General features: G+C 41.6%; 3 protein-coding genes across 5 annotated transcripts in view; 2 read left to right on the top strand and 1 right to left on the bottom strand.

Moving 5' to 3' along the window:
• LOC139298286 (COUP transcription factor 2-like) overlaps positions 1 to 2398 on the top strand; it is a 4898-nt gene extending 2500 nt beyond the window's left edge. For all 3 annotated transcript variants that reach the window (XM_070921128.1, XM_070921137.1, XM_070921174.1), the window contains exon 3: positions 2124 to 2398. In XM_070921128.1, coding sequence (XP_070777229.1) covers positions 2124 to 2398 — 275 coding nt within the window. The remainder of the gene's footprint in view (positions 1 to 2123) is intronic.
• A 20707-nt stretch (positions 2399 to 23105) lies between these two features.
• LOC139289642 (high choriolytic enzyme 1-like) lies at positions 23106 to 23900 on the top strand. The gene has a single exon (XM_070911244.1). The coding sequence runs from the start codon at positions 23106 to 23108 to the stop codon at positions 23898 to 23900; it is 795 nt and encodes a 264-aa protein (XP_070767345.1).
• A 3459-nt stretch (positions 23901 to 27359) lies between these two features.
• Positions 27360 to 60628, bottom strand: LOC139291134 (multiple C2 and transmembrane domain-containing protein 2-like). Its single transcript, XM_070913105.1, has 23 exons — positions 60545 to 60628; positions 53214 to 53790; positions 50048 to 50101; positions 48596 to 48713; positions 46593 to 46735; positions 45960 to 46036; positions 44803 to 44917; positions 44610 to 44642; positions 42757 to 42927; positions 41565 to 41695; positions 40949 to 41135; positions 39627 to 39720; positions 39416 to 39518; positions 39165 to 39267; positions 38874 to 38975; positions 38689 to 38763; positions 37441 to 37560; positions 34233 to 34346; positions 31992 to 32033; positions 30027 to 30136; positions 29707 to 29816; positions 29148 to 29245; positions 27360 to 28292 (listed from the first exon to the last, which is right to left on the bottom strand). The coding sequence occupies exons 2-23, from the start codon at positions 53739 to 53741 to the stop codon at positions 28245 to 28247; spliced, it is 2676 nt and encodes an 891-aa protein (XP_070769206.1). The 5' UTR covers positions 53742 to 53790; positions 60545 to 60628; the 3' UTR covers positions 27360 to 28244.
• Positions 60629 to 62172: the final 1544 nt, after the last annotated feature.

Consider the following 62172-nt stretch of genomic DNA (forward strand, 5'->3'; position numbering starts at 1 on the left):
AACTGAATGAGAATCAGTTTAAATACAACATCACTCTACAGTAGACTGCATCGTGGAAAATAAAGGTGGATGAACTATGGCCACTTTTTTTTAGAAAAGCGTTAGGCCTTCTTTTTAAATACCGTCACCATTAATTTAGGCCTGAAGAAAACACATTTTCGTAAAATGAATGTTTGATGTGGGTGACCATTGATGGGAAATAAAAAGCTGGTTTAAACACCTAAAAATACTTTCACAGAAATGTGCCGTTTTCTAGGAAAACCACGATTACCCTGTGTTTCAGATAATTACTACTGAAATGGGTATTTCGGCGAGACGGGCATTTTGGGGGTTAAGAGTAATGTTCCTTTAGAGCTAGGAGAGGGGCTCCTCATTTTACTGTTAAAATAAATAAATAAATAAAATAAAAAACGTATTTGATGCAAAACATATATTTTCCTACACATTTCAATTTGATCAGACCACCAGAATCATTAGCCTATGAAGCCATTTGAAAAAGGCTAAAAAAAATCAAAAATCTTGTTTCCTTGTCCTCAAATAACTTATATCATTTCTTTACTACTGACTGGGATCTATGAACTTATATGACCTCACACAGTTTGTAAAGGAACACAGTAAAGTTTATCAGTATTATGAAGTTTATTATCATCATTATAACATTTTTTTAAGAGACTGTGAGTGAGTTTGGGTAGGTTTACAAACTGCATGACATTCCTAAAATATAAAACACTTTACATGAATCATACAGTAGCTCATGCAAATGAAAACAGGACTGGGCAAAAATATGTAATATTTTATTCCATTGTTGCTTCACATAAAAGACACATCAGCAAAGTACTTTATCGAACAGACTGTTTTATCTTATTGGCCAGTTTATTTTAAGCCCCAAAAGGAAGCATTTAAAATAACTGAAGTTGATTTGTAGGTTTTAAATTTTGCATTTATTTATTAATCAATATAGTATAATTAATTAAAAGTATGAAATAGCAGAAATGTTTATTTTTTAAATAGAATTTGCTTTAGACATGTATTACCAAAACATTTAAATGCACATAGAAGTGTCTATTTTTGTGACATCTTTAAATTGTTACACCTTTGAATTTGGTTTACAACTAATTAGTTCATAAAAATACTTTACTGAAATAAGTGAAACTTTGGGTCCGCAACGCATTGCAAAAATGCACACTAGTTATTTCAGAGCCTTGAAACAACAGTCAGAATGATGTTTGACAACTGTATCATGAACAGGATCAAAAGGATGAGTAGCAGCAGAGTAAAAAATAAAAAAAGGTCTCCTATGTAGGTCTATTTTAGTCCCCATGAGCACATCTGAGCACGTGTCTCTAAACTGGGACACAGAGACCGTTCTTTAACCCCTGCTGCCATCTGGCCTGCAGCGTTACAGTGCAAACTGAGGGTCTGCTGTGCGTAGAAATGCTACACATACAGTACATAAAGGTCTTAAACAGTAAAGAGGTTGACACATTGATACTGTTTCCTTTCGTCTTGTATATATATCTTGTAACTGAACATAAAGTCTTTAGATTTGATGGGAGCCATCTTTGATCCCTGATGGCATGAGATTGAAGAGAAATCAATTTTTCTTATTTACATATTACATTTTGACACCTTTGTAGCCTACATTATTACCTGACCACATCTGACTGATTTATATACTGTTAAATATCGCTGTCAGGGGGGTGTTATATGTACCTGCTTTACTGTGCTGTTACTATCTCATCCCGACTTACTCAGATCCGCTTAAAATGAAAATGATAACTATTTGAAGTCAGCCACAAATGCTTCAATGCCATGACCAGTGATGTATTAAGTACATAGATTAAAGTAAAAACAATAACTTCAAAGAGCAGAACTGCAATGTTTTTTTTTATCTGAAATAATACATTTTGGGTTTTTGCTTCTAGTGTTTTTTTGCCTGCAGATGATCATAGTTCACCTACATCACCCACTGACCGGTTCTGTCTTCCCTATGCTGCTGTGTGTTGTAGACACTCTGTGCTAACATAGTGAAATACCTGCACCCTCATTTTGCGGGCTCTCCTTTTGATGCCTGGTTGAACCACTGGTCTTGACCTGCTTGCTGTCGTTCTCTCTGTCTGTAGATGCTTGTGGTCTGTCGGACGTGGCCCATGTGGAGGGTCTGCAGGAGAAATCCCAGTGTGCTTTAGAGGAGTATGTGAGGAGCCAGTATCCCAACCAGCCTAACAGGTTTGGGAAGCTGCTGCTCCGCTTGCCTTCCCTCCGCACCGTCTCCTCTTCTGTCATAGAGCAGCTTTTCTTTGTCCGTCTGGTGGGAAAAACCCCCATAGAAACTCTGATAAGGGACATGCTGCTGTCCGGAAGCAGCTTCAACTGGCCTTACATGCCTATTCAATAGAGGGAAAAGCTACAGTGGTGCTACTAAGGTCAGGAAAGGTCCCACACCTCAAGTAAAGTCATTTCAGAGCAGCGTGAAATCTCTGTTGCTTCGAACAAGGAAAAACACTGCCAGTGGAATGAGATTATTACAGACATTTTAAATGTAAAAAAAAAAAAATCATCTTAATTCACATTTTCTTGATACCAGACGAGAGATCTGCCTTATTCTGCATTGCGTCCCTAGAAAGGTCCCTGAAATAAATTACCCATTTTGCAGACGTTGGACCATTTGACCCCACTGGCAGCATTTTTCACCTGTTCAAAGAGAAACAACGCCTCACGAGATGAAATGACTGGTTACGATGGACATTTTTTACAGTGTGGCGGCCACTCACAGTCTATGATTTTTGGGAAAACAAACAATATTTATTGGACCCTGTGTGTATATTTATCGTGCTTGTAAATTATGTTTTGGCTCCTTTTTTTAAATGTTTTACGTATTTGACCCGGCCAGTAAGAAAGCTGCAGGGATTGTCTCGTGTTGATCTGTTTTTCTTTTTGTTTTGTTTTTTTGTTTCATACCTTCCAGACATGGCACTTTGGACTAAAAGGAACATTTCAGAAAGATTTAACACAGGTGCTTGAAACCCAACAACATCTGACTTTGACCTATTTGCTCAATTGTGTACAGACAGAATGGTGAGATTAATGCTGTTTTAGTTCCTTTGGATTCTTATTATTCTCTTTGCATTATCGACATAGGACATGGAAGGAGAAGAAAACGAGCAAAAAATGTTTGGAAAATGCACTTCTCACAATCAGTGTTAGGTTGCGCCAAGTAATGCATTACTCCTTTCATAGGTAATATCATTACTTTCTTACATTAATATTTCCTTGAATATTTTAGTTAATACTTCCTGGCAGATGTAATTGTTTCCTCTTGCCATAATGCTTCATTATTTGACTTCTAAAAACAATATTTAAAATATTTTTTTATTTCTTTGAATGATCAGAAACTCGTAAAAACATTGTGTTTATTTCTCATCAAATTACTGAATTCGACCACTCAGAGAAATTCAGCTTTTCTCATCTCAACTGAGAGATGATGACAAGGCTAATTATGGCAAAAACAGATAAGGGGATGGAGGCTGCTGAATGTTAATCTGATATTTTTACATTTCAAGTCTAAATTGTGTTCTTTTGAAAGGTAACTTGTCACGTGGAAAAAAGTAATGGCATTACTTTACTGGATTAATGATGAATGCATTACCAAACACTTCTGGTTCATGTATGTTTCCAGGTCTTTTACACTGGCTGTCTCAGAGAGATTTAAAGAGCACTTGGGCCTGATGTAACTGTAACTACAGTTTCTTAATGGGATAAATCTACTGTACACAACTTCCCAGGTCAAGTAACAACTGTATTTCAATATGAGTCATGCATTTATGAGCCCAGGCCGCTTAATGGCACAATAGACCACTGCAGGGTATTGCTGAACTGAAAGCGCGTGTGTGTGTGTGTGTGTGTGTGTGTGTGTGTGTGTGTGTGTGTGTGTGCGCGTGTATGCATCTGTGCGTGCATGTGTGAGAGTGTGTATTTGTGTTTACTTCTTTTTGACAACCACTCTGATGTACTGTGAATGCATATTGGTTAACATATTGGTACCGTATTAAATTATAACTCAAGATTTATAAATAAAGTGTATTTGGTTTATTTTGCCATTTCAATTTCACAGTTGTTTGTGACTGCCCCGGCTCGCAAGAGAAGACGAAAAATGTGTGTTTATGTGTGTGTGTGAGTGTGTGTGTGTGAGCCGGCACATGAGTTTGTGTACTAAAACCAAGTGAGGAAGTGACAGCCAAGCAGAGCTGCCTGGTGCTCTGGAGCCTGGAGTCTGACTGTAATATTGTCACTAATCAGACATTTTAATCAAACTAATTGCTTCCCATCGACAGACCTTATGTGCATGTCAGGACTGATTAGAATTTGCCGTATTTGAAGAGCTGATGCAGGAAACCACGTAGCTTTTCTCCTGCAGTCATGCTCCACTGGGCTTGATCAGGCGGTTAACCAACTGAAACACATTTAAAACGTTGACGAAACGCACAGCAAACAGCACACACATTGCTGACTCTGCATGCCAGATGTATTTTATTTTAATTTGAAAGAAAATAGAGGTTTTGAATGTGACTGTGAATATGTTTGGAATGTGACATCTCACTCTTTCAACAAATATTGGACCAAACTAATTATTTTTTCACTTCTTAAAGTGAGAGTAACATGTTCTCATAGGGAGCAGATCAGAAATACACAAATGGTGATATGGTAGGAAGGTACGTGGTTTAACCTCCAGATATACAGGGTTTATTTTCACCTGAGTTAAACCAGTTTTTACAACTTGACCCTAACTTAACACCTCTTTTTTTTGCTATTAAGGATTCTATAAATCCATAGAGTAGAGTCTGAAAGTCTGCATGAGACAAGAAAGCAGAATGGAATTATAATCGTGTCTGTGTTGCCAGATTGAGGAGGACAGAGAGGATTAAAGCAGCTTCTTTGCTTCTTAGTGGACAGAGAGCTAATGAGGGGCCCCTGAGTGCTCTGTCACAACAGTTTACCCTGAGGAGGATGAAGCTGGGCGCTCCACGGCCCCTGGGCGCTCTGGCCAAAGGGCCAACGTAAAACAATGGAGCATTTTCCCACACACGTACAGGTCCAAGAGAAGAAAACGCCAAGGAGTTAGTAGGGTGCAATGGAGGAGGGAATTCAGTGCAGGCTGATATCTGTGAGCAGGAGAGTTACCGGCACTGTTGCTCTAATAGATCTTCATTTGCTTCCGTATCTGCGTCAGTTGTCTCAGATTGGTCCAAGTCATAAATAAGAGCGCACCGCGCCTCTGCTGTTTGTGGGGGACTGGAGCGGGATCAGTCATTACGCAGCATGGTTTGGATTTAGCCAATCAGCTTTCAGGAATGAAAGTGTGCAGCCAATCACATCTCTCTCTAGATTTTTTGTTTTGTTTTTAGTTTTATATTAATATTCATCATGTCAAGTGAAGACTAACTATTGGACCCGGAGGCTCCGACCCACATGAAGCTTTCATACCAGAATGTTTACAGATTTTCAAATCAAAGGCTACACTTGATAGCAAACGAGATTCATCAAATTAAATATTTATCTGATAACGCCCCACCCAAATATTCTTCTTCTTATGTTTTTTTTGTGGGGTGACGATGCAAGTTAACCATCTGCGCGTCACTGACATTGAATATAAATTATTATTTTGTGATGCAGACGCTTCTGAAAAGCCACTCAATATTTCAGGATTGAACGAGACATTATATGACATCAAATGCTATTTGTTTTGTAGCATCACAGCCGCACGTGCTCCCGGTGGCTCCCCGCATGTAGGGACCAAATTGGAGCCACGTGGCTTTTTTTTTTGAGCCATATCACCTCTTTTTTTTCTCTGTAAGTTTTAGCTTCTACAGCGGAGTTAATAATAATAAAAGATAAATCAGTCATTCAATATAGTTATGAAAATGACAACGGGGCGTTAGGCCTAATAAATGAGGTGGTCACTACTGTAGTTTATTTGTGACGTGAAATAACTGCAGCTTTTGAAGCCGTTTCAGTGACTTGCTTCAAACCCATAATTATCACTCTCAAATCTATAATGAGGCCGAACTGGCTCATAATCCCCCCCCCCAAAATATAATGTCAACACCGTAATGTTGCCTGGATATATCTTCTTGGAAATAATTTCACTGTAATACAAAATTGGCGATTATTTAAATCCAGAAGATTTTCAAAGAAAAGAGGTTTGGGGATCATTCTTGGATTGGAAGTGAAGCCGGGCAACAGAAAGCGACTTTCTCTCGTATATAGGTTGAGCATCAGTCCGTCCTCCAAAAAATAGAAGAAGAAAAAAAAAGAAAATAAGAAAATAAAACCTTTGTCAAGTTCTTCTTTTGCACACAAAGTTATCACACGGTATTACAGTCGTGAAAAGACTTTAAAAAAAAAACACATCCTGAGCAGAGTTTGTTGTTGCAGTTGGAGTTTTTCTTTAAAAGCAGGTGATGAAAATCTACCTCGTCAGTTCTTATTGTTCTCTTGTGTTCCTCTTATTTTTTTATATATACATGTTTCAGTGGTTTGGCTGAGTTGAAATACTTATTATGGGTTGTGGCTGTGAAGAAGTCCAACGCGAAACGTGGCCAAATAATAAATAAGCGCTGTAAATTATTTCCTGAATAAATTGTCAAATCATTGTGATGAGAGCTTGTGAAATATTTCATACTTGGAATATAGTCTACTTAATATTTGACAACTTAGAGCCACCGCGTAGTTTATTGTAGAACCTCTCAAGATTCAGTGGGAAACGTAGGATCACGGTGATAAATCTCCAGTTCCGATGGCCAATGTTGCAGATAAACACTCCTCCCTCAGGGACGCTTTGCCAAAAAAGACACAATTTTTCATTCCCATACTTTAAATGATTATTTTATAATTTCATGATTTTTTGTAATTATTTTCACAAATGTTTTGAAAAGTATTTGAACATGTTTGTCTCATGTTTCTAATGTAAAAAAAAAAAAAACCCATTCAAACTGCATTTAAAACACAGTTCAGCTGGTTAGACATGTTTTCACTGTTAACTACACAGCGCAATGCTGGGAATGAATAATTCTATTAAAAACAGGAGCATTAGTTTCAGAGTAGGAAAACAACGCCGCATGAACATAATAATAATAATAATAATCATAATAATAATAATAATAATAACAGTGATCCAGGATGTGTGTGAGCGCTGGGCCGAAAGAAAAAAAACGCTTAATCTAACTTTATGGTATTTTATCCCCATAAATCATTTGATATTTACTTTATAGTAAAATGATATTTGACCACGCGTCATTTTATTGTTCACGATGCTGGATCCCTTCACACGTATCTTCTTCATTTATGTAGCCAGCTGACTGACTTACTTAGGTGGCCCATTCGTTTGATATTTTGCGCTTTTATTGTGATGAAAGTATTCGTAGGCTGCTTTGTCCTATTCAGGAAACAGTCGCACACAATGACACACACACACACTGTCCGCTGGCTTCATGTGACGCCCTGACTCAGACTTACCGTAGTCTGCGGCTAAAACAGCCAGGATCCTCTTTTCTGAATAACACATCAAGTCATCTTCTAGCCCAGCGCTTTTTTACCACCTAACGTCTGCGCAGCCTCCCAGCACGGCCATTAAGTATTGTATCAGTCGATGAAAGTTCACGTGTGCAGTTGCTCTGATGTCCCTGAAGCGACTTCATTGATTTGAGAGTGGTGTTATTGTGAGATGCTGGAGAATTAAAAGCACTTTTCATTGCTGAAACGAAGCTCCATCTGTCTGGAAGCTGGCATTCGACGGACCTGCAGGCTGAAACATCTGAGAGAACCAATTTCACATTTTGTTGCCGAGCGCCTGTTCAAAAGCAATATATCTGGGACGTATTTAACATGGAGACCTCACCAGATCAAAGAGAAATCTGCTGTAATCTTTCACAGGTGGCAATTACTAAATACATTTTCTTGCCATTTAAGTGCATTTTGGAAATACGTTGTGTGGAATGCGTTTGTCCAGACTTTTGTCTTTTCACCCTAGTCTGTGAATTAGGTGAGGTCAAACTCTTCGATCTTCTCCAAGTGGATCTGGATGCACTCTATAGGCCTATCTATCTATCTATCTATCTATCTATCTATGGGCAAATTCAAGCTGCTGGGAAAAGAGAACAAGGTTTCTCGCTTTCCTTCTCCCTTTATTTCCCTTCCTTGTCCCCAAATTGCCCCTTTAATCCTGTTCTATGTGTCTGACTGACACCACGCCGCTCTGGCTCCCTGCTCTGATGTCTTCGAGCTGGCGGTGTGAATCGAGAGGTTCCCCTGGCTCCTTCCAGTGACCTTTAACCCCGGGCTGCCCTTTCCCTGGCGCTGGCTGAAGTGAAGGGGGATATGATCAAAAATATGGCCGTATGGGTCATCTGTGCAAGCATCTTATTATGATCCATATTTACATTTATTGTTCAACTTTCACCAAGGAGCCCACTGTACATGTCCCGTGTGAAACCAAAAGTCAACGTTGACTTAAGTTACGTACGTAATTTAAGTTAGTAGACTACGTTAGGGTTAGAGGCTAACCCGACCCCTACCCCTAAGTCAAGTAAAGCAAGGTGTCACACGACATACAAGATCATGTTACATTTGTAAATCACAAGATTTACAAACGTAACTAAACTTACGTAACTAACGCACTTATTTTAACCCAAACCATGATCTTTTCCTTAACTTAACCAACTAGTTTTGATGCCTAAACCTAACCAGACCTGTCGGTTCTCTCCAACAGATCATGTTGTTTTGGGAGTCATTGGCAAACAACCTATTCTGTAGTTTAGGTATGAGAGAGGTGAGATGCTCAGGGGATGATGAGCTGCAGCGTTAAGCCTCCGAACTCACTTTCATTTAATGCCCTTAATCAAAACCTCAAAAACAGACTTAAAATGTGATTATTAATCATAGAGCAATCATCTTTAGAGAAAGATTGATCTGTAACACTCTCTGACAAGATTACATATTGTGACTATTCTAAAAATGTTGTCATTTTTTTCCTCACGTGAATAATGCACATTTACACTCAGGGAGGCGAGTGCCACGCCTCAGCGAGCCTGTCTGATGCTCGTGGAAACAAATTCTTAAAAGCAGTGAATATGGGAGGAAGCCTGTCTGCCGAGGAGCCCCCTCGCAAAACATTTCAGCGACCAAGGAGGGGGGAAAAAAATGCACCAATCAACTCAAGGACTGTACAAAGAGCGGTCTGTCGTTGCTAAGAGACAGATGCAGAATAACCTCCATGAGAAACCTGACCATGACCCTTCCTCCTCCTCCTCCTCCTCCTCCTCCTCCTCCCAAACAGTCTCTCCCTCTCCTACCCAATTACTACTGAACATTAAAGCCCACCTCTGTCACATTAAAGCTGGAAGGTAGGGAGGTGGAGGGGGGGTGGGGTTTGTTTAAGAGCGGTAAGAAGCTGCACAGAAGATTTTGGATTATTCCTTCGAGCAAAAATAAACCAATTTTTGTCCTTTTGTTTTTACACGAGAGAAGGAATCTGGTTTAGGCTCAGCAGACATGGAGGGTTGATGTCGGTGTGTTTTATGCAGGCTGGTGGATGGGCGGAGTTTGGGATGGATAAGAGGAGGGCGGGGGGTGGGCAGAGGGAATCTGTCAGACGAATGCGAAGATGAAGATTTGACAGAGAGGTGGCAGAGAGTTCAGCTTATAGGAGGCCTGGCGATTAGTGCTTTTGTCGCTGACAGGTGGAATCCCAGGGGCGCGTCTGTCACGGCGTCTGCTGCCAGGCCCTGCCGCACCAACACCACCACCACCGCCGCCACCACAACCACCACCACAACCACAGGAGACACCCATGGGCGGGGACATGCTACAGACACCAAGGCACCTCATTGGCCTGGCCTGTCAGCCCGGCCTCCCGGTCAGAGCCTAGATTAAAGCTTTATTGTGCACAGAAAGCAGGGCGAAAGTCATGTTAATCCCCCACTAATACATTGCTATCAGTGATCTGTTTTAACAACACGATCGAAACAAGATTCCTGGAACGGGCATTAATCTGACATGTGAAATAGTATTTTTTTTGTTTGTTTGTCTGTCTGTTAATACGTACTGTCGCAGCAGTGCATGTGACTCTGAAAAGCACAGTGCTGAGAGGGCCTCTGCTGTTGCTAAGATCCATTAAGATGCAAATCTTCCTTTTTGAAAAGTTAGGATTTTTTTTTTTTTTTTACTGAAAAGGCAACTGGGGCAAAAGGAAAAATCATACTGGGATGAAGAAAATCATGCCAACACTTAAATCAGTCGTTATGGCAAAGTCAGATCGGACGAGAGACGAAAGCGAATCCTCTGTGGATGTGGTCAAATATCAAAGGATCAAATGAAATGTCAGCTGCTCAGAATCTCCAGGATACAGCCAGATTGTAACATTTAAAGCGATCTGTGCCATTTCAGAAAACAAGTACCTGGAATATCAGTCTCACTGTATTTCGTTGTTGATGCTTTCAACATTTCAAGTGCATGTACTTTGAGGTACTTGTATTCTACTTTTATGTTACTGCACATGCTACTGCATTACAGTTGAGAGGGAAACGTTGTGCTTTTTACTCCACTACATTTATCTGACTGCTGTAGTCACTAGTTGCTCAAATGAAGATTTTACTTGGAAAAAAAACGTACCATAAGCTTTTGCAATGCATTGTTAAAGATTAAACCAGTGGTTTCCAATCTTGTGACTTGTCAGATCCAGCAAAGAGACATTTCCCCTCGAAACCTCTCACATGGTTTAATTTGAATAACTGTTGGAGGCTCAAAGAGGTCAAATCATCCTATATTACAGAAAAGTAAACTGTATATATAAAGAAGTTAAAGCTGGCGTCAGTATTAACTCTCTAACGATGTACTGTAATAAACCTACATTCTTCAGCCACAGGGATGATCATTTTCCTGCAGAATGGGGATTGTGATGGGGGATCAGGTAGAAGCAATGATCTGTATCGCAGCATGATGTAATACAGTCCCTCAGCATATACTTATGTGGTCAGTATGCCAATTTGTCAATATGCTAAAACTTAATAACATAACTCTTAAACTGCCTCATCATGAACAAAAAAAAAACACACATATGCAGTGATGGCACTGTTTTAAAAGCTCCAAAAGTCTTCTGAAATATGAACATGGTGCATTTCTGAGAGGATGTTTGACGGACATGAGAGGAACCATTTGTTATCAACCACCCGGTGGCACTTCATTTTGAAGTGACGAACTAATCACTGTTGATCTTCAATACTAATGGTTATAAAAATTTGCAGAAGCTTGGCCAAATCTTTTTTCCTGTTTCACTGAAATTTCATCTGCAACACTGAGATGCCGGTTAACTCACGAACATATAATTGAGTGAGACACGTCCAAAATGTTGACCCTTTCCTAAGACTATTAAAAGCTGTCACACCAATATCTGATGCCTAGTTTCGGCCCAGATCCATATCATGGAACAGAGACATATAAGTTGTAAAAAATACTGCCTCCTTCAGTATTCATTGGTGAAATAAAGGCCAGCAAAATGTTCCTTTCAGAAACCCATTACGTCTCCAACAAGTCATACTTTACATTGAAAAAAAAAGACCATGTCCCTGCTGGCTGTACAAGTTTTTGTAACCTTCCTGTGTGTCAACTATACAGTACACTCAGTTGCCAGTTTATTAGGTATACCTAGCTAAAACTAATGCAGTCCAAAGCAACAGTCCATGAAGGTTATAATGTTCAGTTTTTGTTGAAACTGTTTTATATATTATGTTCATTGTCCACCTCCTTTATACATTTTGGGAACATTGTTCAGTTTAACATTACAAAAGACCAATATGATAAATACATAAATGCTCTTTTCCACTGCTTTAACCATCCATTGTACTTTCTTGCAGTTTGAACGACTTCTGTCTTTGTGCTTCTTCTTTAATGTACTTTAAGTATAAAATAATTTTAAAAAGTAAAAAAAAAAAAAAATGAGGAAGTTATGAGCAAAACTTAAACATTTCAGACATCTTGGGGGAATGTTGAACATGAAACCATCAAATAAACATCTCATTGACAAATAACAGTGATATATGTAGACATTTGTGGGCAATAATATAAGGTAGCATGATCATTGCCCCAAAGAGACGTGTCAGTGCACCGATAACAGAGGCTTTCTAGTTTACTTTGTTCCTAACAAAGACGGGAAGACTTTTATTTCCGTCTTAGCACTTCTTAATCATCAGTGATCATTCATGGGTCACAGGAATATTGTCTGTGTGCTGTGACCTTTGACCTCTTGATCTCCTGACTACTGGTTGTTTGTATAATTGACAGTGGATCAGAGAATCAATGAAATTCATCAAGTAGAACTTGTTTTAATTCAAAATTTGCCTGTTTTGTCTCTTTTTTGGCTGAGACATGTGGGGTGGGGGCTGTGGTTCTGAGACATGTGGGGTGGGGGCTGGGGTTCTGGGTACATGGGACCTCAAGCAGCAAGTTGAAAATATGTTGATCTTAAAGCAAACGGTAATGTAGTGCAATATGCAGCTTTGTATATCACCAGCCTAAAACTGCAGGAAACAGATACAGCTTGAGTTTTCTAAAACTAGAACGCGTTTGACAGTGAACAGCTGGTCTCTGAAGCTTTATACAAAAAAACAAAAGACGTAACACTGATGAGTCCAGCTCACTAGGAGACTCTTCTGAATTTTGATCATAAACGATTCCAACTGTTCTGTTTTGAGTTTGACTCACTGGTTTAGATTGTCCTTCTGCTTTACTTTTTTTTTTTCCGGACCAGCAGCCAGCATGGTCACAGATATCATGGCTCATTCTTCCGCTCACAGGAAGCCTCTTTCACAAAGGTTATAATCCACCATAGAGAGTATGGAGCCCAAAACCTCCCGTTTGTATCATTATTTTAAGACCTCAAGGCTCAGATTGGATGAACGAGGTCTGTGAAATGTAGACAAAACTTTATTTATTAATCACAGACATCGTTTTCTATTAAGTTGCCCTCTGTTTCCCAAGAAATGATCCCTCAAAAACATCTTACTTTTCTGTCACATACATGTCTTTTTTATTAAGGCAAGAGCAGGGACAACAGTTCAATTTCAACCTAGGTTTATTGCCATGTTTTTTTTTTATTTAAAAAGCAGTTTAAAATGTGACGACATGCACATGCATTTACAAACAACTTGGACCTGGTACACCAAATGTCATAAGAAGCAGATGAGTGAAAAGAGAGTGAAAACTAAATGATACTGGTTTTCTCCCGTAAATCTTAAGTCATCACTTGACATGAAGGTTTCACCACCAGTAACTGCACTGATTTCACACTGCTATTTGGGTAAAAGGAAAATCTAGTGTTTTATTGGAGATGGGACTCTGCTTCTTCATGGATTTGCACAGGAAGGAGGTATATCAGCTCAAAACTCAAACTCTGCATCTCCAAATGTGTCTGAGTGCAAACAGGCATTAGTCTATTGAGCTGAATTGTAATTCCATTAGTTTACATACATTATGTTCGCTTTTTAGGCTTTATTTAGAGTGCTGCCGGGGTAACAGCATGTATTTTATTGTAAAATTTCCCCCCGGGGATCAATAAAGTATTTCTGATTCTGTTTCTGATTCTGATATTTTACATAAAGCAAAGGACATATGAAAAACTTTCCTTTTACATTTTAAAAAGTGGGAAAGCCAATAGACGTCAGGGCTATTGTCTTTTTTTTCAGTAGTTTGTGTTTAAAGTATCTGGATTTTGAGTCTCCATGTGACCATGCTCCACTTTCTATGTCAAAGTAATTTAGTATAACAGCATGCTTACAATGTTTCAGTTAATAGTGAAAATACAATACATTCAAGATATTGTCCATGATGTCAAACAAATAGAGGAAATAAATCTGAATCCAAAAACTAGCATCAGTTTTGCATTTGGTGGCATGCAAAGAGAGCCTCTCCATTTAGATGTGTTATGTAATAAGAGGCTGTAATCTGTTATATAATAACAGAGGAAGTGAAATGTACTGTACTTAAATTGGTGGGTTCCAGGATTTGTTTTCATCTCACAGCCAGACTTGCTTGTTCTCTTCAACATCTGTAAGTTACCGAAAAATTAAGGCTCAAGTAATGATTAATTAACCCTTTAGCTCTCAGATCTACAGCAGAGGTTGAACAGTTCTTTATTTTGATATAATTCTCACAATGCTGTTGCTATCAAATAAAGGCAAAAAATCCCCCAAAGATAATCTTGGGTGTTTTTCCAGAGTTTTGTGCACTAGACCCTCACACACCTTGTTTCCAGAAAGGCTTTCTCTCGGTGGCCACGCGTGAAGGAATGTATTTTAGACAAAACAACAGACAAAATATGGGGGGTGTGATTTGTGTTGAGCACACTGATTTAAGAAAAAGGCAGAATGTTTATTTGCAGCTGTCTATCAAAAGACAGAAAACCTCTGACAAATGTTTCCTTCATCATGTATATCTTTTATTGATGTATGTTTTCTTCCATCAGTGATGGCCACACAATGATTTTTCTTTCAGTTACTTACTTGGACTCCATAAAGACAAACCAACAATCTTACAGTTTCTTTTCAGTCCTGGTACACATGAAGTGCAGCGTTTCCCATTTTCACTTTAACTGATGGGTTTTAGGGATACACTAACGTTCATTTTACTGTGATAGGTCCATAAAATGTGAAGACCCATTATTATTATCATCTGCAGAGTCCAAAATCCAAAAGCTGTTCAGTTTACTATCGTAGATGACTAAGAAAACCAAAATTACTTCATCAATTGATCATCAAAAAAAGTTGAATCTGTGTCTATTATGTTGATCAGCACTAGTGGTTAGCTGACTTTTAGTTTTGGAAAAAGTTGCAGATCATTACTAGAATCACTTTGTATGAATTACTGAAATTACATGTGAAACAAAACAGATGCTTTTTCGTTTGGTATCATGTTTGGTTAGTAAGCAAAATGAGGATGAATTGAGCTGAGAAGAGAGTCATGAGTTTCTGCTTATTACACAAGCAGGAAAAAAAAAAGGAGGTGAGAGGAGACGATCTCACACTGCAGATGGTCTGTCAGCTCCATTCAGACGACAACATACAAACCAGTGCTTTTCTTTTACCTGCATGTTGCTCTGATGAAGACATTCTGACTTCATCATCAAGAGAAACTTTGTGAATAAATATTTCTTTTCACACTGAGTCAGTGGGGAGAGGTCATTCCATCCTCCTCGGATCTGAATCACATTCTGTCATAAACGGTTTGAACTGTTTCTCTCTGCAGAGGATATTTTTGGCTCTCCAGTGCGGCAAACACGGAGATGCACAGAGAAAGGGAGGGAGAGTGATGGCTGTCAGTGGGAGAGAGAGAGGCTCACAGACCCCCCCGCCCCCAGCCCCCGGCAGGCAGTGTGTGAGATCTGGGGGCCCCGGGGCCCTCTGGATGGCTCACGCTGAATGGGTGCCCTGGCGAGGTGACCAGGCTCATTGAGAGCAGGTTACGAGGGGAAGGGAATGCTTTTGCTCTGCGTTTGGCCCCCTGACCCACTGTCCAGCGTCTGCCTTGGCAGCTTTGAAACCCAACATATTTATTTGCAACGCTCTGAAGAGAGAGGGTGGAGCGGCTGTCAGAATAAAGTCATCGTCCTGCTGACAGCTTCATCTGCCGTTGAAGGGCAGCTATGACAGGCGCACAATGTCGCCGCGTCGGCCGGGCCCTGGGCGAAGGACTGTCATATGTGGACACGCTGGGAATCTAGCAACCGTCTCCCCTCCCTCCCGTCTCCTGAGCCCCCTTGATATGCCAGAATTATTTCTTTGGCCCTGTTAGAAATGTTTTTCATCTCAGTGTACAAGGGTGTCAACTGGGTAACATGTGGGAACTCCCCATTGCTCAGCATCAGGGCGTCCATGTTGTTTTTATCACTGTGTGAGAGAGAAAACATTAGGCACAAATGCATTTCTAAGCCATATCTAAATATACATACAAATACATCAAAATAGATGTAAAATTGAATATACATCTGTTGCAGATTCACCAGAGTTCCCTCTAAGCTGATGCTTGTTTTGTGAGTCCTGTCCTGATAATTCAATAATAATGAAATGAATCTGTAACTCTTACCAAATGACAACATGTTGTCAGTCTACAGACATGAGCATGAGCAGGTCTGTGTGTCTTGGCAGCACACTGCTGAGGCACTGGCTGCAATGTGTTGGCATGACGTCTCCTTTGCACACAAAGACAGATCAAAAACAGCACAGAATAATGTGAGTTTAAAGTTGAAAGTCTAGACTACTCTTCACTGTGCTAACAACCTTCTTTAATTAAAGGTATTATACATTTTGGTGGCAAAGAAGATGCACTTTGCTTTTGCCTTAGAGTTGAAGTAACTGATGTCTCTGAGAAAAAAACACTTTATAATACAGCCTGTGTGAAATTTGGTATGAATTACTGTAATACTCACCTCAAATGTCAGTAGAGTGGAAGAAAACAAGACTGTGGGGAACAAGCGAGTAACAATGAGGCATTTTAGAGGACAGGAGCATTCAATTATTCTCTTAGTATTTTTGTGAATACTGGGTACCAATGGGGCACAGAGTTGGGAAACAAAACTGAAGAATGGGAAAAAAAAGTTATATTGTGACCGGACATGAAAGCTGGTCAAGCTTCTCCTCTATAACAACCAATAATCTATAACAGTTTTTGTCAGATGGACACCAGATTAACTGTTGAGGGAAAAAGCATTTGTTTTTATTGTACCTCAATCATAAGAAACAGCACCTTCTCTGTAGTCAGTCCAAAGAACATAAGCTGGTAGGCTAAATTGCCTACATGCAGTGGGCTATCTACTATGATATCACTATAAATGCATTACTGTACTCTATAAATGATGGAAAAGTCCCTCATCATTTGTACCCCTTTTCTTTGAGCTTCTGTACTGAAAATCACGGGCTGTATTTTAAAGTGTTACCCAAAAGAAGGCTAAACTGACCAAACTACTGCACAGCATGATTAAGATGTATAAACAGAAATACAAAATGTCAGCAGAGCGACCTCTGTGTGATTGCATTGGTGATGCTCTGAGTGGTGAAGTGGCGGTACTGTGACAAGCTGGCGTCATGCTAACATTGACGGAGCAACCAGCATCCTTTGCTATCAATAAGTCATTATCCGAGCCATGCCACTGATGGGCATCCTGCAGCCCTCTCTGCAGCTCAGACAAAGAGGATGGAGCAGGTTTCAGCGCTGGAATGCTGCCCATGTATGAAGTGCTATTCATGCCACAGAGACGCAGGCCCGCCGTTGCCGTACTGTGTTCATACTGAAATTAGCACTGTATTAAAAAAAACTATTTATAATTACCACTTGGGATTGAGGCACTCATCTGGGTTGCCTTTAATTATTACTGTAGCCTCAAGTAAGCTTTATGAGTGTTTTGCTGGCTTTTTTTTTGCCCCAGGTTTTACACCTCTCTGGCTTTCCTATCTTCTTGGTGGAGGTTGTTGGGGCCACATGCAGACACCACCAAGGGCTGAAAAAGTACTTCCATCTTCTCTGCATGTTTTGTGGCTAAGAAAAGTCATTATTTTAGTCAGTACATTTTTTAACTGTTAATATTCTTCTCAAACAATACTAGAATTGAAAATCAAAAGTAAAGGACAATGGCCTGTGTTGTAAAGATGGAAATTCAACAATATTTATCATAAAGTATCAGGTCTCTATCAAGGAAACTGAGTGTGATTACAGGGTTAGCGCAAGTTAGGTAGCATTTTAAATACTTTAAAAACATTAGTTTTATGTTCAAATGTAGTTATTTTGGATGAAGAACCTCTGAAATCATTGCTTCTGAAACCAAGTCCAGTTTGTGTAATACATCCATGAGTTTTAAGGGTTATCAGACACCGAAACACTTCACAGTAGTTAATAATACTACAGCCACAAAATAGCTGGAGAATAACAAAATAGCAAGAAAGACGAGTCAACAGCGTCCAACTTCTTTGTGGCATTAATCACCCCCCATACAACCCCCCACAACATCACCCACTAAATCTCTCAGCACCGTCTCCACCATCAGCTCAAATTACCGTCCGCCTCTAATTGCTATGAACAATAACAGAAGAAAGCTTGTTAATGGTGAACGTAATTGTCCCAGACAAAAAGGCCAAACACAGCAGATCACACTTTACAGCGGGAGTGAGCAGAAGGCGACGTCTGGGCTGCAGCCAGTGAGCGGGGAGAGATATTTCACTGCAGATATCCATCTACCACCTGAATCACATTTCATTACTGGGTCTCCCATTAAACAGAACGCCAGACTCCCAAAGACTCCACTTTTACGGGCTAATCCACAGCACGGCATTGTTTCTGTTGGTAGTAATGTTTATGAAAGTATATGACATAGGCAACGCAGTGATGTGTGTGTGTTAGGAAAGCAAGACAGTGTGTATAAGCATGTGTATAAGTGTGTAGAGGTGTGCTGCATAAAAACTAATGAAACATATTCAAATTCCAGATATAGATATTAAGCAAAAGAAAGGCAGTATACGAGAAAAGGGAATTATTTTACTAAAATCAATTTTCACTTATTTTTAAGGATCTCCTGTGGAGTCCCTACCAGTGTGTGTACTGGTGTTTTTCATGAGGTGCATTGCATTTGGCATCTCAAGGAATAACTCCAGCCTGTTGGAGACGTTAAATGAGGTAGACAAGGCTTAAATCCTCCACTGCGTTGATAACTGACTCACCACTCGCTCTCCTTCTAACACACTGCTGAGAGGAGGAGGGTTAACTATCAGCTATAATGTGTTACTGAAGATCAGCTTCCCCCTCCGGCTTCACTCCTCACCCCCCCCACCCCTCCCACCGCAACCCCCCATCCCAGCCCTCCCTCCCTCCCTCCCTCCCCAGCATCCCCTGCTGCTGTTGTTAGGGTGGTCTCTGCTTCTGCTGTCACCAAGCCGCTGGTCTTTCAGCCGTCCTGCTCCCTCCCCGCTTTTTTTTGCCGCTCTCTTAGGCGTCACAAGATTACTGAAGCAGTGCTGACATCTCTATCAGCCTGACCTAACACTCTGCCCTTTTCCCTCCCACCCTCTCCTCTCCTCCTCCTGCACTCCAGGATCCATCACAGCCTGAGCTGCTCAACTACTACACATTCAAAAAAAATTACCAGGAGAAAATAAGAATTACAGAAAATACAGACAGCACGTGAACTAAACACTTTGCTGCCTCCAGCACTTGACAGTAATTTAGATAAGACTGCTCTAAGTCTCTCTTTCTCAACTCAGAGAGACATTTCTAGGAGGTATTTCCAGGGCGTCCCTGTGGTTTGGTTGCTAACTATTATTATCTGATATGTAGCTATGATGTTTTTAAATCTAGACAGGGTTCTTTAACTCATATCCTACTCAATACCACCCATTCAGTTCATTCAGTTGTGCAATAAGTAGAAATAAAACATCTTTCAAAAGAACAATTCCACAGATTTTTTACAAAATTAGTTTTTAGCTATGCTAGCAGTGTTGCTCTGTGGATGGCAATGTTGTTAAGACATGCATGGTCCCAAGAGGGCCAATCCCACTGACTTTGGTGATCCCGATTTTCATCTTGTGCCATTAAAGTGCTAGCAAATTAGCAAATGTTAGCATGCTAACCTCCCTAAACTCCAATGGTGAGCATGGTAAACATCATACCTGTTAAACATCAGAACGTTAAGATTGTCATTGTGAGCATGCTGCGTTGGCATTTAGCTCAGAGCCGGACTGTGCTCGGTGTCTTGTGAACAAAAAACAAGTTTTTTACAATTGCACGTGCCGTACATGTAACAAAAGGCATTTTGACTTTTTGCTGATCCTAAAAATGTGATATGAATTAAACAACTTTGAAATATGATCAATCAGTATGACCCCAGCTAAGTAGTTTCCGTTTTAGTCTAGAGAGTTTTCAATCCACTTTCATATCAAGACAATTAGATTACAACATGAAGAGAAAGTTAAGGGCCAAAGCACAAGTGTTTTTAGGGTCTGCAGGCACTAAATGTTCCTGGCGTACTCTCCGAGTGTCCCTGATGGACGGACACCACTGTTAGAGGCTTCAAGAAGAGAAGAGGAATAGTGAGAATTACTTTTGGGAGTTTTACACGCACGTTTTGAAAATATAGCTTACTTCTAGACCACCAGTGTGACAAAGTGAAATAGATACAGGGGCAGATGTTAAATTGTTTACAGACCAGATTTTATGCCTAGAGTGGAGACATCAAAGAGCATGCCTTGTGATTTCATGCAGAGGATGGAAACATTCATGAAGCCTCATCACTGCTGAGAAACCACAAACGTTATTGGCTATTATCTTACAACATTGCAGCTAATGCTTAATACAATAAGTCTAAAAAATGATATGATATATATGATGACGCTGATGGCAAATCTTTGACTGGCTGTCTTGTGTTTTATTGGAGTTTTGGCTACATACAATACAAATGAAGCCACATATTTGCCCTGCAGACTAGTTATGTGTCCTTTTCAGCTCAGTGTTAATGACGAACACGCACCAAGGACAAAAACCACACCACTGTTTGTATCCCTCATGGCATTAAAAGTGCACTTGTGCTGTGAAAGAGCTCATAAAAAGCGAAATGAAATGTACACAAGTGCGTGTGTATACACAGTATATATAGTATATGTACATTCACTGGGACAGCACGTACTTCAGAGAGACAACAGCGTCTCTAACATTGATCGGACATTGATGCCAGAGGTCTGCATTTACAGCTGCTATATGTCATGAACATGCTCTTTTCTTCCAGATGTCTTACATTGCGCTGCACGTTGCATGTCAGCATGTACGGCGCTATCATTAATTGTTGGTATGCCTCTGCTCTGGTTTAAGAAAAACAAATGCCTGAGATTTTATTCTTCCAGCTGAATGAAGTGATTCTAATTCTGGTCTTTTCAGACACATGACCAGTTTCCCTTTTCATAAGTTATATTGAATTTCCCCCCGCTGAATGCTGTCTTTGCTCGCCGGCTGCATTCATCCAATCACCCCCCAGTGTTAGCTTTTGAGATTTGTGAGGGGAATGATTTTCATCTGCAAACAAACTGCTGTTCATGATAGAATTCCTCGGCCGGTCGGGTCTGAGTGTTGTTATTAAGCAACCTAAAATGACACAGTCTGCAGGGGGGCCTGCCAGTGGAAAGATGCTGTCCATTAGCTGTCAACAATGACCACTGGGTCCACCCTCCCATGGGACTGGCAAGCAAGGCATCGTCTCATCCTGAGTCTGGCTGAGAGATCACACAGGCCCCATTGTCTCAAGCAGCCTGGGGTCTTATTGTAGCAGCGGCTCTGGGAAAGGACGAGCCTTCACGTCCGTGGTCTGTTAAAGAATGGGCTTTCTCCAGGCTAAGGCCACGAAAACTGTAAGGGATGAATCTAGGGGAGCACAGAGAGGCTACGGAGTAGATTTGGAATAGGGGCACCCCTCCTTAGACGAGCTTGGAGTCCCCATCCAGACCTCCCTCTCCCTCTCCCAGCCCTGACCTCCCTTCTCCACCTCTGTTTAATAATGCCTGGGCCTTGGTCATTATTTTGGGCAGATGGAGACGGGGGCAGGCGGTGAAAGGAGCTGGTGTCACTCCTGAGGAGAGGATGGTAGGGATGACAGAGAAGAAAAAGCGAATCAGAGAAAAGATCAAAAGCAGAAGCTCGCCTTTCACTCGCCTGAAAGCGCTAAAGAGGATAAGGAACGATCGGGCCCGGGGTCTCCTGTCCTCTCTGGCAATTAGACTCAGCTGATGGAGAGAAAGGCGTGAATGGCAGGGTTCAAGGCCCTCTCTAGGACTCACACAACGGGAAGGAGTTTTTTCCCTGACGCCTCCTTTATCTTCCTCTCCTTTCAGAGTGTCAGAAATGCAGCTGAAATATCTCTCCAAAAAGACAGCACAATCACCAATGCCAAACCTTAATCACGGTGGCTGATGAGATTGGGGGGGGGTTGGGGGGGGGGGGGTGTTTGAGAGAAAACACACATTCTTTTCACAATTCATCTTTACACTTTATATGAGGCCAGGATTCAAGGGAGGTGTAGTAGGTTTATATGTGTTAATTAAATTGCACAAATTAGAGTTCATATTTCCATGAGACAGGAGGACACATCACATCGGTATACAGTATCTATCTACAGTAAGTATACAGTTAAACACCAATATACAGCGATAACTCATTGTTTTACAATGTATTATAGGAGGAAGCTGTTTTCGAGGGCAGGAGACATCTGAAATGAAAACCATTTATTTGACTTTTCCCATTCATTTTTAAATGAAGAAAACTAGAAAAATGAAAGGTGCACCAAACTAATTCAATGAAAATACATCATAAATTAGTATAAGCATGCATGAGTAAACAAATGTTCCTGGCGTAACCTCTGAGTGTCCCTGATGGACGGGGCAGCCATGATGGTTTTGTACAATGGCTTGGACTGTTTCGTACAATTTAGTATTCTTCTTTTTTTTTTTTTGACTAGAGAGCCGTCTCGGGCGCAGCAACAGCAACACGTCCCACAGGAACCTATTAATATCCTCTACATATGCAAGAGTTTCAATAGGCCGTCTATCATCCTCACAGAGGGACACGCAGCTTTGCTACAACTTCAACAGCTTGTCATAAAAAGACGCGCAGGGGATTTCAATTACGCAGGTCATCAGAGAGTGAAGAAACTGTATTTGGGTCACACAAATTTGAACATATATACTTTGGTGGAGGTTGCTAAAATAGGCATTTGTAAAAGAAAGATAAATAAAACCAGCTGAGCTTTGTGTAGCTAAGGAGCAACAGGGCACACAGTAGACAAGATGGATAAAGAAACTTTTGTGGGATTAGATTCTATGTTTAAAAAGTAGGTTTGTCTGTGGAGTCCTCCCCTCAGTGGTTTATTTAGGCCTAGCAGTGTGGACCCCAACCCATAATCCTCCTGCAGACACACCTGTAGAGGAGAGTATAAAGAGCCTGGACTGAACTGAGTCAAACATCAAGCTTCAAGGAGTCTCTCCCCAGCAGCTCTCCACAGAAGCTCCACAGCCTCCAGACGGACCCTGAAGATGACTCCCTCTGCCAGCCTGCTGCTGCTGCTCCTGCTCGGCCTCTCTCAGGCACATCCTCTCCAGGAGGAAGGAAGTGGAGAAGAAGAAGAAGTCCCAGACACCGTCGACATCACCACCAGGATTCTGACCTCCAACAACGGCACAGACGAGATCCTGCTTGAGGGAGACCTGCTGGCTCCCAAAACCAGAAACGCCATGGTGTGCTGGTCCCAGAGCTGCCTGTGGAGGAAAGCTTCCAACGGCTTGGTGATTATCCCCTTTGTCATGAGCAGTGAGTTCAGCAGCTGGGAGAGGCAAAAGATTGACAACGCCATGAAGGTCTACCACAGCAGAACCTGCATCCGTTTCGTCCCCCGTCAGAACGAGTACGACTACATCAGCGTCGAGAACAAAGCCGGATGTTTCTCCTCTCTGGGCAGAGAGGGAGGCAGACAGGTGCTCTCTCTCAACAGGCAGGGCTGCCTCTACCACGGCATCGTCCTGCACGAGATCAACCACGCTCTGGGCTTCCAGCACGAACAGACCAGGAGCGACCGCGACTACCACGTCAGGATCAACTGGGAGAACATCAACCCGCAGATGGCCTACAACTTCTACAGGCAGTCCACCAACAACCTCAACACTCCCTACGACTACTCCTCCATCATGCACTACGGAAGAACAGCCTTCTCCATCCAGTACGGGAAGGACTCCATCACCCCCATCCCCGACCCCAACGTCCAGATCGGCCAGAGGCAGGGCATGTCCTACTGGGACATCATGAGGATCAACATGCTCTACGGCTGCCAATAACAATGCTGATAAAAGTTATCCAGGAAAACAAGTTTCTGTTATAAAATTCTTTATTAAGCAGACAGGAGTATCTAGGATTAAGTCAATGAATCTGTGAATCCTTTGATATTGTTCGTAATAAAACTTGTTGTTGTCCAAAAAGTATTAAAGACACATCAGTGAGCCACACCATTGCACTGGGTTCCATCATTACCATGAACGTGGACATTGTAGTTTATTTCAAATCAGTCCTACATACACTGTCCTGCTGCCGTGGTCACTAGATGAGTGGTTCCCAAACAGGGGTATCTGTACCCAACGGGGTACTTCTGCAGTCACCACGGGGGTACGTGGAAAGATTATTTGACAAAATAGCAATAAGATTTAAGAAAGATTCACATATAGTGTCAGCTATAGCACCTGAACATCACGTGTTGCAATTAACTGTGCAAAACAGTCAGTTAAAAGTAACTGATGGTTGAAACGTCCAGCTTCAGCCACTCCAGTGGTCGTACAGATGCAAACTTAAAGGAACAGTTCATCCCAAAATGTATTTTCTTTCTACCGAATTACGCCCGTGTCACAGCACAGAAGGAAGCTTGCATCTACTCATGGACGAGAGGCTCGTGCTCGTGACAGCGCAGGATGTAAACATGGCGTCCTCCTCGGCTGAGCTGTAACATTAGCTAGCTCACCTAGCACCACTGAGCCAGCTACAGTCACAGCTCAGCCGAGGTAGAAAGAAAATAGTTCCTGCATGAAACTGCTCACAACAAGGTCTGTGGATTATCTTGAGTAACAGGGTCATGACTTCTGGAAAGAGACATTGCTGTTGAGTTTTCCAATGGTATTTATTTTTTTGGCGCTTCGAGCACCACAAGCCGAGCGCCATCTAGTTCCATTATATTCGAGAGAATGCAGATCTAGATGGATAACTACAGGTGAGAGGAAAAATATGTATTTTTAACTTTGGGGTGAACTGTCCCGTTAACCAAACTGCATGGACTGCAACAATTCCCACTGTTACATCATCAATAGTTAAATAATATCCAGCTTATTATATTCAAATGATCACGTTTAGAACATGCTGATGAAGGGGTACTCGAGTTCATCTGATATATATCTGACAAAAAAAGGTTAGGAACCACTGCGTTAGAGGACCAAATGTGTATTTACCCACAGCATAAGCGTGGCTGAGTGCCACAGACTCTGTACTGTAAGACGTCTTTGGTATTTTCAGGGGATTTGTTAACAATAACCAAAATATACATTTTACCAGCCTCGTCCTTTAAGATAAAACAGCAGAACATTTTATTCAGCTTTTGTATAAGTTTATTTTTTACAATTATGATATTCTAACGTTGTAGTGAGTTGTCAGTGTGTTGGTGTCTCTAACAAAGTCGGTGTGCCTCTCCTCTGTCAATCAGAGCTGTCAGCTGTTCATGGCCTCCGGCTCCTCTGGATCGAGGGCTTTGATGTTGGCCTGCTCCGGGACGACACAGTCGCCCCACAGCCTCTGGGCAGCCGCCCCGGCTGGTACACACTGCGCCTGTGATTTACCTGGACCCAGACTCCCTGAAGGATTGTTAACACTATGGGGAGTGGTGGGGGGTCCACATGGTCAGAATCAAGCTCATTACTGAGAGCAATGATTGTTGGACGAGGATAAGACAATTGTGAGAAGTCAGACATCGAATCTCTCGACAAAATGCTTGATCACTGGACTGCAGACAACATTTTAGTCAAACGAATCGTCAGACATCTTGGGAAATGTTCTTTCTTGCTGGGAAGAAGGTAGATCGTTCTCACCCCAACCCAGCAGAATGGAAAAACCCTTCTCTATTAATACGCATTAGCAGTTGCTAGCCAGCCGCAGTGATAATGATCCTCAGTATCAGAACAGTGTCATTATGTGAGCGGTGATGTTTAGAAACAGAAAGAAGGAACAGATAGGATCCTGACAAGCAAGTAAACACCTGACTGCACTGCTCCATGTTTGGATTGGAACCAATCAGCTTCCACTATGCTTGTAAGAGTTAACTTGTGCTTTTCGGCCTCTTCGCCTTTTTCTCACGACAGTTTGTATATGATCATACTTAGAATTCGCTGCCCATAGTTTCCTGCAGCAGCGGGGAGTTTGAAGGTGAAGCGTCAGAGAAACAGACAGCGAGCCACCAGCTCCCTGCTGCTCACTGGCAATGTTTTGTGTTGGGAACCAGTTAAACACCATGTCGCCCATTAGACCCCTCCATCCCATCTACGCACACACAGACACCAATGGGTCCATGCTGCATGTAGTTATTAACGCGTTAATAAAGACTGTTAATGGATAATAATGCACATTCACACCCTCTGCAGAGCTTTAAATGCAGCACCTCTGTCTGCACACACACACACACACACACACACACACACACACACACACACACACACACACACACAGCTGGGTTATAACAAGTCTTCTGAGACCGATCAGCCGCCGTATTTGTGGCTCATCAGAATGCACGTGCCACATCGCATTAGTCCCCGCGTGTGAACCGCGATTTTACTTGGTAATTGTGACGCGTCTCGCCGCCTATACATATTCATGCTGGAGCCTGGAAGTGTCAGATTGAGATGTCCTTCCAGTGTCCTTGACAGCGGGTTATTAATATTGAATACCTAAGTCAACATTATAACTAGATGAAGAGATATACAGGTCACCGTCTGCCCGTCCTCAACTGAACAATATTTTATAAGATGGATTATATATTATATATTTCTTTTTTTTTTTTTTAATTAAATTACATTTAGTGTGTTTCCCCCAAAGGAGGTGTTATTTCATGTATTTCCCAAACAATCCAGTGTTAACGGACATCCCATCAGTTCAACCATCAAATGCTTTCATATCCATTTGTCTGGCATTTGACGCAGAATGATGGGATTCTTATTGTTTCATGAGATCAGCTTTCCTCTAATTTCACTCATTTTTCGTTTAAGAGGCTTCTGACGGGGAGCCCACGCGCTCCGACTTAAAAGCCATAAATCCCAGGGTATTACTGTGAACGCCAACATCTTAACTAGTCCAACTCTCCGATCCCTAAATTGGTGCGGCTGTTGTTGCTTGTGGCTGCTTTTAAAATCCTCCTCCTCCTGCTGCTGCTGCTGCTGCTCCTGAGCGGTGCGCAGCCCGGTAGCTGCCGGAGGTTCGTCCGGCTGTTGGGCCTGATAGGCTGCTGGCTGCAGGCATCCTCATCCTCAGCAGCTGAGAGGAGGTCGCCGAGGTCCTCCTGCTCGTGGCGACGCCCAAGGGCCATCAACACAGCGGGGAGCCCCGGGGTGCCGGCGAGGTCTCCCACAGCCTCCGCCTCGCTTTCATGAAAGCCTAATGAAGGGGGTGGGAGTTGTTGGGGGGGGGGGGGCTCGGAGAATGTGCTGTTAAGACGCCCACAATCCTGCGGCGTGCAGGGGAATTCAAAGAAAAGCTACTATACAACTGTGTGATTGTGTGCATTTATTGCTGTTAGAAACACAACACGCCTTCATCGATGATCGTCATTAATAAATAAAGTCAGGCGCGCACAGATGTGGCCCCCATCCCACTCACAAGCTAAGAGTCAAACACAACATGGAGCACAGAACAGTGCAGCCTCTGTGTCGGATGAATGGAAATCAATGTAGGCACTTATCTTTACATGTGAAAACACAGCTGATATTGTCACGTTGAAGTAACACTAGTCAGTCAACACTGCATGTACATAGCTCTTTATCCGTTTCCAAAGAAACAAAGGAGCATCGTGCATCATGTTTGCTTCTAACTTTGGATATGTTGCTGTACATGGACATATGAAAGGCTCGATTTGGAAGAGCAAATGTTACCTGAATTTCATCATTAATATTTAAAAGACCTTGCACTTAAAAATATAACTATTTTCCAAGAAAACGCCTCATACTTTTTAAAGCAGGCCATAATGAAATTGACTTAATTACTTGTGTAAAAGTACACACACAAATGTTACACGTACATTCAGTGTAATACAAACAGATATATCGGCTGGTTTCAGAAGGACACAACCTGGGGCCAGGAATATAAAATAAAGCAGCTTCTGATCCGATATCTTAAAGAATAAACTGTACACACAATAAAACACAGATGATCTTTGGAAATAATATTACAAGTTGCTCCAGAAATGCACAGATAGACACGGTCGGTTATAAAATCGTGGTAAAGTGATCTCTGCAGGGTCCTCAGTATGGACGTCTTTGGTTGAGAGGTCTTTCGGCAAAAACGGACAAAAGGTGAGATTCTGCAGGCCTCCAGCAGATCCTCTGGAAACAGTTTTTAGGTAAGAAGCAAACAGCGGCATCAGGTCCTCCTCCTACAGTCTACGAGATTTTCTTCTTCTTGCTGCCTCTCATCTCACTGTACTGAACCTGCAGGAAATATATATTCAGTCTTTTTACCACTGATGCATTACTTTTTGTTCATCTTGTAATTTATTCAATTACTATTACAAAACAAATAACATTTTCACTGAGGCAGTGTGTGGTGAAGTACTTCCACAGTGACTGACCACAGTCTTTGTGCAGACAGAACAACAGTGGTCAGCGGAGAAACTACAGAGAGCCACCGTCGCTAAACCCAGAGGCCCGAGGGCATCGAGGAAGGAGAGGGGGGAGGCAAACAGGGTCAAACAGCTTAGAGAGAGAGAGGGACCATGACAGGGAGGGTGAGGAAGAAAGAGACAACAGGAGGAGAGAGGGAATAGAGGGAGAAGAGAGGTCGGCACAGCAGAACACGAATGGAAGAGAAGAAATAGGAAAATATTTGAGGGACATGAGGGAGCCACTTTGGACCATCAACGCAAAGTCCTGCAACCTTGGTGATGAAAAAGTGTGGTTACTTTTATTATTAAAGTGATGTAAATGATTCTACAAAGCCAGCTAAATTCACCAACTTATTCTGGCTCTTTTAGGTTGACGTGAGTTGCTGACGGATATTGTAGCTCCTGCTGCGGCTGGTGGGTTCATACAGGAGACACCAGCAGCAGCGTCTCCTGCCTCGGCCTGGGAACAGCCTGCGCTGCAAAGCTGCTAAGCAGCAGACCTCCACCAGGGATGTATCATGACCAAAACACAACAGAAATTATACAGGGCTACATAATTATACAGATGAAGCTAATTATACAGACAAGAGGGATGAATGCCTGGGAGTTGTTTTAGTAAAATGCAAAGCGAGCGGGCTCTGGGATTTTGGGCTTCCTGGCCGGCTGATCCAGCGGGGCTTACCTTCTGCACATCTGAAGGCACCCTCGACAGGAAATCAAGCACTTCATTGTTGTCAATGCTGTACGGGTTCCGTAGTTTCTTGGTGAATTTATTGATGCCTAAAACAGAAAGTCACACCAACATATCATTAACAGTAGTCTCTCGTGGCTGCGCTCTTTGTTTCCACACAAGCAAATACCTGCAGAGGAGACTCGTGCTGTCCAAATATACTATAAAATGAAATATTGCTTGGAGTGCTACCGTAGGTGCCCTTTTTCTTGTTTTCCTTTCACTTTTATAGGCTGGAAGAGGTGTAAAATGTTACACTCTAGTCATTCAGATAATACTCTTAACCAGTAAGACTTCATTTCATACATCATTATAAGCAGCTAATATTAAAGAGATAAAAACAGTATGTATATATATCTCATGGGTAATAGGAATAGAAGAAATAAAAATGAGGAGAATTTTTACTATGACTGCAACTCAGAATAGTTAGTGGACAAGGATTCTATGGTATGATGAGGTAAACCGACACATCAACACAAAACAGCGGACATAAACAGTGTTTGAGACTCACCCCATATTAAAACTATGTAGCGTACTGGGATGTAGTATGTAAGGATGGTTGCAATGACAAAGATCAGAAAAGCCAGGCTGGACAGGAACGGCACCGACCAGTTGAAAGTGCTGACAAATGAAGATCACAAACAAGAATTGAATTTACTCATTACTCGTATAAGAAATAAAGTACCTGTGGAAGTAATGATAAAATGTAACTTTCTTTTATAATGGATAATTACAGGACTGGACAATTAATACCTTAAAATATTAGTTGAAATACAAATAAATGTTCAACTGCAGTGAGCTGTAATTTTACGACAGGTCTTTAATTCCTACTTTTTAATCCTCTCCCCAAAACAGGCAATCTCGTCCAGCAGGTTCTGAAGGGTGATGATGGTGTCTTGGACCATGTGGATTTTCTCCATCAGCCCTCTTCTCTCCGACTCCTACAGCATAAAAAAAAAAATTATTATTAATTATTTGCTACTTTCATGTGTATTGGTGGGGAAAGTAGATGATTTTCAGCAGCTAATTGTATTAGAATAACAAAAGCACAAATTCAAAAAATAAAGAATAAAGGACTGTGCCTTCACAAATCTAATAAAAGGTAGTTCTATTTATAATATAGACAGATTGCCAGACATGCAGCTCATTAAATGACTCTTTACTCTTGAAAGTACGATCAGTATACAGATTAAATACATGACTGGAAAGGAGGTGAAACTCTAATGCAAGCACAAACAAAAAAACATTTGTTACTTTACATTAAATGTAGTTTGGTCAGAGTTTATTTTGCTTTGTGAGTGTTCTCTTGTGGCTTTGTGTTAGACTGTGTTTACACTGCCCTGGTAAATGAGATACTATATATATATATATATATATATATATATATATATATATATATATATAACAAAATACTTCCCAGTTAAAGAGGTGAAAAAAACAACAACAACAACAACAACTAAACCCCTGTAAATAAAAAGGTAAAGTATTATTTATTATATTGATTAATTAAAAAAGAGCTATTCTGAAGTAGATGCAGTAAATGTGAATATCATAAATATTTTCATTTTAGTCTGTGCCCTAAAAAGCCTTATAAAAACAGGTTTGATCCCAACAAGATAATAAAATAATACCCATCCATAACACTGAAACTGACTCATTTAATGGCGCTCTGGATTAGAGCATCTGCAAGATGTGAATGCAAAGGCAGATATTTTAAGAGCAAGTCTGAAAATGGCCTTTTGAAGTGAAAGCTCTTCAGAACGGGACTGGACTTCACATTATGAAAGAGACGAGGTTCTCAGGCTTGTCCCGGATCCCGGGAGGGATGGATGGCTTTAAAGTAAACAGAGGAGACCAGACTCTCTGAAGATCTCTGGAGTGAGAGCCAGACTTCAGACGGAGACACGGCTACATGTCCACATCAAACACAGGGAGACCTAAGGAGGGTTAGAGGACTGAAGAGAGTGGGGCGGTGGGGTGGCAGTGGTAGTTATTAGGGGACTGTTTACTGGCCAAAGCCGTGGTCTTCGTCACTATGTGATCTATGTTAGCTTCTGCTCAGAAACACTGTGAGGGATTGCTGGCTCAATGCCATCCAGACGTTGGGGATGAGCCTGGGAAAAGAGCTGCAGAGGGGATCAAACCCGGGATATTCCAGATGCACAGAGACTGTCTCAAAAAACCACATGTAAGACAATTTACTTTCACCTCTGTTTAAGTATCCATCAAACCTACTCACTGCGCTAAACCACTTCAGGGTCATGTTCCCACTGAAACCAGAATGAGAACCACTTTACATCAGGCCGACGCAGGCCATTCAAAACATCTACAATAAACTCTGACATATTTCATTGCCTAAAAGCATTGTAACACTTTCCACACAGACTTTCAAAATGAGCTTTGAAATAGCATGTCTAAGTGCTGTCATTAGTTCCATATTGATGGTATTATATGGTGTGTTAAGCTCAGGGACTTCCCCAAATGCAGCAGAACCTTCTCCCCCGCCCCCCTATTAGCATATGAATGTGTTGTGACATGTGGAATCAGGTTGGTGAGGTCTTCATTGAGCCCAAATGTCTTTTTGGTAACCACAAGTTTACAGAAGAATACAACTTAGTGGTTGGCAGGAATCAAAATGCATCAGAAGATTTAGTACTGAATAAAGAGCTTAACAACATAAACTCATAGATCATGCGCAGATACATTTATCAACATGTAAAAAGAAATCCAACTTATTTTCTTTTTATCAGCATATAGAAATACAGATGTTCGACCAGCCACCACAGGTACACACACCTTCTCATCGTCCTCATCTTCATCCTCCAAATCCATATTGTCCTGGAAAAAAACCAAAAGAAAAGTATTAAAAAAGGTGAGATTCTAGTGTCCTCATTTTGACACTGGGACTCTGTATTAACTCCTAGTGCTCATGGGGTTGTCATCTGACAAAGTGCAGGGATCAGCGGTGACCCTGAGGTCAGCCTCAGAAAACACTCAGCGCTGCAGGACAGCTGACTGACGGCCATGTTGGGTTTGTTTTTTTTCCCCACAAGGCAACTGAAGGTGAGACAACTCACAATTATAGCACTATACTAGAAGATGTCGAAGCAGCAGTTATCAATATTTGTATTATACTGTATATAGAAACTCTATTTTTATGTTTTATCTATGTTTTAGCATCTTTCAGCAACTGTTTTGGTTTTCTGGCTCACAGCTTTATTGTTTTGGTTCACTCTCACAGCATTGTTTGTGGCCACAGCAGGCAGCTGTTTTCAGTGGAAAAACCCCACTGTCAACGAGCTGCTCAGCACCAAACAGCAGACAGACAAAGTTGGCAACTAGCTGATGAACATCGTGGAGCTAAAGGTGTTTTTTCAGAGGTTGGTTGACACCAAAAACAGAGCTAAAAGGAGAGCGAATATTGTATTTACATTTGCCAGGTGGCCAGAAACACAACTCACAACACAAATGAATGATAATGTCACTCTGTGCATCTGTATCTGCTAGATATGTAAATAGGCAACTGCTTGAAACAGTTATTGCAGGTTTAAAACGTATTGTGATGTGGCAAAAATCTGTTCCGATGTGTCGTCTTGTTGCAGTATGTCAGTAACAACAAAATCAAAGGCCCTGAAAATCCGTTTTTCTTAATCTGATTCTTGCTGGGAGTGACGGGATCTACACGAACACACTATTTTCAAGTTTGGTCTTTTTCATATTCGAGATTTTCTATGGTTTTCGTTTTGTCTGGTTTGAAGTGGGCTCATGGGGAAAATGGTGATGTCACGCATTTTCTGTGCACCAATTAGGATCGAGCAACATTTAAGTCAAAATGTGATGACACTTGTGACAGGTTGTTTGCTGGTGTTGCCGGTACTACGATCAGATTTAATCAAACACCACCCACACAGTCCTGATGAAGCAGATCAGTTTTTCTTTTCTCCCCCAAACTTTAACTCTGGTTGCTTAGTTATTAATATTTACTCTGTAACTCATCACAACTTAGTGTCAGTTTTATTCTCCCTTTTCTGTCATGCATGAAAAATTACTTCAGTATCACATGTCTGTTATTTTAAATGGATTTGTGCAATATTCTGTAGTAATGCCTATACGATATATTCATTAATATGGTTACAGAGCCAATTAATAGCGTAGTTGATTGACAGAATTAACCACCAAGTAATTTGATAATTGAACACATTTATCATTGTTTTATATGAATATAATGTTTTTTTTCTGATTAAAAAAAAACAAACCAATTGGAAGAAATCACCTTGGGCTCTGGGATCTAATGATTGACTATTTTTCAAAATTCTGTAGTCTAACGTATAGTCTAAAAATGTATTAATGGAAAAAATAATCGACTGATGAATTGATAATGAAAATAATCGTGAGTTGCAGCCCTACATGGCCGTAAATCAGCACATACTTCTCAACACAATATACTGCATTGTTGTCTGAAAAGTGTTCTGTGTATGTAATTTGCTGTAACCTATAGTCTGTGTTGAACCACCATGACTGTATACAGTAAATACAGCTGCTGGTCCACATTGAGCACAGGCCAGATACAACAGCCTGTTTTTCTGAGAAAGTGAGAGAGTGGTCACAGTGGGGGGAAAAAAAGCGCTGTGAATTGTGACCTTTTCAGAGCAGAGTGCTAAAAACTTTTTCTAATTTGACCATTCACAACAAGAAGAGGGCAACAGACCAATTACAGTGAAGAGAAGAGGCCAGGACAATAACTAGAAGCGGACTGAAAGAAAAGAAGTAAGTGCTAGTAAGGGACAAGCAGTGCAAATTAGCTTAGGATATAATGACATGTTGCATTAGGCTATTCAGTGAGTTTTCTATGCTTATGTATTATGTGTTACTTTATTATTACGTATTACGTAGCTAGGTGCAGCTGGTCGCTATGGAAACAAACCAGCTTTTAATTATGAAAACAAAATGAGGTTTGCTCTTTAGTCTAGAAAATAAAGAGCAGGACGTTGGGCTGAAGGTAGGAGAAGATGGCTGTCGAGGCTGCTCTGGACTCACCAGGTCCTGACTGACCCGACCGGAGCGGATCTGGAGGTAGTTCCACATGATGAGGAGGACCAGGAAGAAGGGCAGCATGTAAAACTCCCAGTACCACACCGTCACCATGAACACCTGCAGGCGGAGGGGCCACAGAGGCCAGACATCAGGGAGGTCAGACACAAGAGCAGTGGGAGGATAAAGCAAGCTGCTCTTCATTAAGTCACATTCAGAGACATTTTCAATAGCTCCTGAATCCCCGCCAGCTAAAGGTTGATCCGATTGGCTATTGATTACACAAGCACTGGTCAAGCTGATGAAGGCTACCCTGCCACTATCAAAGCCTTGCTTCCTGCGTATAGTTATTCTGCATACGCTGTGCGGGGCGACCGCTCAGCTGGACTGACTCCCCCTCCACCCCCTGCATAAGCATTGACATTAACCACATAAATCTAATTGCTCTGCCTCTCTCATCTTGTGTACATTAAAGCCAACTGATTCACCGCAGCCACAGGGAACCCGAGTGTGAATATGTCATTAACATCCATAATGCACGTTCCACCTGTGTGTGGCCCAGGTAAAATAGATAAGAGGATAAAGAAACGCGGCTTGTGATGTCTCAATCGCGCGGCTAAATGGAACTATAAAATAATCCCGTCAGAGAGGCAGCGCCGGCCAAAATGGCAGCGAGCCACCAGGTGTGGAGAAGGGTTTCCAGGTTTTTATATGCTAATAAAAATAGAAGTGAACATCTGGTAAAGACATAACTCTCCTCTGAGGCACCGACTGACATAAAAGATGGCAGACCCCCCCCCCCCCCACCACCACTACCACCATCGGCTTTAATGTGCAAAAAGCCAAGCATACTCTTGTCTGTGTTATCACAAGCCAAAACAGGGCCTGGGAGAGGAGATGAAACCAGTTCCTCACTGAAAGGGTTATGTTTTATTAGTGGGGACTTTGTAATGACTGGGAGAGCTGGGACAGGGGGGAAAGCCAAGTCACGCTTTGGTGGAAATGTATACTCGGCTCATAAAGATTGTGATAATTGCATGCCCATTTCAGCTTGAGAGGCATTACACAGTCTTCGACAGCAAAAGGGGCTCTGGAAATACAATCCACATCAGAGTAGGGGGAAAAAAATGAAAGGCTACCTAATGTTAGGAGAGCTACTGAACTGGAGGGTAGCACTTTTTCAGAATGTAGCAGGATTTCCACACTAATGCACGGCGAAGGGTTCGAATGGCAGAGCTGTAATCCAAGAGCACAGCAATCACTGACAGCATTCACTCCATTCATTGTTTTAAAGCGAGACTGTGTAGCCTTCGCAAGAACAGCAGGTACTGTGGCCACAAATAACAATTATTGGATAACGCTAAATGCTAAAATGTAGTGTAACAGTAGCACAAGTGGAAAAGAGTCATAAGGTCCGTTTGCATAACATGAGCAAACATTAGCCGACATAAGCTACTGGCCGTACCAGATCAAGTAGCAGCAAAACCTACATGGAAAGGAGCTTTTTATTGCTTATCAGTTCATCTTTTTAGCTTTAAGAGGTGTTGTCTGATTTTCCACAATCACTGAAGGGTTGGCAATAAGGATTATTCTCAGGAGCTCCTTTTAAAGGACCAGCTGACAGAGCTGGGAAAAGGTGCTGCATATGAAAGAATGCCATATAGATGTGTAACATTTATTTTTATTTTTTTTCACTTTATTTCTAAGCAAGCCACTTTGTATTTTTGGTGGCCCCTCTTGTTTCTGTGTTTGGGGCGGGTGGGAATGGGAAATTAAGGAAGTTCTTTGGAAAAAAGGCTGTAGCTTTTTTTTTTTTTTGTACAAATACTGATGATATATTTCAAAATAAACATTGCAGGTCATAAAAAAGAAAAGTTAGTTAGATAAAGTAAAGTAATGAGGGGCAAAAGTATGTGATCTGTTACAGTTCAATGGGTAGTGTCTCACTAAAATAACCTGCACATGTACAGTACACTGCGCTGACTGACAGTCTGCAGATGCTGCAGGTGGCTCGTCACTCCATCCTGTCATGTAGAGTGAGGCTTTGATTCATTACTCTCATGCGGAGGTATTTAGCAGGCATTTATTCCTTCTCACTGAGGCTTGAAGAGGCAGGGAGCGTTACTGTGAAAGCATGAGTACAGATGGTACTGTCTTTCAAACACTGAGATGCAGAGGGAGGATGTGTGTGTGTGTGTTTTGCTCTTGTTCATGCTTGTATGATTTGTGCTTGAGAGTGTGCGTCTGAACTGTCAGGCAATACAACAATATTGTCCCAAATAATTAACTGTATTTATAAAGGGGGGGGGGGGGGGGGGGGTATTTAATGTATTTTAATATTTTCATTGCAAGCAGTCTCTGACCCCTGACCCCATCTTGGGCTAAACAGTCTCTAGAGTGATCCTGAGTTACAAAACTAAAAGCATGACTCAAAGCTAAAGAGCGACTTCTGTTCTGACGACAGCTCTGTGCTGCAGCTCCCATTTTCACAGCAAATTGAACAAACTGTACTATTGGCCGGCGTACAGTATCTCTTCGCCAGTCTCATAAGACACTCCAAGGATGCTGAGCAAAACTTTAGTGCCATCTACAGGACGCCAGCCGCAAAAACAGAAGGAACTTTCCATGACCTTGATTACTTCCATGGTTAATGCACAACTCGCTGTATGCCATTTCAATCGAGCAAGATCTGGGAGAGAATAATGTCAAAAAGATCAGCACCCTCTCCACTCTGCAGTTTAAAGACAAGGGCTGAGAGGCTTCCTCCTGTGCCTCTGTCTTCACACTTGCTTAACACTTGTATTCAACAATGGCAGGATGGAGAATAAGCCTTATCTCTGACGAGCCTTTTAATTGGACTTCTGTCTGGATAATGGGGTCTAAATCAAACCGAGCACAGATTGGACAGAGGGTTAATGAGTTGTCAGGGAAGTAGAACAAAAATAGACTGTATCTCGACTCCACTGGGACTCTGCCCGCTCCAGCTGAGGCTTAACTCTGCATCCATGAGACACGCAACACTGAAAGAGTCCACTCCAACGCAGAGCCGGGGCCAAGCCTGCGTTTCTGCTGAGCCCAACGCCGCATTGATTAAGATTCTCGCTGGGAGAGTTCAAGTAGGGGCTGGCCAGACTGCGGTTGTCTTCCGCAGCTTGGAGGGGAAAACAGAGGGGAAATGCAGATAGTGTGTTGATAAGCAGTTAAAGCACTTCACCAGGAAGGCTAGCAGGCTCCTCTGAACGCTCTCCCACTGGAAGCAGCTTTTGATGTACTGCAGAGTCGACTTGATGGCCCTGTACAGTGTCTGAACGCGCAGCACGTTCCTGGCCAGAACCTGAAAGATACAGATTGTAAACATGCAAAAGACATAAATATTTTAATAGTTACCGTATGTTTGAAATTGGATTAAAGTGCTCTTGATGATGTTTTCACTGTGCATAGGTTTAAGTTAATTCATACCAAACAGGAAACGTCCAGTCAGCTAGCGAATTAGTGAGAGTAGCTGACTGTAGCTGTTTTGGAACGAGCCATTGTGGTCAGGGGGCAAAAAATGTCAGTAATCTGACCTGATTTTGTCAACCAAGACTTTCAACATGAAAACAGAAGGAAAACCTGCACGTTTCCATCTGAGTCCTCAGTGTGTAAGCCAATTTTGGCGTTAGTGAGCGAGGTATTGTCTGACAACAATGAGTCTTTGTGGGAAGTACAGACAGTCAGGCACCCTGTCTCGCACCCTGTCTTGCACACTGTATATCAAACTAATGTAGCAGAACAGTGGACAAGAACTCAGTCACAGTTGGGGTCAATTAAAGCTCAATTCAACTAATTCAGGCAAAGGAAAGTCTTTTGCTTTTGCCATTGTTGCATTTTAGAGAGAGGCAAAGTAAAAATAGTTTGTGTTCAGCTCATAAAGAGCTAATTGATGATAAACATGGTAACATTTGTACAACTTGTCTTCTCCCTCTCTTTCTTTCTGTCTGTCTCTTAGCTCCTGTTTTTCTATTGAAATTTCAATTATCCAGGCGTGACAGGAATACTGTCAAAAGTGCAGTGACCTCTGACCCTTGCCCTCTTTACTGTTGGCTGCTTGTAACGTTTAATGTTATGGAGTTCATTTTCATTATTGATTCATCTGCCAATCATTTTCTTGATTAAAGAATTCATTGTTTGGTCTATTAAATGTAAAATAAAAATATAAAATGTTCAACATCACATTTTCCTAAAATCCAACGTCTTCACATTCCCTCGTTTTGTCCTACCAACAGGTTTTAGACTGCTGTTCATCACATGAGCAAAACACTTCTACCCTTCATATGTAAGCGCATGCTGCTCTGAATGGATGAAAATTAACCACTACAATAAAAATCTAATGTACCATGTGTGTTACAAATTTGACTCAATGCAAAATGATGATTCCTCTAAACCTGGATTTTACAGTAAATTAATCAAAGCTGTGTCAAACCTTTTTGGAAAATTTGGGATTATCCTCCATGAATCTTCTCTCCCTTGGTTGGAAGGTTCTTATACCTGCTCTGACCTGATGAAAAAAGAAAAAGTCATGAAGCAATGAGTAGCAGACAGAATCAGGCCCATCGTTCACAGCCACCATGCTCTCCTGTCCTCTTTGCAGGCTGAACTTCTACTCACGGGGTTAAAAATAACCTCCAGCTCCAGAGTGATGCTCCCCTTTGACAGCCCACCAAAGTCCTCTTTCTTCAGCGGGAAGGCGATCTGTTGTCCCCTGCGGATCTGCAGGACAGAAAGGGCATCAGGTGCTGAACTCAGCCGTGAACCTGGCCATCAGTCATGCTGGATTACATCTTAGCAAGTCTTCAAGCCACCGGAGTGTGATCGCCCTCTTCACTTTAATTTAGACACAGAGTGTAAATAGATTAGTCTATTGTCTGCATGACAGACTCTTAGTGAGGTAGTGTGTACCGAGAGCAGAGGAATGGCAACTTTTCCAAGGAAGTCTGGCGCCTTGTCTCCATCCTCATCAAAGATGGTCACCACCAGAACATCATGAATGTCTTTGACAGGGCTGCGGGGATAAACAGGGAGGTCAGACGCTCCTCACAAACCAGCACACACAGTTTTTCAATTTGTTGTCAACATACAACATACAACACACGTGGTTCAGACCGCATACATCCTGTGGTATTACTGAGAAAAAAGAGACTCAAACTGACAACGTGAAGACTTTATTCCACTCTGGGTGGAGGCTCTTGTAGACTGTGTGGGTCTGCAATCTGTCGTTCCCCAGTTCCAACACACAGTAGGGATCGCTCTTGCCTGCAGAACACGACAAAAAAAACCTTTCACACACACTGGGCTCTCTCCGTCCTTCTTTCGTGTAACAACAGAACAAAGGAAGAACTTAAATCCAAATGTGTGACGAACCATTTAAATCAGCAGCCAGCAGATCTGCAGCCTTGATGACTTTGACTTGAAGGAACCCAACATCACGGAGGTTTTTCAGGGACCTTTTCAGACTCTGTGGGGACAGGAAGCAGACAGGAGGGTTTGGATTCAAATTAGAAAACAGTCAGCAGGCACCTTCTGCACAATCCTCGAAATTCGTTATTTAAATAACAGATTTTTTGGGGGGATCTGCATCAAAATACACATAATGAGAGATTATCATGGGATACATGTGCCAGACTGTCTTTTCATCCAAGTGCAGTGGTAGGAAAAAATGTTAAGAAACTCTTGAAAAAATAATCTGGGGTCCAAAACCCAGATCAAAATATTTGCACCAAAAATGAATCACGTCTTTCTGGGGATTTTACATTAATTACATGTCATATTTACATTATAAAGAAAATATGTTTATTTGTTGTCTATAAATGTGTATAAACAAGCCAGGTCAGCCATATTATTCGCACATTTAAAAAAGAAATAAATCCACAGCACGTACAGCAGACCTGTGCTAAGATTGCCACCTTTGGCAAAATAAATGAGTTTCAGTAATGACAGTAAATGTTGTAAGGGCATTGAAATAAGTCTGTGGGAAGTTGTTACATGTGGGATTTGAGAGACCAAAAAGCAGTGCAAGCTTCGCAGGCTTCCAGTGTGTTGTTGGAAAACACTAAAAAAGTTTGACTAGACAAGAAATGACTATGACACACTATCTGCTTTCCTTCTTGCAATGCAATAACATGAGGCAAACTGTAATGGGATGCTAGCTCCTTGCGATCATGCCGTCTCTTTTCGTCGTTCATTTTCGCGCCCCCCAGCTGTGTCTTAAGGTAACACTTACTGACCTTCTCACTACATGACCGCCTAGCTGATGTCAAAAGATTCAGCTCGACACACATGGAGCAGAACTCTGTGCTGCTGACTCTCAGCACATTACCAGGCAGAGAGTGCCATCTCTTGGCCTTCCAACACAGAAAGTACCGCAGGAACAGATGAGACTTAAATAACTTAAAACTGACTCGAGATTTAAACCCTTAAATCTAGGCTTTTTTTAATTTTTTTTCAAATCAGCTTCAGATGAACTAAGTTTGGATTGAATGTTCACTTTATATTGTATAAATATAATATATAAAATATTTTATATTGCAAAAGGCTTTTACTCGCCTTAACGAACAATCTATCACCAGCTGCTTTTATGTGATGTGTCTATAAAATATTTTGAGACTTCAACTGGAACATGTAGGTGGTGAAGTGATCCAACCATGCAGTGCAGACAGAATATTTAGAGCAGTACAGGTACTGACATAGTTGTTCAGCTGGTTCTGTTGCTCATGAGGTTCGTCAAGTGGTGCAGCACAGAGGTCCGAGATGGAGACGCCGCTGCATGTGTTCAGTGTGAGCAGGAAGACCAAGCTTCCTCTCCCCTGGTCCAGGGTGAGGGTGCACAGCTGCCTCTGATCGAAAGGGACCCTGGACAGGTCAACTTCACACCTGCACACACACACACACACACACACACACACACACACACACACACACACACACACACACACACACACACACACACACACACACACACACACACACACACACACACACACACACATACACAGGCCTTCACAAACGGTACACGCGCGCAGGCACACACGTGTAGGGTGTAGGTACAGTCGCGGCCATGCAAACATAAAAATGTACATACATCACAAATAGACATGCATGGTCGCACAATAGTATGCACACATACAGGCATAAAAGCAAGTATACACTTGTGCATACAAGCATGTTCACTAGATAAACAACATACTACATACACACTCAGTCACAAGGTTCAGGTGTGTTTTGGGGTTTTTTTTTTTGGCGGCAAGGCGAATCACATCATCAGTGCGAGTACACACACACACTCATACAATGCAGACTCACGTTCCCAAACACTCCTCAGTCCTTCGTCCTTCCTTGGACCAGAGCTCCACCTCCAGGATGTCTGGACCGTGAAAGAACTGGTTAAAAGTGAACCTCTCTCTCCACTGAGGGTTGGACACTTTGCAGTGATTCTGAATCAGAAATGAGGTTAGAGCATGAAACGTTAAAAGATGTACTCACAAAAACTCAAATTCAGATAACAGAGCCAGGAAACGGTGATACCCTCATTTTCCTTTTATGTTCACCTTCACAGCTAATATTTAGAAAATTCAATCAGTTGTATGGGTGTCCGGATTTTTTAACCACATTTGTGATTTTTTTTTCTCCAGCAGACTAGAATGTGGATGTCTTGTTGTTAAGCAGCTTCAGAAATCAGCATCAGAAAATCTCCATCGCACATGAAGGCATAAACAGTAATTACTGTCACTTTGAACTTGCATATTAGAAAAGAAAAAGAAAAGGAACAATGCTGCTCATTAGCATTCCGCTTTGATGTGTAATGGGTGATGTTGCAGAATAGCGAGATAACCCCGAGTGACAGTAGCCACAGAGCCAGCAGCACAAGAAAGTAGACATCACCCAGCTGCCACGATGAGCAGTGATTGGGCGTTTCACGTCACACACCAAAGATCCCTGTCATCATATTCCATTGCTTTTTCCAGCACTTCTCTTTTACATGATCTGTGATCCCATCGGAGCCGTTATAATGGCTTTAAGATTGACCTTAACATTTGCACTTTTACACAGATTTGCAGTGTATTAATCATAAGTCACTCTGGACACAGTATCAGTTATGGCACATGTGAAATACTGAATTAAATACAAAGTATATACTCAGACCTGCTGCATAAAACACATTCTAATGTATAATGCCAATCTCTAGGTAAACATACCCTAATACTAATAAATACATACATTAAAATGATTTAAAAATATCAATTTAAAACATCACAATCATTTTGCATGTAATATCCACACGCATTACCAGGTTAACATCATTTTACACTTTGGAAAGGGAGAGTAAGGGGTGAAATGAGGGAGAAATGTGTTCAGGATTGGAGGAGGAGAAGAGAAAAGCAGCAGAGGGAAGGGAGTAGAAAAACAAGAAGAGGGTGGTTTAAGAATAATAAGGACAATTCGAGAGGAGGAGGGGAGTGGAGGAGATGAAAAGCATTAGCCCTCCATCCAGTACCTTGCTTTTGTATCTCTGCTCTCCCAGTCTGAAGCGAACAAAGAGCTGACCTCCCTGAGAGTCCAGCGGCAGCTCCTGACCCTTGACCAGAGTCACTGACACAACAGAAGTCCACAGCTGACTCTTCCTCAGAGTCTCTGACAGACGAAAGCTCTGAGAGGAGCCTCCCGACTGCAGGATTGGGGTCAGAAACAAAGGAGAGAAGGAGGACAAAAGGGGATTCAGAGCAATAACAGAAAACGTGCACGCAACGTCATGATATCTAATAGTTCAATCAAACCAAATTCCTTTTTACATATTTACCAATTATGTCTGTTTTCCAACAAAGGTAAGAAAGGAAACAAAACACAAACCAGTACAGAGAACAGAGGGCGGATTCTACTTTAAAAATGGTTACCTATACTATATAAAGCTTAAATCAGATGGTGACATGCACAAGCACCCTTGGAGGACAGCGGAACGAGACCGCATTATCTCTCTTCTCCAGTGAAAAGAGAATTAAACTGTTCATTTCACTGAGAGATTAAGTCAAGCCTGCAGTAGCGCCAATGCAGAGCGGCGTCTCTCTTCCATATATAATGGGGTGCCATGTTCTAAGATAATTAGCTGAGCTTACATGAAGACACAGCACTGTGGGGAGATAACTTTAACCCAGATTCAATTAATCATGTCCAAATACGTTCTGCCACATGCATAGGCAGAAAATCCTGTTTCAATTAACAGGCCGCACTGAATGCCCTCAGAGTGGAGCAGAGCACAACAAGCATCTGAAGTAGCAGGGGAGCATGCAGCCAGTGGCAACTTTATTAGGTACACCTGTTCAGTAACGCAAACAATTTCCAAACACGGAATCGTGTGGCTGCAGCTCAATCTAGAAACATGCAGACGCAGTCAAAAGTTTTCGGACTGATCCTTGGAATGAGCAAAGATGCCAGGTGTGGTGGATCGAGCTGCCCCACTCACTTTCATAGATTCATGCACTGCAGAGGATAGAGTGTACAGAAAATGGCATGATAAGCAAAAAAAAAAAGAAAAAAAAAAGCATGCATTCAGCAGCTGCTCTGTGGGTGAAAACACCATCAGCGAGAAGTCGACAAGACTCATTTAATGGATAAAGCTGGCAATAGTCTACTTCCCAACATCCCTGTCTGTCTGTCTGTCTGTCTGTCTGTCTGTCTGTGGCACTCCACCCCCAAGCCCATTGGTTCCTACTGACAATGTAAACCTTTAAAAAAGGCTCACAAATATATTGTTTCAATTTTTAAAGTGACACTATTTAACTTTAAGGAAATGACACATTCTTCTTAGAATGAAAAATTGAAATTCATAAACAAAACACTAAACACACCCTTGCTAAATTCAATGGTATGACCAGTAGCTTATGGTGGCTAATGTTAGCGAAATGTATGTTGTGTTTTGGAGTCAAGAAGTGGTTCTACTCAGTATCAGGTAGGTATACCTGATGCCTGCTAATGTTTCATCTGAGAATCACAAAAGACATCACATACATCTGTCAGATTGTATTTCCTACAAAAGAATGTGGTGATTTGCTGCCCTCTTGTGCAAAGAGACAAACATGATTCAGATCAAGTACAGATAACTGCCAAAATAACTCTTAATAAAATGTTGTTCAACCAGGAGCCGCCCGGTCTGCTTCACCGGACTAGTTTGGCTACTTTGAACTGTATTGAGGGAGATCATACCTGAGCATGATGGAACGTAAACACTGATTCATTATTTTAGATCTGATGCAATGAAGTATCTCTTCTATGTTTGGCAGATATCTGTAGAAAGCTAACCTAAGTAAATGTTACTTCATGTCTGTCCAGTGTGTTCCCTCCATCACGCCTTACCCTAATACTTCGTTTTCGTTTTTGGGGCCACCGCTGCCAACAGGAGCATGCATGTTAGGTGCAAAACAAAATGACACTGTGGTTAGTAGGAAAGACACAGAAACGTAGGGTGAAAACATAACTGTGTCATAAATACAATGGACGACAAGTATCCCCGCTGCTAGCAGTAAACACATATGGGAGGTTGCCATACATGGCCTCTTTTGCTGTCTCCATCTCTGAGCGACAGACTCATGTCCACCAGCACGACCCCCATGTCCTCCTCCAGGCTGTTGGGGTCGTCCAAGGGCAAAGACAGCTTGCTGACCCTGGGAAAAAAAATTTCAGGTTCAATTAAAGGTAAAGAGTTCTGGATCTGAGATGATCACGGAGGCCGCAGGAGAGAAGAAACTAACCAGCAGTCTTTTTCTATTGGACACTGAGCAGCTGCACTGGTGCAGTGAATGCTAACGTCTTCGTGTGCAGTTTCTCGATGGTCATTTTGATGATGTCTCTATTGCAAGCTAATGAAATGATCAGTAACTGACTGAGATTTAACAGATTTAACACCTCTCTAACACTGTGTCAACAAACCTTAACAAACATATTAGACTGTGCATCTGTACTGTACACAGTAACGTGGTGATTCAGTGTATGTGGAGGTGGATTGTGCTCAAATGGGCTGGTTAAGAATTGAGCTGGACTTTTTTGAAGGAGAGGAAAAGGTGGGACATTTTTTTTTAAATTACAATTAGTGTTTAAAGAAAAGTTAAGTTTCTAAGTGAAAATAGATGTGGGAAACCACTCATACTGCAGTCCTTAACCATTTATGCAATACTCAGTATCAGCACACACTGGAATCTTTTTGCTTGTGAAATACTGGATAGTTTTACATCTTTGACTGAAAAGGCCACTAAACATAGACATAATGCAATCTGTGACAGTTTTGTTTTAAGGGGTAACTAACCGAAAGAGTTGAACCTGCAACTGCACTGTTCCTAGTTAAGGAGAAAACTTTCCTCCAACCTTAATTTTCATCACTACTCCAAGTGAACTGCTACACTTGAGCTTTGACTGATAAATTGGCTGTGGTGACTGATTGGCAGATAATAGCTTATTGCAGAAATATAAGACATATCCCACTCAGTACATATCATGGTCACAAATGATTTGAAAAAACAAAAACGTTTGTTTACACTGTGCGCTGATATATTTGTCATCAGATTTGCTCAACTGTCAAATACCGATATCGGCCTTAGAAATCCAGTATCAGTTTAGAAGCTACACATTAACAGCGCGCACTCCAACTGCTACCAACACACACTACACTCACTCAGGGTTTGACCACCACGCTCTCACTGAGCCACTCACTTGTCAATCTCCAGATCGCTGAGGGTGACACTGGCGGAGCCCATGAAGTCATCAGTCGTCAGATCGCGGTCGTATACCTGTGTCGCCGCCAAACGCCAAGAGGCTGTTAGTACGGAGAGCCTCGTGGAGGTAAGCATTGTAACAGTGAGGGGCCGATTATACGACTGATTTTACACCATGATCACACACAGCGGTTACTGTGAATGCAGATACTGACCAGAGTGTGGATTCTGATAATAACATCACAACACAACTTTTGAACAATGACATGGTTTCAGCTTGAGGGCTGAAACAACAGTTGACTTTAGGTGAAGTGGTACCAAAATCCTCGGTAAGAGAGTTGTTAATTCATGTTTTGAGTTATGCCGTGCAACTGCAAATTAGACTTCCCCTCTCATGCATGGATCTGGGGCTGCACCACCTGAGGTGCAACCATGGAATTTCGCCCAAAGCACTGTGCATTGCAAAAAGCCTTAAAAGAAGCTCTGACAAATGTAACATATCTAACACCTTTACTGCAGAGCTCTTCCTATGTCCGACTAACACAACACCAACACTCTCTCAAGGTAAAATAATGACCTTTTTTTCCCACAGAGTTATGCATTTAACTCATAAAACGTGATAGAAAGTTACCTTGATGTACAGTTTCTGGTTCAGATCCTTCACAGGCAGGGAGAGGGTCTCATTCCACGTGGGGTTGAGGTCTTTATAAACCACTTTGCTTTTGTAGAACGTTTTCCCATCCAATTTGAATTTCACATATGGGTCGCTGGTGCCTGAAAAACAAACAAACAACGCAGTACGGATTATTTACTGAACCTTCCCGCTGATGTTCCTTATACTGACTGGCTGGTGGAGGCATTGGGTGTCTTGCTAAAGGACACCTCACCAGGGATTAAACACTGCAGCTATTATTTAGCCTGAAAATGAGGCTTAAGGATTTTATAAGCTCAATTGATTAATCAGACCTAAATTAAAAAAAAGGTTTTCATTTATAGGCCACAAAATATTCTTCCTGAGCTGTGAAAGGACATTGGTTTGATTTCTGAAATTTGTAGTTTGACAGAATTGAAGACAAAATTGAAGGCTGACTCATCATCGTGACTGACCGTAATAAATACCAATGATGCTTCTGGTTTCAAACTAGGTAGCAATAGCAATTTACCCTTATTTCTTAACTTCTAGGAAATGTGCTGGTTTCCAGTAAAAGGAAGGGAGAACCAGCCTGCTCAAGGTGTCATCTCTCATATGCCTGTATGAAGGATGTGGGTTTGTTTTCCCCTCCCCAGCCGTTGCGACCACAACTTCCTGAGTCAAAAGCCAATCAGATTTCAGTGACTTTATCTGCGTGTGTTATCTCATGACCACTGCATCACAGGTGGACAGGACAACAGAATGCAGCACTCCTTTTTTTATTATCAGCTTTCATGCAAGTGTTTTTACGCTTTTATATCTGACATGAGTTGCTGCTCTGGCTAATCAGTTTCACTCCACGGTGAAGGAAGTTCAACCTGTGACCAGCTGAGGGCAGCAACACAGTTTGTGGACCATCAGCTTATCCTCCACTGCATCCATGTCCCATACGATCATGCCTGCTTCTGAAAGGTTTCGCTGTTACAATAAGAATATTAAATTACACAACAAACCAATGCGGTCCATCAGCAAAAAGCTGTCAGCATATGCTACGCACACAGCATATATATATAAAAAGATTGTTCATGCGCTGCTTTTAAAAGATAATATGGTCTTAACAATAATGTGGTGAAACCAAATCCTCCTGCCCCTTGATGTGCTCACTCATTCTCTGCATTAACTTTACCCGGAGCCTGGTTGTGTAAACACGGAGGCACGCGAGAGAGAAAATGTAATCCAAACACATGCCGGGAGTGAAAGGCCTGGCATAATGAATGCAGGGTGTGGCCCAGACAGGTTCTAATATGCTGTGTGGAATCCTGCCCCGGCTAACCTGACACTCGGCTGTCGAGCTTCAGTGTCCCTGGACTCAATAACACAGTCCGTAATCAAACAGACACTCCCGGCCATCATTAACAAGCCATGGCTAAACACACAATCTGAGGCCAGTGCAAGCGAAAACACACACACACACACACACACTTCACACCAATGTGAAGAACACAGCACGCAGTACTTACTCTGCTTACTGTGATAAAATTGCCACATGGCAGGAATGCAGCATTGCATATAGTCTATGCTTTATAGGGAAGTTAAAAAGATGACGTTCTTGCCAAACACTGACACAGACTCAGGTTTAGGACACGAGGGGAAAGTGATGTATGAACATGAATGTAACTCCACTACAACACTTCACATTTGCTGTTGTGTTTCCAAGCGAGCTAAAGTATCCTTTGCTCTGGCATCTACCCAGTTTCCTTGTTCTGACCACAAAGGTATCATTTTTACCTCACGGTTGCTGAAGATCCAGTTAATTTAGTGTTGTTTGCATAATATCAGGTCTTTTATCATGTCACCACTCTACAGTACAGCTGCAGCTGCATGTGTACATGAAGACGCAAAGAACGATCTGTTGTTGTTCATATGTAAAAGGAGCCCCTTTGTTGCTCTTCCCTGTTATAATGGATGTACGTGTAGCCGCAGTGGTAGGATGAGCTTCTTACCGCAGCGGTCCCTGATGACCAGGTTGCGTCCTTCCTTCAGGTTGATGGTGAGCAGGAAGGACCTGGGCGGAACCCTGGTGTTCTCCAACACAGTCGGGGACTCGTTGCCCATCTCATACTGGTCACACACACACACACACACACACACACACACACACACCAAAACATTATCATTATTTGATATCTGCTGGTCGTGCATCTGATTACGCTGGGTATTGTTGCGTGCAATTCCTGAGTTTTTAGAACAGATACTAAAACCATCTGTTTTTAGATACCCCACCATACGTCAATACCAACATGTTTTTATACAACACCCATTTTTATTTACACAAAAGAATCAGAAATCTTGATGATGTTTTTGATTTGAATCAGGAACTATCTGATCAAAAAACTATGTCGAAGATTACAAATGTGGCTTTCAGCACGTGACAGCTTTCGACAGCTGCTCCTGCAGACACATTTCTGCTTGTATTTTAGTATTTAGATGGATAACCAGCCCAATGGGAAAAAAGGTTTCATATTTCCAAATTCTCTAATTTGATATGATACAATTTTTTTTTCCCAGTATTGTATCATATTTTGCTATATTTTCCTTTGTCTCATGATGGTCTTCCTCTACTGATTTGTAAACTCACAATAAGCTGTCATTAGGGACAGTTTTATTTTTGTGCTGGTTTATTGTTCTTTTTATAATAACAATCATGTAAAATGAATTGCGGTGTCCACATTGTCCCTATGGCAACACAAGCCGATCCTATAAGCAATTTTATTTCACAACATTGTGACATGTGGTTGAATCTGTTTTGTTTTGTTCTACTTCCATTTAGTCATTTCAAAATCACATGTTCTCCACATACTGGAATTAACTTGTTGTATTCTGCCTATTACTCCCATTTTTTAAATTTCTTTTTTAGTTCTACTGTTTTGATCATGTTTTTAATATTGTTTTTGATACAAAATAGAAAGCCCGCTCTGTGGGAGGCCTCATGCAGTTGTATGCCGTCTATGCTTCCTGTCCACGCAATGGATTATTTAATCACTATTAAGCCTTTCCACCAAATTGAGCATCTTTCAGAGAATAAACCCCGGTCGCCTGGAATCACCCGGCTCAGCGTCCCAACCCTGAACGGCCACAAAAGCCAGGAGGACACGCTCTAAACGCTCAACCACACACTGTCCCATCATGTCCTGAACACACCACAATAATCTGGAATTAAACTTTGACTCAACTGTTAGTCAGCAATGCTAGTGTCTGCAGAAACTAGTGCAGAGTCCTTTCAACCACAGAGACGGAGCTCAGGATAAAAGCACCTACGCTGACATTTTCAGCATGATGTTATTATTTGTGAGATAAATCTTTAGCAGACAACACAGTAAATAATATTGATATCAGTTCAACAACACAGAATCCCCATACAAATTAACAAATGCAAATTGGATAGCAGCACTTACATTTTGATGGTCCCCGCCTTTTAACATGTGACTGTTGAATTCATGATTGTCATTCTGCGGAGAGAAAAATCTAAATATGGTCAACAAAAATGTATCATGTGATATACTGAAAAGGAAACTCTAAAGCTCTAAAATTTTAAAGTACAAAATTATACCTTGCAATTTTTCTTAGCTGTCTCCAACAATATATCATACGCTATACACGGATCTTTTGGGAACCAAATGTATACTATGGACTGCTCACATAACTGGAATGTGGTAGTGGTAGTTTTTAACAAAGTTCAAGGGCACAGAGTTCCATGGCCGGATCAAGCTGCTCTGGGGCCCCAGGAAAAGAAATGAACTGCTGTGTCCCTGTTAACCTCACTGGTTTTCACACGGTGTACAATACATCGTCTGTTGTGTACAGTAAGTGAAGTCAACTTTATTTACCTTGACTTGCCTACAGTATTGCTATGCTGCAATAGCACTGGTTGTAGTAAATTGTGAAACACAACGTCATTTAGGAACACAAACCATGTAAATACAGTATTAACTAAAATAAAGATGTTCTTAAAACTGGATCTACCACAGCCATGCAGGCAGCTCTGTGAGACTGTGCTTAGCCACAGCAGTGCTACGTCATGCTAATAATAATAAAAATAATAATGCTGATAATGGTGCAGGATTAAAGGTTAAAGGGATGATCGAAGTGATTACAATTCATTCTGAGGGTTTACGGTACATCTGGTGGATGATTATAAACACTTCACTGGTTAAAGTGATGCCGTTTGAGGATAATTTCCCAGATTTTGTGCAAAAGGTTTCAAGAGTGAAGAAAAGACTTTGTGCTGACTTGAGAGCTTAGTGTGCCAAACACCACGTCATCACAGTACAACCATCATGGGTGTGGTGCAAAGCCATCAGACAACATTCACTATTTGCTGTCATTATTCAGCCATTTTCGTCTGCGGAGACCCAAAGTGACTGACATGTCATCAGCTGTCCTACTGCACTCTGGCCACACCCAGTCTCTCCTACAGCCCACCCACAACGGAGCCAGGCAACACATATGTGCGGGATTTAACAACAACAAAAAAATGTAGGTGGAGATGATATGGGCCAATGATTTTCCTTTGTTCATGGTATGAACAAGGTATTTACTGAAATATGAGCCAACCTACAAGTTAAATGGTGTTGGATAGATAGATGGCGATAGATAAACACCATTTATTAAACCATTTAACATGGATTGACACTGAGTCAATAAACTGCTGGCCACCTATTCAAAGACTCAGAACGTTATCTTCATAACGCAATATAATAAATGTTATGTTTATTATAAATGTCATCTGTGATGATGCCATGTTCACTGTATGTATGTGCACTTTGGTTTGTCAGGTTATGTTTGTTGTGTACATGTGTCCTTTGGTGATGTCAGGCTATGTTTGTGTTTCTTTCTGCCATAATCAGGTCTCTCTTGCACGAGAGATCTTGATCTCAATGAGACTGCCTGATTAAATTACTTTTAAAAAATTTAAAGAAACATTTTAAGGAAACAATAAATACTCAAGAAGTCTCCAGTGTAACACTGATAAAGGCAGAATTTTAAATCCTATTAAAAAAAAAAACAACAACAATGCACGCCACTATGACAAACACCCAAAAATAAAGAAAAATAAGAAAAATATAGGTGTAAATAGAGTTTACACTGCCCAGTGATTCAACATTTTTGGAATATGGCTTAAATAAAATCAAACTTTCTGACAGCTGCAGAATTTAGCAAGCCCTGTTTATTTAAGTACTGTTAAAAACTACTATGAAACAAAGTGAGAAACATGATCTACAGGTCTGCTAGGTATCTACTTGACACCCTGTGTGGATTGTTAACTATCAGGTAGCAAAAGCAACCCGCCAGACACTGAGACTAAGACTGCGAGGCAGTTCAGCATCATTTTTGGATGAAACTGAAACAGTTTATGAATGTAGTTTATTAATTAGTCTGCCACCTATTGTCCACAAGGAGGCAAGGCAATAAATATATGCCACCCAGACAGAGATCTTCAAAATAAAAAGACCTAATTGTTCAAGCTTCCACGAGGTGGCAAATACTGATGGTAGAAGTAGATATAATCTTACAGGAAATGTCAATGTAAACATTGTGACAGACATGTTTGTCTTATGCAAGTATGAAATATGATCCCCAGGCAGGACAAAACTGGGGGCATGTCCATCCATCCTTGTTTTTGGCAGTGAACAGAAAATACTGAATGTGCAAGAGTTACATGTAAAGGACACCAAGCAGTTAAACTGGATCTCAAATAATCAAAATGAAAGGGAAAGAGTGATTTCAAAATTCTGCAAACTTTTCCGATGTTAATGTCAAAACATCTTTTATACTTGTTCAAACTTTTGGAGTATTTAAAAAAAATAGCAATAAAAAGTACGAGCAGTATAACCTGAAAATGGCCAACATTTGCTACGGAAAGGTTGCACCTGATACAACCTGTTGATTGCTACTGATTTTATACCTCATGACTGACAGGATAATATCATTTCCTCAGTGATAAGTTAATAGCTGTGCTGTCATTTTAGAAGAAATGTTGCCCCTGAATACTGTCAGATGAAACACTTTAGATGAGTCCTCCTAAAATGCCTTGCTTGATCTTTTCTCGGACCCTTAATAGTACAGTAAAAGATAAATTCTCTTTGACTACAGTGTCCCAAATCCTGCTGTTGAAAGTGCCACAGTGTTGCAAAGATATGAGTCATTACATCTCCTGCACAGGGAGTATAAAAACACACAGCCAGAGTTTGCCCAGTGCTGCTGTGGACTATTGATTTTGGACAGACCCAGCTCCTCCAAGTCAAACTTTGTATACGTCCTGTGCAAATACACCTGACACCCCACACCTGCCAAAGTACAATAAACAAGCCAATTCAAGAGAAGTACATTGTCTCTTTACATGTGTGTTACAAGGAAGCAAAACGACACAATATGATACAAGCTCATTCTACTGTCATGCTCACCGTTAGTGACTCTACAAAAGCGTAGCAAAGCAAAAATCTGTCCTGAGTGCTACCACTGAAGAAGTTTAAACCTTTATTACATTATATAGAGACCTTTGCTTATGTTTGGAGGACCAATCTGTTCTTTTCTATACTGACTCAAATGCAGCGTCTGTACCTGTGAGCTGTCCTGGGAAAGCTCCACAGAGGGCAGGTCTGGGCTGTAGACAGTCATCATCTCCGGCAGGGCCAGCTCCTCAGGCTCCATGCCCCTGGCAGGTCCGTAGTTTGTCTCCGGGGAGCTCTTCTCCTCCTCACAGAGACTGTTGAATGACTCCTGGGAGGAGGCCCAGTCCGTGCAGTCTGCAGGCACACTCAGTGCTTGCTCACTCCTCCCAGCTCCTCCGCCAACTATTCCCATCTTCAGGCCACTCCCACCTCCTCCCGGGCCTCTGGCAGGCAGGACAAGCGGTGTGGAGGGGTTGCTGTAGCTGGGGGAGTTGTACTGTTGGGGCCGCGTGCCGGGGGAGACGGGAGGGTACTCCTGCCTCATGTCCCTCATGTCGGGGACGGAGGAGCTCATCCGATGGTCCATGGCGTGTTCGAGCTGGACGGCCGACTTGCTCAGGCTCGTCTTGCCCCGCCGGAGGTGCGGCAGCATCTTCTGGCGGAGATGCCGCAGCATGCCCTGCTTCTTGGAGTCCATGACGGGAGGCGAGGTTAGTCTGTGTCTAAGATCTGGACATCACTGACAGCTGTAGTAAAAAAATAAATAAATAAAAAAAAGACAGAGACAGAGAGGAGTCAGTCACTGTGACACATCTACAGCTATGACTGACATTAAGCTGCAATTCATCAATGTCTGTCTCCAGTTCTTACAATCCCCAACTTTCACAACTGGCTGGGAGACTGTCAGTCAGGCTACAGGGAGTTCCTACGCACATGCAATAAAGCTCAATTTGGTCTTGATCAGCCCTCAAATAATTACAACCATTAAAAAGATGACTGCATTCATGTGGAGGTCAAAACGTTCTATCTTTAATATCCTGTAATATTAAATTCCCCCATAAAATGACACGCATAAACTGAATCCAAAGCGACTTTCATTTCAAGACATGTGGTCATTGTCTGTGGTGAGCTTCACAGTTACTGTCAGCTGTCAGTGTGTATTTACAGGAAATACAAAAAGCAATCATCACCTAGCCTCAATCCAGCAACAGATCCCTAAATAACAATAATAAAGTGCCTGAACAATGTGATATCAGTTGTAATATGAGAATTCATTCCAAATTTAGAGCCAGTGGATATCATATTATCTGTTGGAGTGGGAACAAAAGAGCAAAGAAGGAAGAAGGAAGAATTCTTCTGTGTCAAATGTCTCACCAAAACAGATTTTAGCAGCAACAGATTTAAACTCTTCCCATTTCATGTTATGTAATCTTACAAAACACACAAAACTAACTGAGGTTTTTTAAAAACAAAAATCAGAAATAAAGCACATGCAGCAACCAGATTATAGCATCTGGAGCTGGAACGTATTAAAAACTGTAATAACTGTAATATCCGTAAGAATTCATCATTCATATTTAACACAGACTCTTCTTCACAGCAGACATTTTACACTGGCAGGAAAAGCACAAGTGTGCTGGGGAGTCCTTGAGCAAAACATTTCTACATACTCTCTTCCTCTGGGCCAGAAAACAGACCATACTCATTATGAAGTAAAGTGATATGCACAGACTGCTGCTCCTTTGTATTAAGCATACGAAGTAAAGTCACATAATTATTATTATTTAATTATTTTATCAGATGGATTACAACATCAATTCTCTCCTTTGGGCATATCTATTTTATCACTGTTGACCCACTCAATGTATTTACTATTCAGCCTGAGAAATAGAAATAAAAGACACAATACTTAACAAGCAACACAAAACACAATCGCAATCGAATCTATTTGTAAACCCAGAGCTTAGCATGTGTTGTACCTTAGGTGCAGTTCTCATATATTACAATGATAACATGTCCTGTAATTATGCAGAAACTGGAAGGTGTGTATGATACAATAGCATCAGACATGACTTTCATGCATTTGAGTATGGGAGTTAGTTCCTGACCTTTGGTTAAATAATGTAAGCTGGGAACACTAACAAAATGATAAAATATTTGGAGTTAAAAATAAGACACTTCCATTCATTCAGCATCGTCAGCGCAGAGCATGAAAAACATATGGATTTGGGGCTAAATTACTACATTTACACAAAGCATGCAAGCATACTCCATTTTCTTCATTTGGCCACATGAGAGCATTTCCCACCAGGCATTAGACTCACCCCAGAATTTAGTTAGGGAGAGGACGCAGGTTAACATTTTTGTCTTGATAATGTGGTGGATAAAACAAAATCCAACAACAAATAACTGCACATTCTGTGTCCTGAAAAGTCAGGGTGACAGAGGACGTATTTTAAGAAATGCCATTGGACTGCTTTGCATAATACTGTATGAGTGTTCTGTCTAATGTGGTCATCAGGAAAAACATGGTGTGACTGAGATCTAATCTCATGTTTTGGAGTGTAGCCAATACAGTGTTTTTGATGTGCGCGCTTGGCTGAGTCATCTATCATTCGTTCACAGTTTACCCACTGCAAGGTCGCTCTTATTCTATATAACAAGATCTCTATTTCAAATGAAGTGAACAAACAGCGTGTAGACAAAGCAGTCAGTGCGTATTGTGATGCGTCATTAATGCTTTAAGCTGTCATCTCTCTGAATGATCTCTGCAATACAAACAGCAGCAGCAGCTCCAGACAGGTGCTGCTGCTGCTGCTTCTGCTGCTGCTGCTGCTGCTGCTGCTGCTGCTGCTGCTGCTGCTGCGGACGGAACCTGGTTTTATAAAGCAACTGCCCCGTAAACCTCTTACTGGCCTCACCCCCAACACTCTGTATCGTTATTAACTGCGACCTGCCCTGTTATCAGCTGGTAAGAGGAAGTGGAGGAAGTGGAGGAAGATGGGGGGCGGGGGGGGGGGGGCTGATCAAGGAAGACGATATGAACCAATGTTTACAAAACCCACAGAGATGATGGCAGATGTAAAAGTGAGTGAAATTGAAAATACAGTTTGAGATTCAAAGCATTTTTAAATTATTCTCCGTCGCTGATGACAAAGTACAACATGACAGATGCTCCAGGTTTTCACTGATGTGACATTTTGTCCAACAGGGATATTAGTGTGAACAGTGATAGCTGGAGGTGAGCTGGAATAGTTTCCCCAAGAATTAGTTAGTCTACAACCACTTATCCCTATATCTAGTTTGGAGAAAATGAGTGAACTAATGACTCAGATATCTGTAGCCTAGATTCAGAATTATGTAGCCTGACCCAAATACAAGGATTAGATGGTGGGTCGCTGAAAGGGTGAGAGGGAGGGACAGCAGGCAGAGGAAAAGGATGGCCGCCGATAGCGGCGACAGCCGTCTGTCCAGATCTACCTGCCTACTGGTGTTTCAACAGATGCACTGTGTTACAAAATGTTTGGTTTGAGTGAACTAAAACTTTAAAGCCACAAAGATATGATTAGGGTTAGTCCTTGTGTTAATTACAACACTTGTTACATGCTAAATATGTACATTAAACTATTTTTGATCTCAGGGGCTGTTACATAAATGCATCCAATCAAACTGATTGAGATTTGGAGGTGGTGTGTGTTCGGATTTCAGCTGACAAAAACAATGAATGTGGTTGAGGTCTGGTTTTCATTTTCGTGTAATCTCACCCTCATCCTCCTCCTCCTGATCCGACAACACAGGTGAGGGACGGAGGGAGGGGTGGGTGGAAGCCAAAGGTCCTGCGAAGCTCCCAGAGGGTTGTATCGCTCTATGGCTCTGTATCGCGCTGTATTCGCTGAACCAAGGCTACTTTTGTGATCCAATGCCATCTGGAGGATTTGCCTCATGTAAGTAAACCCCGTGCACATATTCCGTTTTCACACGGACACAAGTCACACGAGAGAAGCGAAAGACGCTCTAACTTCCCTTTCACCGTGACTTTAAAGCCACTACGCGTAGAAACATTTTATCGCGATGCCATGATTATAGCATCTTTCAAACTTTTCTGATTACATTATTTTGTTTGCATAAAGATTAAGACAAAAAATGGGTGAAGTGTATATTTTGGTCACATCTTAGTGTCCCTGGGTCAGATACAAGGCTGGTGGGGTTGTAGCGGACGGCAATCTGTCTGCCACAGTGTCTTTTTTTGATACTACCACCGCAGTTGGACATTCTACAAACAATGGCTGCTCTAATCAATGTGTCTATATTAACAATGGTTCAAATGACTATGAGTCAAAGTGGTTGCTCATAGAAGGATGATCACCCAACTTGGCAATTCCACTTGCATCTTTCAGCTCATTGCTCTGGTTTCATTTTCAGCAGCAGCAGCAAAACAGCTCTAAAATGTTTATTTTAACCCAAACCATGATCTTTTCCTAAACCTAAACAAGTCGTTTTTTAGAAAGCCTTTCACACACTCAACATTGTGAAATGGTCACAGTTTGGTTTGGTTTAGGCACCAAAACTACTTGGTTAGGCCTTCTGGCAGAAAGCCCTGAGGAGAAACTTCTCCCATGTGCTGAGCCCTGGAGGGAGCACCAGTCTGTAGTTCCAGTCTGAAAACAGGAAACTGTAATGTCTTTTATCTACCATTACTGTTGCATTGGTCACAGCAGACTAACTAGTTCACCTGCATGACTGCCTACAGGGCTCATAGCATCCCTTTTGTTGTCATTGTGTTTTATTGTTAGGGTGTTTCACTACATAGACTAATGTCAGAGAATCTTACAATCAACTTATATTCTACGATCAATAACTTTATAAGCAACCAACAGAAATGAGGTCAAAGTTAACAGAGGTAACACATGTGTCTGTGATGGCAGAAAGACCATGTCAAGAAACGTGTGTCGTATGCTTGTTGCATAGTCAGCTCTACCCAACATCTACATTACAGTTATTCTCAAGCACACTTTGTTTACTGGCTGAGACTGCAGTCAGAACTGTGGTGCTTAGGTGGACCATAGCTGCGCTATGTGCACTCTGACTAATGAACTCTTAATAGTCCCAATAACCTTAACAACCCAATAATGAACCATTACAACAGCCAGGATTTTCAAAGAGCATCATGGGAGAACAAATTGACCACAATAACCATGTGTGCAGTACTACTGAAGCGTCATCGAGGTGGAACCCTTGATTCGACTATTTGAGTTAAGTGTAAATTGTGCGTTACTGTAGGTTCCAAAAACGATTTTGTAACAGTCCACGGCTCACAAACAAGGCCCTGGTGTGATCATGCAACTGATATACAACCAGATGGCCACAAAGCGGAGTGGGCCATGACATTCATTTGAACTGCCTGAGGGGTCAGCCAGACTTAACCTGGACTAAACAATTTGAGTACACAGAGTGCACAGCTGGCCAGGTGTGGTCAGACCAGCCTTGATCCCAATGTCCTATGGGGAGGACTACACTTTCATCAAATCTTGTTTTAAAAATACGAGCCTGTTCAAGTTCAAGTGGCAAATGATGTCCCTTTTACAGTACATCCCGACTGCCAAGCCAATCTGTGGTCGCGTGAAGGCTGTGAGGCAGAGCTCAAGGAGACACCGCCAGACAACCTTGTCCAGGAATCACATTTTAGTCATTTATCTGACTCGCTTATGTAAAGAGAAATTCAGTGAGATGGGCAGAAAAAAAACAGGATAAGCCTCCTCCATCATGATAAACAAGCAACCAATGGTGCAGAGGTCAAAGGTCACAAACAAACATGACTGTGAAGCCAAAACGATAACGAATGTGCTCTAAAGTAAGTAAGTAAGTAAGTAAAAGAGGTATGTTAGTAAATATTGTTGATCATAGAGAGTGACAGTATGTTAGAGCAAAAATATATGGGAGCATGAAGGACAGAAGAGAACAAACTCTTTCTGTATACATTGTTGCTACGGGTGATGGAGCAGGCCGACACATGTACCGCTGACTGTAAGAAAACCATGCACATCCTTTCATTCTTTCATTCCCAAATAAGGTCGCCACCGTCTGAAAAGCACAAAGACTGATTTTACAAAATGCCTGATGGACTGCAAATACGCCATCATCCGGCGTTTTAAAATGAGACTGGGTTAATCCGTCGTTAAACATGAAAGCACTTTTGCGGACCGGATCCTCTAAATGTTGGAGATCTGAATGATGAACAAGCAGTGATTTAGTCTGCCCAAAACGGATAGAGAATAATAATAATAATAATAATAACCACCTGTCCAGCTTTTAAATTACCTGTGCATGAATTCTCATTCTGGCAGCAGATAATCATGTTATCCTGCACATCATAGGGAAACATGTTCTCATTGTTAAATACCTGCTGCACACGTATGTTCTCATATTAATATATCTTTTAGAAAACTGATATGGTGGCAGTCATAAAGACTTTATATGCCTTTTGTGTTCTCAGTGGCTGGGCCAAGTTGTGCAACTGCATCACAGGCCTGTCTGAACCAGACAAGAAGCTGCTTCCTGAAATTATTTCACAGCTTGTGGTTCTTGCACTTTGATATGGGGCAAGACTGTAGCTTACTGCAGAAAACACACAGCAAAAAATGAATAACTCCTGCAGACATGAAAAAACTGCAGTTCCAGTGGATCTTAATTGGCAGTTCAGTGGTTACAAGCTTTTGTGTGGTGTGACAACTTAAACTTGACCTTACCGTAAGCCCGTGGGTCTTTAACATGCTGACATGCCTTTGGTGGAAATGCCCTTTGAAGACTGTAGGTATGATTCTGTAGGTTCCAAGTTGCAACCAGAGTTAGTGAAAGTATTACTATAGTATTACTATTTAACGTAGACTATCAATATAAGCATTTCCTGTCGATGACACCTGAAAAAGCCACAGTTAACTCACTGCAAAAACGTCCCCCTGACCTCAAAGGTCAAATGTAAGACCTCAAAATCCTGCAAATAATATTACCTACTCTACCCTTTAGGAAAATATCAACGATAACACTGAATCTCAAAACCTTAAGTGAGTCGATGGGGGCTCTTGTAGTCGGTATGTAGCACAAACTGAACAACAAGCACCTAACACCGAACTTCAGAGCGGAGACTGCGTCCAGTGCGTTGTGTGATATAAATGCCGCATTCACGGCCGACTACACTTACCTACACGAAAACTTTTAAACATCATGTTGTGCAAAATACGCAAGTCTGTGGGTTAGAAGCAAAGTATTGCCAGATGTTTTACCGGAGCTGGACCTCAGCCTCCTTCCACACAGATGTAGGCGGCAGAAACGGACAGATTCCCACGAGGTTACAAGAAGTAAGTTGTCGCTGAGATTTCTCACCTGTTTCCGGGCAGCAAGGAGGCTCACCTGGCCGGCCCCACCTCAAAGACCCCCGAAGGTAAATGAAATTGGTAACTTCTGCGTCTCCCCTAGAAAAGGAAGTAATGAGTGAGCTTTTACCTTTTTCCCGCTGCTAAGAACCTCCGACGACTGTTTCTCGTTCACCTCATGGGTAGCCTATTAAACATTGGGGTTAGAAAACAGCGACAGCTCAGAACATCGACCGTAGCGTCTCTGACAGACTTCCGACTCCGTTTCAGCATCAAGTGTCAAGCCAGGCGCAGCCTGTTAATGCGGGACTTTCAAAATAAAAGCCCTGCCGGCGAGCGCTTGCACCAAATAAGACCCAATAAAAGTCTAGAAAATAGAAATAGGGAGATGATAATTAGGAAAATTGAAAGCATTTTAGCACAGACTTAAAATGCATCCATGAGTGTAATGTGTAGGCTAAACAGCTTGAACACCTTCAGAAGTCTTTCGGCTTAATAAATATAATCAGCATAATATTTTACATTCTCTTTTTTGAACTGTGAACTAGCAAAGCTTCTCTAGTGGAGTCCCAGACATATAAACATATAGAGCTGAAATGAGCATAATATGGGACATTGAATATTTTGTATTTTAATCACTGACCGAAATTCCAAACTTATTACTGACACGAGATGGTACCAAATAATATAGGACTGTTTCTTTTATCAACGGAGACTACTACTATCTTTTCCCACGATACATCGTCATTTACTTGGCAGTTAACGTGAGCGCTTTTGCCACCAACCCATTACACATTACACCTCTCACATGGAAACACAAGCGGTTGAAGCTTCATACAGACAGTATCTGACTCACCCTGTGCATCCGCAGTGAACTAGTGCCTGTCTATTTAAAGCAGGCTATTGAAGTCTAATGATCATGACAGTCCAATCCAGTACATATGGATGCTGTCAGTGTCCACCCTGTCTGTGTTTTAAAAAGCCAAACTGACTCAACAGAGACATTTTCTGTATTTTCTAACACCATGGACCTTAAGGTATCATTAAAATGCAGCATTGCTTTTGGACGGTTTGCTCTGTAACTGTTTGTGTGTTCTCTTTCTTCTGTAAAAGAAGGTACACCAGGAATGTTACAAAACTTTCTCTCAGCTCTTGTTGTCTCTAAGCTTTCTATTCACCCCCCACGACTGATGTGCTTCCCATCCACGCAGTCATTCAGTGGAACCACTGTGGTTACCCTTGCAGCTTTTGCACTCCTCACCACGTTCTACTTACCCGCACCTTCAATTTTTCTCAGCAATAATCATTTTACTGCTCAGCCACACAACCATTCAGTAAATTCCCAACTCAAAGAACTTCAGAAAATGTACTTTCTCCAACTCATCCCTCAGTAAATGCAATGATTCTGATTCACTGTCCCATTGTTTTTTATAAGAAAAAAGGAGCTGGATTTGTTTTGTTCATGAACGTATGTTTTCCAAAGCATTTATTCATTCCTGCATTTACCTTTCAGTATATTTCTGGATACCTGGTTTCAAGATAGTGCAGCATGGAGTACTTCACGAAACAGATTTATCCAACAAAAACAGGAAAAGGGACAATGCCTTGCAATTATGGCAATCATCCACAAAAGTATACTTTTGTAAAAATCTGGTGGAGGTGTCGTATATCACCCAGGCGGATACAACAGACAGATTAACAATATATAGTTACACCAAAAGTGATATATATTAAAGATAGTATATACAAAACAATAAC

The sequence above is a fragment of the Enoplosus armatus genome, chromosome 1 (genome assembly GCF_043641665.1).
Source record: "Enoplosus armatus isolate fEnoArm2 chromosome 1, fEnoArm2.hap1, whole genome shotgun sequence".
Lineage (NCBI taxonomy): Eukaryota > Metazoa > Chordata > Actinopteri > Centrarchiformes > Enoplosidae > Enoplosus > Enoplosus armatus.

What these genes read in the sequence shown, in the direction of transcription:
- LOC139289642 (XM_070911244.1), top strand. Translation starts at nt 23,106, where the DNA reads ATGACTCCCTCTGCCAGCCTGCTGCTGCTGCTCCTGCTCGGCCTCTCT.
- LOC139291134 (XM_070913105.1), bottom strand. Translation starts at nt 53,741, where the DNA reads ATGGACTCCAAGAAGCAGGGCATGCTGCGGCATCTCCGCCAGAAGATG. An exon ending in AACGAAAACGAAGTATTAGG is followed by an intron (nt 42,928 to 44,609) that starts GTAAGGCGTGAT and finishes CCAATCCTGCAG; the next exon opens with TCGGGAGGCTCCTCTCAGAG. An exon ending in CTACATAGTTTTAATATGGG is followed by an intron (nt 29,246 to 29,706) that starts GTGAGTCTCAAA and finishes TTTCTGTTTTAG; the next exon opens with GCATCAATAAATTCACCAAG.